General features: G+C 36.3%; 4 protein-coding genes across 4 annotated transcripts; 1 reads left to right on the top strand and 3 right to left on the bottom strand.

Annotated features, from left to right (window-relative positions):
* The first annotated feature begins 22,747 nt into the window (after positions 1-22,747).
* Positions 22,748-27,596, top strand: LOC114412325 (L-2-hydroxyglutarate dehydrogenase, mitochondrial). Its single transcript, XM_028376157.1, has 5 exons — positions 22,748-23,210; positions 24,068-24,349; positions 24,515-24,951; positions 25,800-25,959; positions 27,306-27,596. Exons 1-5 carry the CDS (start codon positions 22,857-22,859, stop codon positions 27,414-27,416), a joined length of 1,344 nt encoding a protein of 447 aa, XP_028231958.1. The 5' UTR covers positions 22,748-22,856; the 3' UTR covers positions 27,417-27,596.
* Positions 27,597-29,820: 2,224 nt separating this feature from the next.
* On the bottom strand, positions 29,821-34,773 carry LOC114412324 (ABSCISIC ACID-INSENSITIVE 5-like protein 2). The gene is made up of 3 exons (XM_028376156.1): positions 33,092-34,773; positions 32,922-32,993; positions 29,821-30,156 (listed from the first exon to the last, which is right to left on the bottom strand). Exons 1-3 carry the CDS (start codon positions 33,911-33,913, stop codon positions 30,070-30,072), a joined length of 981 nt encoding a protein of 326 aa, XP_028231957.1. The 5' UTR covers positions 33,914-34,773; the 3' UTR covers positions 29,821-30,069.
* A 15,195-nt stretch (positions 34,774-49,968) lies between these two features.
* Positions 49,969-50,430, bottom strand: LOC114411143. The gene has a single exon (XM_028374899.1). The coding sequence runs from the start codon at positions 50,428-50,430 to the stop codon at positions 49,969-49,971; it is 462 nt and encodes a 153-aa protein (XP_028230700.1).
* A 2,296-nt stretch (positions 50,431-52,726) lies between these two features.
* On the bottom strand, positions 52,727-53,434 carry LOC114411141. Its single transcript, XM_028374898.1, has one exon. It carries the CDS (start codon positions 53,432-53,434, stop codon positions 52,727-52,729), a length of 708 nt encoding a protein of 235 aa, XP_028230699.1.
* Positions 53,435-72,089: the final 18,655 nt, after the last annotated feature.

The following is a 72,089-nucleotide window of genomic DNA, read 5'->3' as shown; positions in this document are numbered from 1 at the left end:
CTTTTTTTATTCCCTTCGAAAGTGCGGTTCCACCATGATATGGAGACAGGCATTGAAACATACACATTTCTCCTGCCATGTGACATGAGCAACAACTGTCCAGGTACCATGATAGGCGTTTGCTTCCTACTATCAAAGACATCTACAATAGGAATTATCCTTTTCTTAGGTACCCAAATCTTTTTTGATCATCTTGTGTTAGCTTTAAATGCATTGGACACACCTATTCTAGGTCGATCCCTTCACTTGGACGTCAAATGTCCAACTTTACCACAAAAATAACAAACAATAATATCTTCATTATGTACATAAATCTTTCCTTCATATCCATTTTTAGATTTGTCTGAGGGACATTTACTATATCTTAATAATTTGTCAAGATTTGTTGTTCCACTAACAAATTTGACCAATGTAGATTTTAAGGTTCCAATTCCTCGTGAAGTTTTACAACATCCCGAGCTTGACCCTTAAATTCTTCATTCTTTAAAAACTTTTCATTTACGATTTTCACAGATCTTGTTATGTTCTTCACATTCCACCCAAAGATTATGTTTACTTATTTTAAGGTTCTCATAATCTTTGTGTGCTTGTGCATATTCTTTCCACAAATCATGTCTATCTTCACTTTGGTGGTTGTGAAGTTCATTTAGTTCCTATAGATCCTTTTGTAGACCTTTCAGTTTGTTTTCCAACTCTTGAAAGCTCTCCAATGGAGTAGATTTTTCTTTGGCAATTGTCTCATTATCAAGACATACCTTGGACTCCCTTTTTTTAGAAGTTTCACAAGCATCACATATTTGAGTGGACTCATCCAATGAACATCTACTTTATCTTGAAGGGTTTTTTCAAGTTCCTTATGATCTTTGGACACCTTTTTGAAATCTTTTCACAAGTTTTTGTAAGCTTGTGAAAGAATGGAAAAGTTTGATAGCAGTTCATTGTAAGCTTTTTAAGAGATTTAGGATCATTAAGAGTTACCTCATCCTCTTGATTTGATTTAGATTCTTCAGAGACTATCTGCCATCAGACATAGGTTGGCTTCTTCTTCATTAGATGAGGTGTCATCTAGATCTTTACAAGGGCTCATGAGACCTTTCTTTTCCTTGGTCTTATAGTATTTCTTCTTGTCTTGAGACTTGTCTTGTTCTGGGCATTCAAATTTGAAGTGTCCAAGTTTCTTGCATTCATAGCATACTATAGAGCTTTTGTCTTTATCTTTCTTTTCATTGAGCGTGCTTTTTGAGGAGTTCTTCCATCTGGATTCACCTTTGTTTTTCCACATCTTGTGAATCTTCTGTGAGATGAAGGCAACTTCATCTTCATCAGACTCTTCCTTAGATTCTTCATCAAAAGAGTTTTTAGCTTTAAGGGCTTTGAATAAGCTTCTGGACACTTGCTCTTTGGACAAGGAGGTCTTCTTGATCTTTTGACAGTTGATAGCTAAAGACTTTTCTTTCTTAATTCCTTCGTCCTATTGAAGTTCTTGTTCATGAACTTTGAGAGTACCAACTGGTTCTTCAAGGGAATAGAGTCAAGATTCTTTAGAGCCCTTAGCGTTGTTACATGTGGTCTCCATTTTCTAGACAAACTTCTTAAGATTTTGTCAATATGATTATAGTTATCATAAGTTCTTCCTAGAGATCTTAATTCATTTAGAATGGTTTGAAAGTGCCTAAACATACTTTGTATGTCTTCGCCTTCTTCCATAGAGAAGAGTTCATGCTTAGGAGCGATGAGACTCAATTTGTTCCTCTTTACCTGTGATGTTCCTTCTTAAGTTACAGTTAGAGTGTCCCACATTTGCTTGGCACCACTGAAGCTATGTACTTTGGTGTATTCTTCTTTTATAAGGTGCATAACATAACGTTAGGAGCCTTGAAGTTGAGTAGAAATTTGAGTTTTTGCTCCTCCGTCCACTGGCTCCTAGGGATTTCATTTAACTCATTGTCATATGGAATGTGATTTCCATTTTCTACCATATCCCATAGGTCAATGTGAATGGACTCAAAATGAGCTATCATCCGTTCCTTCTAGCAGTCATATTTCACACCTCTAAACATAGGTGGTTTGTTGGTTGAGTATTTCCATTTTTTCATTAATTGCTACATTTTTTCCTCAGTATTGTTAAATACTTAACATGTGACGCTGAGAATTGATACAAACTAAAATATCAACAATCACACTAATAGGGAGGAGGGAGGTTGAATAGTGTGTTAATAAAAGATAATAACTTCTTTTTTTTGCAAATAAAAACTTTTATCACTATCCCAAAAAGTTGGATGCAATGCAGTCATCCGCTTATAAGAAAACCAAGTTTGATGAAAATCAAGTTTGGTCATCCAATAATAATAAAGCAATATTTTCATGAAAGTTTTTCAGGTAAACACTTAGTGAGAAACATGTGCTCTTGAGTAGAGGCTGCCTTTTATAGACTTCAATGAATGGTCCGTCATGGAATCAGTGCTAAGTCTTGATATGACCACTTTCTAACATCTAGAGGCGAGGCTATGTGGTCTGCTCTAATTAGAGAGGAACAAAATAGAAGTACAGACAACAACATATGCTCCTCTTCTGAGGGAATATTCTGTGAATACTTTCTATTCTCTTCTATTTTGTCTTTTTCTTAAATTTTAAAAGCTAGCAATTCAAATAAAGAGAGGCAAAATTGAAATTCTTAAAGCGAGATCGTGCACTTCCCTTTGTGGCTATCATAGTCCTTTCGTACTCGGTTGGACATCACTTATAAGAGTATAAAGTGAGTATGTAAGTGACACTGGTTTTTACAATAAATGGATGCAATTAATGTTACAGCGCATTGGACGCTGATTATATCTTTAGTAAAATAGGCTTTTACTTGTGACTAGACACGAGCTTACAAGTGTTGTAGAGGTGATAGCATGTTAGCCCATTTACGTTGTTCTTCCTATTTACTCAACAACAACTCATTAGATCATCAATAATTTATACTTTTGTAAACATCAAAATCAAAGGAAGGGTGGGTCGTCAAGTGGTCAACAGACCATCCAGACCTAACAAGATCCTTTCAACATAAGACAAAGTTTAAGAAGAATGACTCAACCTGATGCAATCCTACCCCCAAGGACATTGGATAGAAGACTCCAATAAGATTTGGCCAGAGATGCAAGAGAAGGTCCTAGGATTCTCATGAGCCTTAGGGTAGATTTTGGGCCACGGGCTAAGTATGAGTCCACTTATCTTTGTACATATTAGATTAGGGTTTCATTATTTTTTTAACCTTGCACTTAGGGCTCCATAGTGTAGGGAGGGTACCCTAGTAATGTAGGATTTTTTAGCCCTAGTATTTTAGGGCACCTAGACTAGTTTTTATATTAGGGGTAGTTTTGTAATTTCATATGCATTAAGGGCACTATTTGATGTGTGTGTGTTGGGAGAGAAGTTTAATTGAATTGGGAGAAGCCCAATCCAATTAAATTATGGACCTTCCTAAGGGGGAGGTGAGCATTTGCTTGCCACATCATATAGTCACACTTTGTGCATGTCCTTCATGCTTTACATGCCTTATGACACCTAAGCACACTTAGTGGAGAATCTTGGACTTGATCTTGGATTAGTGGGCTGAACCATAGCTAAAATTCACTAAGCATAATTAGTGAAATTTTGGCTCCACAAATTCAAATTCAATTTCAAGTGAAATTTTAGTAGAAATTCAAATTTCCCTCCAATTTTGTGTGACACTTAGGCTATAAATAGAGGCCTTGTGTGCGCATTTTTTCAACTTTGATCATTTGAGAATTACACTTCAAAGTTCAGACCTCATTTGAGGCACAAAATTTCATGGCCTTTCTCTCATTCTCCCTCCACTCATCTTCTCCTATCTTCAAGCTCTTATCCATGGCTTCCTATGGTGGTGAGCTTGTTCTTGACACATCTTCTCCTTGCCATTGATCTTCAAGAAGCAAAGAACTCCATTGATAAAGAAGATCCAAGGCCTACAAGCTCCACATGGAGCTACATCATAACCTCCTCTAATTTTACTTGTTTTGAGAGTGACAAACTAGGTCACATAAAATTTGAATGCTCTATTTTCTTAAAGAAACAACAAGGAGGAGAAAAGGAGACAAAATGTCATAGTAAGAAGAAGAAGTTTTACACAACATGGGATGAGAATGCTTCCCGTACTTCAAGTAATTCAAACAATGAAGAAGAGGCAAATCTATCTTATGGCGGATGGTGAAGTAGAAAGCACAGTAAGCACTTTTGATTCCAAAACTGATCTTGATGAAAACTTTGATAAGCTTTTAGATGCCTTCAATGAAATGCATGAAGAGGCTCAAAAGTTATCTCAAGCCAACAACTCTCTCAAGGGAAAGTTGAGATGTGATGTGGATAAAATAGTGAGTAGTCAAAAAGAGTTATCTAGTTTAAAATTGAAAAATGAGGTACTTGAAAAACCACTAGAAAACTCTTCTTGCAGTGACAAAACTATCTAGATATTTCCCCCTCCTAATGTGAAACGTGCAAGGAACTTAAATCAAAAAATGAATATTTGATTTAAACCTTGTCAAAGTGCATGTTTAAAAAGGAAGGACTTGGTTATACTTTTGGCAAGAAACAAAAGGCTTTTAAAAAATTTCTCCAACTTTGTCAAAGCGTCTAGAACTCCTTTTACAACATGTCACTATTGCATGCATAAAGGTCATACATCTAAAAATTGTGTGATTAGGAGATATGGTGTTCCTAATGGGAAGTATAGATGGGTTCCCAAAGGAACAACAAAGGTTACTAACCAAAAAAGAACCTTAAATCACTTGTGTACCTCAAAATACCATTTAAATTGTTTTATAGGTATGCCTTGAAGCCAAATGAGCTTATGTGGTATTTGGATAGTGATTGTTCTGTTAGACAAGTGGCCTCAGATATCTTAAGAAGGGGGGGTTGAATTAAGATAACCCAAAATGCTTCCCCAATTAAAAATCTATTTCACTTTCTTTTCAAGTTATAAATTCCCTTAACAATGAACTTCTTAAATATTAATTCAAATAAAACAATTTGAATATGAATATAAAGCAATAATAAACAAAGGAGATTAAGGGAAGAGAAAGTGCAAACTCAGATTTATACTGGTTCGGCCACACCCTTGTGCCTACGTCCAGTCCCCAAGCAACCCGCTTGAGAGTTCCACTATCTTGTAAATTCCTTTTACAAGTTCTAAACACACAAGGACAATCCTTCCTTTGTGTTTAGAATTCCTTTACAACAAGAGACCCACGGTCTCTTAATCCCTTAGAGAATGAGGAGAAGAAGAAGAATGAATCTCTCTAGAAAGAGATAGATTTTACAGATTTGAGCACTCAAATAATTCCTTAATGAATTACAATTGAATTGGCCAAGGAATTTTTAAGAGGATAGAATGATTTTTGCTCTTTGAGAGGATAAACACTTGTTGTTCTGAAAAACTCTGTCAAAATCGTGTCTCAAGTCACATATATATAGGCTTATGATAGCCATTCAATAAGCACATAAAAAGATGTGACTGTTGAGAATGTTTTCTGAAAAACTCCTCTGGTAATCGATTACAATAAGTGTGTAATCGATTACACTCTTTAAAATTTGAATTAAAACGTTCAGAAACTGCTGGTAATCGATTACCATATATGTGTAATCGATTACACAGTGCTGTCATACCCTAATTTCGTCCGGGGATTATTACTTGATGACATGCAACCTTTGGTTAGCCGCTTTGAGGTACTTGGCGTCCTTTGTTGCACAATAAATGAAGTCCCGAGATGTCTCGGAAATCAAAAGGAAGCAGGCTTGCGCGATCCGTGAAATTCCGTAATGTGGCGGAAGTCGAAAAGAGGTGTTTTTGCGCAATCCGTGAGTTTCCGTAACTTCTTCGAAAGCTAAAAAAGAGTAAATACATAATCCGTAAGGATTCGTAACCTTGCGGAAGGGAAATAAGTATCTTTACGAAATTCGTAAAGTTTCGTAACGTTACGGAAAAAGAATTACCAAAAAAAATAAAAGGGGGTGCATTTAGTAAAAAGGGGGGTGCAAATAGCAATCTGGCCCACTTGGGCCTTCCAGGCCCTTCCTCCAGAAGGCTGTTGCTTCTGGAGGAAGCAACCTTGCTCGCCTGGGCGAGCTGGGTGGCAAGCTTCTCCCCTATTTTGCTATAAATAGGGGAAGAAGTGAAGAAGAAAAGGGTTCAGCCTTCTTGGCATTTCGTATTCTCTTAAATTTGCTGAGGAAAATTATTTCCGTGAAGAAAATCCTAGCCGAGGCGCTTCCATAACGTTTCCGTGAGTAATTACGCGAAGATTCTCGACCGTTCTTCAAGATTCATCGTTCGTTCTTCGTTTTCTTCAGTCTTCAACGGGTAAGTACCTCAAACCGAGCTTTTCAATTCATTCTATGTACCCGTGGTGGTCCACATTTTGTTTCATGTATTTTTATTCTCGTTTTCATTTGCTTTTTATACCCCCTTTTGACGTGCTTAAGCCATTTATTTAAGTCATTTCTCGCTTAATCTAAAAATAAAATAAATTTCCACCGATCGTTTGAATTGTATCATCCGTTAATTTTGGTTAAAATGAATTCCGACCGTTCGGTCGTGCCGTAACCACGTTGGAAATCAAAAAAGAGGTAAAATAATAATATAATAATCAAAAAATACCTTTTAGTAAAATAAAAGCGAAAGATCAATCGGACGTTTTCTCTTTGGGATTTCTCATTCTTAATTGAATTGACTAATAACTAAAGTGAAACTAAGGCTAAAATCAAACTCGCCTAGTCAAGCTCGTCCACAAAAATAGGTTTTTTGAAAGTTTATCATTTCAGTTTCTTACTAAGTAAAAAGGATCATTTTTAAGGTCCAACGCCTTAAAATGATCACCCTTCAAGTAAAAAGAATCACTTGATTCACGCATAAGAAAGAACTACGTAGGTCTGATTTCCTCTCCAAAGGAGGGTACGTAGGAGCAAAAGCCCCGCTTTTGTCGACCTCAAAAAATAAAAAGAAATAAAAGTTAAGATAACACAATTCCACAATTCTAAAAAATAGGTTGTTGTCCTTTGAGACAAACGTGAGAGGTGCTAATACCTTCCTCAAGCGTAAATACAACTCCCAAACTTAGAATTTTCATTTTGATCGGTTTCCTTCGGTTTTCCTGACGTTTTCCACAAATAAACGTTGGTGGCGACTCCGCGCATCTTTCCTCCTTTGGAAAGCGCACCCGTGAGCCTCGCCCTCGCTCGCCCGCGAAGGGCACGTTGCGACAAGTGCAAATTTTGAATTCAAATTTTAATAGTTGTTGTAAATCAGTTTTGGCCACTGGTAATCGATTACATCCTCTGGTAATCGATTACCAGAGAGTAAATTTGTTGAAAAAGACTTTTTTTAACTTAAACTTCTTGGCCAAACCTTTTGCGATTTCAATTGGAATTTCCTTCCTATTTAATATCCTTTCTAAGACTCTATAGACTATCTTGATCATCCATCTTGAATATCTCTAATTGCTTTGTCTTGAGTAAATCTTTGAGAAGCATATGATTCATGTAATCCTTTGGCATCATCAAAACATTCAGCTTGATCCTTTGTCTACAATCTCCCCCTTTTTGATGATGACAATACCTGAAATCAAGACAAGCTATATACAAGATGATAGCACGTTCACACAACCCTTACTCCCCCTATCTTTTGGCATGTATGCCTAACTTTTCTTAACGATAAATTTCTAATTGATTTCTAACCCATGTTCTCTCCCAAGTTCTCTCCCCCTTTGGCAGCATCAAAAAGAACTAGAGCAAAGCAATCAATATCCAAACATTAACACAATAAATATCCAAACAAAGCCAACCATTAAACCAAAATAAATCCATACATTGTCATAATCAACCAAAGCAAAGTCTAGAAATATAATTATAGTGCAAGATTACGATAACTAGAGCAACAAAAAGCCAAATACACGGCGATAAAACAAAGTACTAATAATACTTAACCACTAATAATACTTAGTCTTAATAATAACATATAAGCTAAGAGGATGATGGAGGCGGTGGAGGTGGATCAAAGCAAGTACGGATGAAGGAGACATCTTCTTCAACTTTGGTGATCCTTGATTCCATGGCATCAAACCGCATGTCGACTTGCAATTCCATAGCATCAAACTTGTCACCAACAAAAGTCTGAAGACCATCGAACTTTTCCAAAAGCTTTCGAAGAAGAGAGGAATTATCTTCAACTGGTAGGTTGCCTTCATCATCAGCGGGTTGAGCACCATTTTTGACCCAAGAGCCATCATGCTCTTTGCGGTAACCAAAAGAAGCAATCACAGCAGCACCAATTAAAAAAGATCGCTTGATTGGAACATAAGGTTCAGAATCAAGAGGAATTTGAAAATGGCGGAAAAAGAGAGTGACAAGCTGTGGATATGGTAATGGAGCATTTAATCGCAATGCCATATGCATGCGATATTTGACTAAGTGTGCCCAGTCAAGTTGACTCCCTGTATGAAAGGCCCACATGATAATTAGATCTTCCTCAGAAACCTGGGCAAGGTTGGAAGACCGTGGAAGCAAAATACGCACAATTAAATAGTGAAGGATGCGGCTTTCAAAAGCCAATGACCCGGCAAGAAGACGTCCGGTCATATCCACATTGTTGGTGCAAACCAACTGGCGGGCATCATGGGCAGAGAAATCAAATTTCCAGTCGTCATTCAGTGTACCTTCAAATGGTACACCGTCACTGGGTAATTTGGTTAAGTCATGGAAAAGGGACTGATCAATGACCATTTTTATCCCAAAAATTTCAGAAATCAGAGTGTTGTCCTGAATTTCAAGATTACAATAAAAAGCTTTAACCAATTCAGGATAAATAGGCACTTGTAATGACATAAAAGGTAGAAGACCTAAGTTCTGAAAGGCTTGAATGCAATCAAAGGTTTTAGCAGAAAAGAATTCCATATCAATAAACTTAGGGTCGATAATGGAACGAGATGAGAAAAGATTGGAGTACCGTTTCTGCTATTCGTCGGAAGAAAACACTGGGGAAGAGGACAATGAGGGTGGAATTGGTGCTGTGGATGCGCTAGTGGCTCCAGAACGATGAGCTCTTGAAGCCGAAGCGGAGGCGGAAGAACCCTTTCGTTTCTTTGACGATTCTGCCATTTGAGGGAGTTGTTGCAGATTTTAATCGGTGAAATCAAAAGAAAAATGAAAAAGAAGAAGATTGCAATTTACGGGAGTTGATTTGATGAAGAAATGAGTGAGATAGGAAGGTTTGGAGGTTTGGGAATGGAGGTACGACGCAAGGAGGAAAGGGCTGCGCAGGAGATTCTGAAAACGTGATATTTATAGAGCAGGACGCGTGGTAATCGATTACAAGTAATGGTAATCGATTACAGGAGGAGGCAGCCTACTGGTAATCGATTACATGAATACTGTAATCGATTACAGGCCATCTGTTCTAGTGTAATCGATTACAGTATTCATGTAATCGATTACCAGAACAAAAAATAGCCTTTTTCTAAAAGAAAACTTATTTCTAAATCTAAAAACTTATACTATCTTAAGAGTTAATTATACTAACAAGAAAAGTAAACTAAATTAAACAAAACAAGCGTCATACTTCATCAAAAACACAATCAATCATTCAAAAAAAAATTACCTATTTAAATCACTAAGGTCTAAAAGCCCTAATTCTCTTCTTATTGAAAAGAATATTTCTTTTGGGAGAGGTTTTGTAAAGATACCAGCAAGCTAATTCTTTGTATCAACAAACTCTAATATACAATCTCCCTTTAGGACATGATCTCTAAGAAAATGGTGCCTAATTTCTATATGTTTGGTTCTAGAGTGTTGAACAGGGTTTTTGGATAGATTTATGGCACTAGTGTTATCACACCTAATAGGCATACGATCAAGAAGGATACCATAGTTAGATAATTGTTGCTTCATCCATAAAATCTGTGCACAACAACTGCCGATAGAAATATATTCCGCTTCAGTAGTGGACAAAGCAACACTGTTTTGTTTCTTACTATGCCATGAGACAAGAGCGGATCCAATGAATTGACAAGTTCCACTTGTGCTTTTTCTATCAGTTTTTGATCCGGCAAAGTCAGAATCAGAATATCCTATTAAGTTACATGTTGAGTTCTTAGGATACCATAATCCTAAATTTATTGTACCTAATAGATATCTCATGATTCTCTTAACTGCACTCAAATGTGATTGTTTGGGGTTGGATTGAAACCTAGCACACATGCATACACTAAACATAATATCAGGCCTACTAGCAGATAAATAGAGAAGAGATCCAATCATACCTCGATACTGTTTCATGTCTATAGATTGACCAGATTCATCTTTATCTAAGTAACAGCTAGTGCTCATTGGTGTAGCCATGTGTTTTGCATTTTCCATCCCAAATCTTTTTATTAATTCTTTGCAGTACTTGGCTTGATTGATGAATATACCTTCTTGAGTTTGCTTGATTTGTAATCCCAGGAAGTACTTTAGTTCTCCCATCATTGACATTTCAAATTCACTTTTCATATCAAGGGAAAACTCCTTGCACAATGAATCATTAGTGGATCCAAAAATTATATCATCAACATATATTTGAACCAACAAAATATCATTATGTTTTCTCTTTATGAATAATGTGGTATCCACTTTACCTTTAGAGAATTCTTTTTCTAGAAGAAAATTACTTAAGCGTTCATACCAAGCCCTAGGGGCTTGTTTCAAACCATAAAGAGCCTTTTGCAATTTATAAACATGATTTGGTTTATCTGGGATTTCAAAGCCTGGGGGTTGTTCAACATATACTTCTTCTTGAATTAAACCATTTAGAAAAGCACTTTTAACATCCATTTGATAGAGTTTAAAATTCATTATGGATGCATATGCTAAGAGCATTCTAATGGCTTCTAATCTTGCAACTGGAGCATATGTTTCTTCATAGTCTATTCCCTCTTCTTGATTATACCCTTTTGCTACTAACCTAGCCTTATTTCTAATAATTATGCCATGTTCATCTAATTTATTTCTAAAAACCCATTTTGTTCCTATGACAGGATAATTTTCAGGTTTTTCTACTAGTTTCCACACATTATTTCTTTCAAATTGATTCAGTTCTTCTTGCATGGCAATGATCCAGTTATCATCTATTATGGCTTCTTTTATATTTTTAGGTTCAATCATAGATACAAAAGCCATATTATTGCATAAATCTTTAAGAGAATGTCTAGTTGTTACCCCTTTTGAAATATCACCAATAATGTTGTCGAGGGGATGATCTCTTGAAGCTTTCCATTCTCTTGGAAGTTCATCATTTGATTTGACTTCTTTTGGAGGATCTTCATTGTTTCCTTTATCATTTCCTTTGGAATCTTGTTCATGAATATTCATATGTTCTAAAGAATCTGCAATATCATCTAGCATATTCTTTCTTGACAAGATAGCATTAGATTCATCAAAGGTAACATGAATGGATTCCTCGATATTCATAGTTCTTTTATTATATATCCTATATGCTTTGCTTTGTAATGAATATCCAAGAAAAATACCTTCATCAGATTTTGCATCGAATTTTCCTAGATTATCTTTACCATTATTAAGCACAAAGCACTTGCAACCAAAAACATGTAGATGAGAAATATTTGGTTTTCTACCATTATATAACTCATATGGGGTTTTCTTTAAAATGGGTCTTATTAAGGCCCTATTCATGATGTAACATGCAGTATTGACAGCTTCAGCCCAAAAATACTTTGGAAGAGAAGTATCATTTAATAAAGTTCTTGCAATTTCTTCCAATGACCTATTTTTCCTCTCAACAACTCCATTTTGTTGAGGGGTTCTAGGTGCAGAAAAATTGTGTTCAATACCATGTTCATCACAGAATAATTCAAAATCTTTATTTTCAAATTCACCCCCATGATCACTTCTAATGGATGCAATCTTGAGATTTTTCTTGTTTTGTATGACTTTAGCAAGTTTTCTAAATGCTTGGAATGAATCACTTTTATGTGTAATAAATAATGTCCAAGTATATCTAGAGAAATCATCAATTATAACTAGAGCATAGTAACTTCCTCCAAAACTCATGGTTCTAGATGGACCAAATAAATCCATATGCAATAATTGTAAGGGTTGAGTGGTTGAAACAACATTTTTAGGTTTGAATGAGACTCTTGTTTGTTTGCCCTTTTAACATACATCACATAATTTATCTTTTTCAAATTTCAATTTAGGCAAACCAACTACTAAATCCTTTGAAATTAATTTATTTAAGTGATCCATGTTTATGTGAGCAATTCTTTTATGCCATAACCATGGATTATCATCTTTTCTAAGAAAGCAATGATTGTTTTCTAGTTTTATGCTTAAGTCTATCATGTAAACATTATTGACTCTATGTCCTACATGCTTTATATTAATGTCATGCTTATGTTCTATAAGACATTTTTGAGAATCAAATGATACTAGATAGCCTTTGTCTCATAATTGACTAACGCTAAGCAGGCTGTGCTTAAGGCCTTCAACAAGTAGAACATTTTCAATGGAGTTTGAAGAATTTGTACCTATTTTACCAACTTCAAGGATTCTACCTTTGTTGTTGTTACCATATGTTACGTGCCCGATTTTCTTTGGAGAGATATGTGTAAAATTTGATGCATCTCCAGTCATATGTTTTGAGCATCCGCTATCTATGTACCACTTCTTCCTCAAAGACACCTACATATCAAATTTTTGACTTAGGTACCCAAACTTTATTGGGTCCTTGCATGTTAGTATAAACTGAGGATCCTTTTGGGACCCATATCATTTTAATGTTGCTGTAATTTTTCTTGAAGTAGCAAGTTGATATGCCATGTCCTCTTCTTCCACAGTAAAAACAAGTTATATAATTACATTTTTGTGTGGAAGTAGAAAAGTTTTTATAAAACTTTTGTTGTTTTTCAGATTTATACCCTAGTCCATTCTTATTGGAAACATATCTTTGTTTACTTAATATGACATCTAAATTATTTTTACTATAAGAAAATTTAGCAAGTGAATTTTTCAACTCTTTAATTTTTTTTTCATATTTTTCACAACAACTACAAGGATCTGATAGTTTCTTGTCAGAAATAGTGGAGATATTAACTTTTTCATTTGTTTTAGAAATTGAGACTTCATTTCTAAGATGATCTAATTCTTTGTTTAATTTTGAGATTTCATTTTCTAAATTTGAAATTGTTTTCTTTGAATATGAAACTAATTTTGCAAGTTTAATTGATTCTTTATGCAGATCAGCAAATGCTTCTTGCAATTCATCAAAAGAAATAGATAAGTTATTTGAAGATGTTACCTCTTCATCACTTTCGTAACTTTTAGCCATAAGGCAGAGATTTATCTCTTCATTTTCTGAATCTTCAGAAGATTCCATATCATTTTCATCCCATGTGATGTATGCTTTCTTCAGTTTCTTTTCACTAAGATTTTTCTTTTCAGATTTCTCCATCTTTTTCTTGGAGATGGGACAATCAACCCTCAGATATCCAGGTTGATTACATTCAAAGCATTTTAAAGTAGAGGATGAAGTTTCTGTCCTTCTCTTTGATTTAAAATTGGGTCGCCTCTAATTTCCTCTTACTTTAAGAAACTTGTTGAATCTTTTTACAAAAAGACTTAGATCATCATCATCATCTGGATCATTTTCCTGATCACTTTCTTCTTGAATTGAGGATGATGCTTTAAGAGAAATTCCTTTCTTTTTCTTGTCATTTTCTTCATGTTGGTGTAATCTCAATAATTCCATCTCGTGTTCCTGCAACTTTCCAAATAAAGTGGCAAGGGACATGTTAGACAAATCTCTTGATTCAGTAATGGCCGTTACTTTGGGTTGCCATTCTCTACTTAAACATCTTAACACCTTGTTTATGAGATCCTCATTTTGAAATTCTTTACCTAAGGCTGCTAGATGATTTACTATATGTGTAAATCTCTTTTGCATGCTTTGAATATTTTCATTTTCATTCATTCTAAATAATTCATACTCATGAGTTAGTGCATTTATCCTAGATCTTTTAACATCTGTAGTTCCTTCATGTGTTAATCGAAGAGTGTCCCACATTTCCTTAGCACTCTTACAATTTGAAACCCTGAAATATTCATCCATTCCTAGGGCAGATGTTATTATGTTTTTGGCTTTTAAATTGTATTGTACTCGTTTTCTATCCTCTTCAGACCATCTATCTCTAGGTTTTTCTATAGTTATACTTTCACTTGATGAACTGCCATCTATTGTAATTCTTTCTACTGTGGTGGGTATATAAGGCCCTATTTCTATGGCTTCCCAAATATTTAGGTCTATTGCCTCAATAAAAATTTGCATTCGGGTTTTCCAGTAATGGTAACCCTCTCCATTAAAGATTGGAGGTCTATTGATAGAATTCCCTTCTGGAAATAAGGAGTTTGCTGAGGCCATCTTTTTCTTGAAGCTTCTAAACTTTATACAAGAATGAAGCTCTGATACCACTTGTTAGACAAGTGACCTCAGATATCTTAAGAAGGGGGGGTTGAATTAAGATAACCCAAAATGCTTCCCCAATTAAAAATCTATTTCACTTTCTTTTCAAGTTATAAATTCCCTTAACAATGAACTTCTTAAATATTAATTCAAATAAAAAAATTTGAATATGAATATAAAGCAATAATAAACAAAGGAGATTAAGGGAAGAGAAAGTGCAAACTCAGATTTATACTGGTTCGGCCACACCCTTGTGCCTACGTCCAGTCCCCAAGCAACCCGCTTGAGAGTTCCACTATCTTGTAAATTCCTTTTACAAGTTCTAAACACACAAGGACAATCCTTCCTTTGTGTTTAGAATTCCTTTACAACAAGAGACCCACGGTCTCTTAATCCCTTAGAGAATGAGGAGAAGAAGAAGAATGAATCTCTCTAGAAAGAGATAGATTTTACAGATTTGAGCACTCAAATAATTCCTTAATGAATTGCAATTGAATTGGCCAAGGAATTTTTAAGAGGATAGAATGATTTTTGCTCTTTGAGAGGATAAACACTTGTTGTTCTGAAAAACTCTGTCAAAATCGTGTCTCAAGTCACATATATATAGGCTTATGATAGCCATTCAATAACCACATAAAAAGATGTGACTGTTGAGAATGTTTTCTGAAAAACTCCTCTAGTAATCGATTACAATAAGTGTGTAATCGATTACACTCTTTAAAATTTGAATTAAAACGTTCAGAAACTGCTGGTAATCGATTACCATATATGTGTAATCGATTACACAGTGCAAATTTTGAATTCAAATTTTAATAGCTGTTGTAAATCAGTTTTGGCCACTGGTAATCGATTACATCCTCTGGTAATCGATTACCAGAGAGTAAATTTGTTGAAAAAGACTTTTTTTAACTTAAACTTCTTGGCCAGACCTTTTGCGATTTCAATTGGAATTTCCTTCCTATTTAATATCCTTTCTAAGACTCTATAGACTGTCTTGATCATCCATCTTGAATATCTCTAATTGCTTTGTCTTGAGTAAATCTTTGAGAAGCATATGATTCATGTAATCCTTTGGCATCATCAAAACATTCAGCTTGATCCTTTGTCTACATGTTCAAGGCTTATAACAGGAGACAAGAACAAATTTGTCTCATTGAAAGCAAAAGAAGGAGGATGTGTAACCTATAGGGACAACAACAAAGGTAAAATTCTTGGTATATGTAATATTGGAAACTTATTAACTACATTGATAGGGAATGTTTTGTTTGTGGATGGATTAAAGCATAAACTTCTAAACATTAGTCAATTTTGTGACAATGGTTATAAAATTATTTTTAATAAAGATTGTTTCACTATTTCCAATCCAATTACCAATCAAATTGAGTTTGTTGTCAACCAAATAGGTAATTCCTACATGCTAATTATTGATTGTGTTTCATCATCATCCTTTACTTGTTTAACTTGAAAGGATGATATTTCTTGGCTCTGGCATAGAAAGGTAGCTCACATTGATATGGACCACTTAAACAAACTCATATCTAAAGAGCTAGTTAAGGGACTTCTTAAGCTTAAGCTTACAAAGGATGACTTGTGTGATGCATGTAAAAAGGCAAGAAATTTAGGGTTACTTTTAAATCTAAAAATATGATTTCAACCTCTAGACCACTTGAACTCTTGCATTTAGACTTGTTTGGTCCTTTTAGAACTAGGAGCATAAGAGGAAACTATTATGTCTTAGTGATTGTGGATGACTACTCTAGATTTACATGCACTTTGTTTCTATCCTTAAAAAACAATGTTTTCAAAGCTTTTGCAAACTAGCCAAATTGATTTAAAATGAAAAAGATTTGAAAACCAAAGCTTTGAGAAGTGATCATGCGGGTGAATTTCAAAATGAGGATTTTGAAACTTTTTGTAAAGAGTATGGTATTGATCATAATTTTTTAGCTTCAAGAACCCCTCAACAAAATGAAGTTGTGGAGAGGAAAATTAGATCTCTTGAGGAATTAGCAAGAACTATGTTAAATGAAAACCATCTATCTAAATTTTTTGGGGCGGATGCGGTAAGTACAACTTGAGATGTTCTCAATAGAGTGATTATGATACCTATTTTGAAATTAACACCGTATGAGATTTACGAAGGTTAAAAACCAAATATATCACATCTCAAGGTATTTGGGTGTAAATGCTTTGTTTTAAATAATGGAGAAGAATCACTTGGAAAGTTTGATGCAAAAGCCGATGAAGGTTTATTTCTAGGGTGCTCATCTACTAGCAAGGCATGTAGAGTTTTCAAAAAAAAAACATTAAAGATTGAATAATTTGTCCATGTTGTATTTGATGAATCTAATCCTCAAAAGGAGGGAAAGGTGCTTCTTTTTATGATGATGTGAGGAGTCCAAGGGAAGCTTCTCCAAGGAGTGAAGAGGTGGTGAGCAATAAAGCTCAAGAATGACCCTCATCACAACACAACTTTCTTCCCAAGGAATGAAGAACACCAAGGGATCTCTCTATAGACAACATCATTGGAGACATAGAAAAGGGAGTAACTATTGGACACTCTTTGAACTTGTTTTATGAACATACTACATTTGTGTCTCAAGTAGAACCCTTGTATATAGAAGAGGTACTTAAAGATGAGTTTTGGATAATGTCCTTGCATGAGGAGTTGAGCCAAATTAAAAGGAATGATGTATGGGAATTGGCACCTTATTCTAAAAATATGAATATCATTAGCACTAAATGGGTGTTTAAAAATAAATTGGATGAACATGGTTTGGTTACTAGGAATAAAGCAACGCTAGTAGCCAAGGGCTATAACCAACAAGAGGGTATAGACTTTGGTGAAACCTATGTGTCGCAACCTACCCTTCGACGGGAGGGCGACGCGGGGCTCACGAGTATGTCTTCCAAGGGAGGAAAATGCGCGAATTCTCCACCAACTTTTATTCGAGGAAAACGTTGGAAAAACCGGAAATGTGTGGTCTACGAACTTTAAGCGTGAAAGGTTCGGGAGTTGTTTTTATGCACGGGGAAGGTATTAGCACCCCACGCGTCCGTCACAAGGGACGGCAACCTTCAATCAAGTGTGCAAATATGACTTTCAAAATTATGTATTTTTCCCTTTTTTATGTTTTTATGTCTTTTTATGCCTTTTTTTTTATTTTTTTTATCTTTTTTGTGGTCGACAAGGGTGTTTCCCTCACTCCTACGTATCCTCAATTGCGATGAGGAAATCAGACCTACGTAGTTCTTTTAGAACTAAACGTTGGTTAAGTTGTTTTTATCTTTTTTCGTAAGATAGATTTTAATTGAACAAAGGGTCATTTAAGGCGTTGGACCATTTAAACGATCTTTTGATTTTGAAAGGAGAGAAACGTTAAGGCGTTGGACCATTAATGATCTCTTGTTTTTGAAAGGAGAGAAATGTTAAGGCGTTGGACCATTAACGATCTCTTGGGGTGGTCGACAAAAGCGGGGCTTTTGCTCCTACGTATCCTCAATTGCGAAGAGTAAATCAGACCTACGTAGTTCTTGCAAAAGCGGTAAAGTTACATGTTGATTTCATGCTTTTGAACGGTCCATGTTAACCGATAAAAGCAAAGAGGACCGTTTAAGGCGTTGGACCTTAAAACGGTTTTTAGTGTTTTTTACGGACAAAGCTTGATTTGTGAGTTGATTTTAGCCTTAGTTTCACTTTGGTTATTAGTCAATTGATCCAAGGAAACTTCCAAAGAAAAACGTCCGATTGATTTTTTTTTTATTATTTTATCCAAAGATATTTTGATTATTTTATTATTATTTTGCCCTTTTTGGATTAAAATGTGGTTACCGCGTGAATGATCAGTTGGATTTTATTTTAACAGAGATTAAACGATATTACAACTCAAATGATCGGTGGAAATTCATTTTATTATTTATTAGGCGAGAAAACAACTTAAATAAATGGTTAAAGCACGTCAAAAGGGGGTACGGAAAATAAACGAAATAAAAATAAAAGCACGCGAAACAAGTGGGGACCACTAAGGGTACATAGAACGAATTGAAAGATCGGATTTCGAGAACTTACCGGTTGAAGATCGAAGAACGATGAAGAACGAATGAAGAACGATGAAGAACGGTGAAGAATCTTCACGAAATCGCACACGGAAACGTTACGGAAACGCCTCGGCTTGGATTTTTTCCACGGAAACAATTTTCCTCACTAATTTCGAGAGAATCCTAAATACCAGAAGGACTGAACCAAAATACTCTGCCCTCTTTCCCTTATTTATAGGGGAAAAGAGGAAGGTGGTTGCCGCCCAGCTCGCCCAGGCAAGCTTCCACCAGAAGGCACCGCCTTCTGTTGGAACCCCCTAGAAGGCCAAGTGGGCCTGATTGCTATTTGCACAACCCTTTTTACTAAATACACCCCCTTTTGCCCTTTTTGTTGATTCATTTTCTGAAATGTTACGAAACTTTACGGATTACGTAAGACACTTATTTTCTTTCCAGAATGTCGCGAAACTTTATGGATTACGCAACAATGCCCTTTTTGACTTTCGAAATGTTGTGAAACTTCACGGATTGCCTAACGATGAGTGTCAAGTACCTCGATGCGGTCAAACAAAGGTTGCATGCCACCAAACAATGGTCCCCGGATGAAATTAGGGTATGACAGATAGCTATTGTGAAAACACTTCCAATTGAGCATAAGGAGGATTATGTTTTAACACATATTTCTACAACTTGAAACTTGGTGAGTAACTTGTATTTTTCAGTTTTATTTTACTATCTTGTTTTGTTTTTCTCATTATCTTGGATTGATTAGGTTATGCACCTTACATGCTTCTACATTTCACTCCAAGCTTTGATTTGCTTCTACATTTTATACTGCCTGGAAATACTGCTTGTAAGACACCTAATGATTATTTTATTATAGTTTGTATGAGATAGTTATGTTCTGGTATATGTATTTGTGGTTGTCGTAGCATAATCTTGATTCTAAAGTTCGTGTGATGGACTAATGGCTACTGTTACAACTTTTTGATGACCTTGTTTTTATTGTTAATGTGTTGGGTATCTTGATGCTTATAATTAATGTAATAGTTGGTAAGGTGTCTTGTATGGTTTTGCTTCTCATGCTAGTTAACTAAACCACATTTTTTGTGGTGTAACTAACATTGTTTCCAAATATATATCTGTTGGATTTCCCCTGCGGTTGCTTTTTGTTCCACTTTTTCTTCGTTCAAATATATTCAAGGGAAATCCGGTTTGCCGGAAAGCGCACCGGATCGTCAAGTATTTAAAAATTAAAACGGAATTTAAACTAATGTTAGCCTGAATTAAGTTCAGAAATGAAGCATTGTTGAGAGAACATGTATGATTGATAATTTAAAACAAAATTTAAACTAAACTTTTATGCTAAATCTATAAAATGCAAAGTAAGTAAAAGTGACAGCAGTAGGTAGAAATGTTAGGTCTTTCTCACAAACAAGCTGATGCATATAAATATATTTCTCTAATTAATCATGCTCTTGTGTTCTATGCTGTAGCCTAAATTACTAAACCTTGATCCCTCGTCAAACCGAATCAATCCAAGCTTCGTCCTCATATCCCTCTTGTTGGACTAGGCCCAATTGAGACAGCCCTCTTATGTTTAGACTAACTTAAACTGAGTTTCGTCCGCAGATCCCTCTTGTAAGACTAGACTCAGCTCAAGCAGCTTACGAAAGTTTAACCTAATTTAGCCTAAGCTTCATCCGCAGATCCCTCTTGTAAGACTAGGCTTAGACTAAACAACATTATTGTAACAACATAATTAAAACCAAAACTTAATTTGCAGATCCCTCTTGTAAGATTAAGTTTCGATCCTGCTTCAATCAAGTTCTAAGGCAATAGTACATTTCTCAATGCTAAAGTCACCTAACTATGCACACAAATGGATGATCAGACCAAAAACATACAAACATTAAGCATTGAAAGAAGCATTGAACACAGAAAACATAATCAATTAGATATTAGGTATTTACATCAGCTGTTCATTAGAAATCCCCAACTAGGGTTCTTAGCTAGCTATTACAAAGAAACCCAAACAATAATAAGCTTACAAAACCTAGGTATCTCTGCAAAAACTGTTCCTCTTGCTACCTCAAGAGCTTTTTTCCCGAAATAGGCACTGTGGTGCTGTGGAATTTTGTGCCCTGGGCATTGTACCCTAATTCTACACAAGACAGGCTTTAAATAGGCTCTGAATCTGCGACATTGCGCTTAGCGTCACCCTCGCGCTTAGCGCAGGTAAGTGGATTCGAGCTTAGCGTCAATCGTGCGCTGAGCCTAGCTGAAGACACCTGCTGCGCTTAGCGCACTAATCTCACACTTAGCGCGCGACCTTGATGCTGATGCCCTGCCAGATTCTCCTTCGCACTAAGTGCGTTGAAGTTGCGCTTAGCAGTGGATGCGTGCTTAGCCCACTGATGAGCTAAGCTCAACTGTTACTTTTGACACTTCATGACTTGGCCTCTTTTTCACCTGAAATTACACATATTTCATCATTAAATCCAATGGACATATTCTAGAGACAACTTTATCCATAAAACAAAATTTATTTACAAAAATCACTACAAAATAACCATAAATTGGGGAACTATACAAGTTTTGAAAAATGATTTTTATACAAAAGTTAGTCGTATAAGACAACTAACAATATCTCACTCTCATTTATTATGTTGTGTGCAATTGTGCAGATTAATTCAAAGGATTTATCAGTGTTTTCAAGGATGCTCCAGTATGTAGCAGACACTTGAGTGCTTGAGTCTATGATTAAATCTATCTTTCAAAACTTTATAGTGTTGAGTCAATATTCATTTTGTTTTAATTTGTACTTTACGCATGTCGTGCTTATTTTGACAATACGACTCCTATTTACATTGTTGAATGATGTGTGGTGTATTATGAAAATTTCAATTTGTTATTAATATACAATTATATCAAAGCCCTTGCCAATGATAACATGTCTTTTATAAAGTGTGGATTTGGGTTGGAATCTACTATGATGGACATGTTTGGTTGTGGTTTGTAAAAATAATATATGATTTTCATCTTGATTGATGAATATAATAAAATATAAGTCTCTTTTCACAATTTAAGAAAAGAAATTTGTATTTAATCTTCGTACTCTTGAAAAATTAAGTATTTTTTTGTTAAAGATTTAATGAAATTAAATTAAATAATATTCAATAATTTGTAAATATTATCTAATATTATTTAATAAAAGTAAATTAAATAATATTGAAATTTTAATATTATATTTAAATATGAATTTAAAAATAAAATTATGCATTTGGAGGAATTGAATTGCTCCATCCAAAATAAGAATTTGAAAATCCAAAAATTTGAATTGATTTATCCAAATAAATTATTTACAAAACGAAGGAATTTTAAATTAGAACATTTTAAATCTTTTAACATTTGAAATTTTCTAAAATTTTGAAATTTTCTATCGAAACACATGGTTAGCCTTTGCGAAATATTGACATTGAAAGTTTTTCTCCTTATTAGGAAAAAAAGGCAAAACAAATTTTTTTAAAGAAGTTAGTGGTCATATAAAAGGTATAAAAATAAGTAATCATATTAGGAAAAAAAAGGCAAAACAAATTTTTTTAAAGAAGTTAGTGGTCATATAAAAGGTATAAAAATAAGTAATCATATTAACAAAATTGTTGTGCAATTCAGTTATTCAAAGTATGCTCAATAGAAAAATAAAAATAGAAAATAAATGAGTAATTTTTTTTAAATTAATTTATTCATAATGAATTAGTATAATAATATAATATTATTATATTATTTTTCTTAGACCGATTATTTTCAAAGTTTATTTTTGTAGTAGTGAACCAAATATAAAAATAGGACTATCATTCAAGTATTTTATATATAAATAAAATAGTGTAATTTGAATCTTAGACCCTTTATTCGCAAAGTTTATTTTATAAGGCAGTTAAATTGAAACTTAGAATGTAAACATTATCATTTAGGTATCTAAAATACTAAAATACAATGGTTGAGTTTATTTAAATTTAAAAATAAGTATTTTTTAAGAAGCAAATAAAATTTACTTCTTAAAATAAACAAAAAGATTACTTTTTTTAAACCAAAATAATTTAGACAGAAATACTAAAAAACAAAAAAAATATTTATTTTGTTAAAATAAACACTTAATATAAATAAATTTTTAGATACAGTATAGTACTCTCTTCCAACAAATCCTTAATGGTGAATTGATCCATAATTTCATCCTGGGATTATAATCCTCTCGCTTCCAACAAACAGAACAAGCATAGTTGAAACAAGTCAAGTCGGAAGAAAGGGAGAAATGCTGAAGCAAACAATTCAAAGGTGGGAAAGATGCATATCAGCATCAAGAAGAAGGGGTGATGGTCATACGAAACGGAAGAAGCACTTATTTGGCAAATGGGTCAGGAGCATGAGCAGCAGCACCATTCAAAGTAATGATAATAGGACAACCTGGGACAGTGTTCCAAAGGAGAGAGTGGAGTGTGTGGTGATAGGGGCTGGTGTGGTTGGCATCGCAGTGGCAAGAGCCCTAGCACTCAAGGGCAGGGAAGTGTTGGTCGTGGAATCAGCCCCCACCTTTGGAACAGGAACCAGTTCTCGAAACAGTGAGGTTATTCATGCTGGAATCTATTACCCTCTCAACTCTTTCAAGGTTGGTGTGTCCCTTTCCCTTACAATCAAAGTTGTCATTTTTATGTAACCCCACAAAATAAAGTTGCCATGTTTATGCTGTGATTCAAGGCTTTAAGCTGTGGTCACAGTTGGGTTTCGCTGCAATCTTTGATATTATCGAATATTTCAGACAAATGCAGCTGAATGTTTAATGCAATTAGGGACTTGCACCTATAAGTAACATTGATATTGTGGAAAATTGTAGACAAATTGCAGACAACTGGAGACTTACGAAAATCTTAATGCTGCAGCTGAAATTGCAGTTGTAGACCGTCTTTTAATACCTTGTTGTGATTCTGGTTAAGTATTAGTAGGTGAAAAGAGCATATTGGGTATTGGAGACTTAAGTGATTGAGTCATTCATTGACCCAAAAGGCTAGATCATTTAAATTGATAAATTGGGAAGGAGGCAATGTATAAAGAGATTGCATTTTTGCATTTGAACTTCCGGTGAATTCATTAGTTAAACATTCTGACACTTGAGTAAAAAGTTTAAACATTTGACAAGTCATTATGCTCTACTTGTACTGAATAAAGTTGAAGTTATATGGTAGTAACAAACATGATTTGTATTCCTAGCTCGCTTTTTAATCATCAAAAGTGAGTTGTTGCATTGTGTTGGTTACCTAGGTTTAGGCTTTAGGCTATTGTTTATGCAATATAAAGTGAAAATAATGGATAGTTTTCTATGTTTATAACGACTAAAACATATCGTTTACATCATATCTTATACTTGGGAATTTATTTTTGTAGACTCTTTTTCCTGGCAACTAACCAAAACATGTTTACAGCTTTCCCCCCCTTTTGTGTAGACCATAATTCAGTCTATTTTTGCAGGCAATATTTTGTGTAAGGGGAAGAGAAATGTTATATGAGTATTGCTCCAAGCATGATATTCCACATAAACAAATTGGTAAGCTTATAGTGGCTACTCGATCTTCTGAGATTCCAAAGCTAAATGATATTTTAAATTGTGGGATTCAAAATGGGGTTGATGGTTTGAAGATTGTGGATGGTGTTGAGGCCATGAAAATGGAGCCTGAATTGCAATGCGTGAAAGCTATACTATCACCTCTCACTGGGATTGTTGATTCCCATTCTTTAATGCTTTCTTTAGTGGTATGCATTTCTAGCTTCTGGTACAATGTTTTAAAGATGGATTAACACATCCAGATTCATTTTGAATCTATCTATTCTGCAATCAGTTTTTGGTAATTATGCATTTCCTTTATTTTGAGCTAGCATGATATATTGACAGGAATATAAACCCTCATGTTGGTCCAGGGGGAAGCTGAAAATCAAGGAACAACCTTCACATACAATTCGACAGTCATTGGTGGCCATCTTGAAGGAAGTGAGATTTGTCTTCATGTGACAGAAACTGACCGTCTTACAGAATGGAAAGGGACATCAATTTTGCAACCAGAACTACTACTAATTCCTAAACTTGTTGTGAACTCTACAGGCTTAAGTTCCCCTGTCCTTGCAAAGAGATTTAATGGCCCAAAAAGTGGAGTTGTTCCTCCTGCTTACTATGCACGTGGTTGCTACTTCACGTTATCTAATACTAAAAACTCTCCTTTCAGACGTTTGATATATCCTATACCAGAGGATGGTGGCATTGGAGTGCATGTTACTATAGACTTGAATGGTCAGGTCAAGTTTGGCCCAAATGTTGAATGGATTGACAGTGTTGATGATATCTCTAGCTTTCAGAATAAGTAATTCCTAATACCGAGTCATTTGCATGCTTTTGATATATTTTAGTATCTAGTTCTATTGCATGTCTTACTACCTACTTTAGACCCATAGCGACATTTGCTCGTCTGTGAAATGGTTCAATTGAATCAATTCCATGCTCTATAAGCTTGGATTTATTCTGTTGTTACTTGATTGTGTCTGGTTCTATTGCATATCTTACTATTATTTGTAGTTTCTGTTAAACATGCCCAATAGATTATTGACACCTGGAGATCTTTTCTCCATACCACTATTGCAATAACATTTTACCTAGTACTTGAACAATTCTGCTACATGCTTTAACTAACTAACAGATTAGGGTCATAAGATCTTGTTCTTTTTGTTAGCTAGTTGCATGTATAATGAAATCATTTTGTAGTTCCTTACAGAGTCTTACCATGTGGAAGGGTTTATTGTGCTATCTACTTAGAATAGGCATTATCTGTTGACTCTTATCCTATTGATCAAACTAGTGTACAGCTTGGATTTATTCTGCAGTTACTTGTTTGTGTCTGTTAGTGTATCTAATGGTTCTGGACGCCCCTTGAATTATACTTATTGTGTCTTGTGATTTATTTCTTTTTGAGTTTAAGATTGTTATACTTTTAATTTATCTTAAATTTTAAGTGGATAAACAGAAATTTTTCCCTCACTGGAGCTATTTTACATCTGCATATGATCTTAAGCACACAATTTGGATAGTTTTGCCACTGCAGAACTTCTGTTCATGTTTTCCCTTTTCTTTCATGGCGCTTTTTCCATGTATGCCCTTGAAAAAAAAAACCTGTGTTCTGATTACAGAATTGACTTATGTAACCATGGATCCTAGGTATGACTATTCAGTAAATGCAAATCGAGCTGAGCGTTTTTATCCAGAGATAAGAAAGTACTACCCAAATCTGAAGGATGGTTCTCTGGAACCTGGATATTCAGGGATTCGACCTAAACTTTCAGGACCCTTGCAGCCACCTTCTGATTTTGTCATACAGGTTATTTCTAACACTCACTTACTGTTGGCCAACTTTTCTGTTGACAATCTGTACTGAGTCCATTAATTTGATTAGAGAAACAGTATTGTGTAACATGTTAGATTCAATGTTACATTTCGTCCATAAATTTTTTGTAACAGTTCCCTCATTTTGACTGACTGATTTCGTAAACTCCAAAATCCAAATTAGCCCATTGGTCCTGCCACCTCCCGTTAAATATTTATCCGGAAAAGTTCATTTGCTACATTTTTATCATAAATGAAATAGATTGGCATTCTTATCCTACTACTATCTTTTACACATCATTTTGACTATTTGATTTCGCGTGATCCATGTAGCCGACCTCACCTAGTAGGATAAGGCTTTGCTGATGTTGTAACAAGGGCTATTACACATACAATAGACTTTGTTTATCAGTAATGAATATTGATATATTAGCATTGAAGTGTTCCAGGAGGCAACCTGGTATAATGATGACTTTCTATTAGGGAACAGTGAAAATATGCGACATTATTGACTGTAAATGCACAACCTAATTAAGGACATGCAAAAAAATATTTCTGATCAGTCACATTCACATTATATCCTTATTGGATTCTGTATAGATAAATTGACTTTAGTAACAGTTCTGTTTGGAACTATAATGTCACTAATTTGAAGCTACTCCTGCTTTTTATCTTTCTTTTTTTTGCGGTGGGGGGCGGGGGCCTTTAATTTTTCTTAGAGCCGCACATCCTCCTCAACAGCGTCTACTATAACACATTTATTTCAGGAACTTTAAGATAACTCTCCTGGTTCAAACTTCAAATGTAATTTTATAAAACTTTGCAAGAGTGTCCAGTCCAGCAATTTTTTATTGGTTAAATTAGTTTTTTGACTAAATTGAATCTAAAAAATCAATTAGAGGACCAAAAAACTAATTTAACTTTTTTATTTGTGAACAGAACTGGGAAAAAAAAAACAGAAGCTCTTCTTACCTAGCAGGCTAGCATTCCAATCAGTATCTTGTATATAACTTTTACGTAACAAATAAATAAAGATGGAATAAGGCAGTAATAATTTTGAAATTTGTTAATCATGCTCATCTACTGGGCTATCAGCTGTTTTATCATTACATGTTTTATGAGTGAATGATTGAGTGGTCTGTGCATACTGTTAGTATACAGTGAAGTTTTGTTAGCAATGCTCCAAATTTACACATGCCATCACTATTCCTTTTTTTAAAAAAAATTCATTCCAAACAACCTACTTGTAAGGTTCTACTGTAAGTGGTAGGAGTTGTTGGATTTTCTACATTTTAACTGTACATTTGCATATTTGGTCTTACTTTTGTTTCATTTATGCAGGGAGAGGACATTCATGGAGTACCTGGTCTTATTAATCTTTTTGGAATCGAGTCACCCGGTTTAACATCAAGCATGGCAATTGCAGAATTTATTTCTACGAGGTTTTTGTGATGATCCAGGCATAAAGCGTGAAACATGTAGATACTGGACAACATTGAAATTTGAAAATCAAATTGTTACTACCTTTGGTCTTATAAACAGGACTGGAGGTAGTATTATACTTGAATGTTTGGTTTAACTTATTTTGAAAAAGGTTTAATTATTTATTTAGTTCCCTAGTTTCCCAACTTATCCTTTGTAGTTCTTATGGTTAAATGGATTTTTTAATCTCTAAAGTTTACATTTTAATTCTTAAAAAATCTCTATCGTTAAATTTTTTTAATTTCGTTAGTTAGAATTTTAACGGCATAAATCTTTTGGGAATTAAAATGTAAATTTTAGGGATTAAAAATATTCACTTATTTATTATAGGGACTAAAATGAATAAGTTTAGAAATTGTAGAGATTAAATGGATAATTAAATCTTTAAAAAATAATGGCTTGTATTTGTCAATTTGATGTGAATTTTTTAAAAAAGTGATTAATTCAATTAATAAACTTTATCAAACATGCCATAAGTCTTGCAATTATAAGCTAAGATTGAGTGCATGATAGAAGAAAAGTAGAAAATACAAATAATGCTATTTACATATAAATGCAGCAAACAAAATTGTGAACAATAGTTTTTGTTGGAATCAAACTTGAATGTAAACCATCATTTACCAAAACAATGTAAAGCCATATATTTACCGAAGTGATACAGCAATTCTATAAAATATAAATATGTTCCATACTCGCTGAATTGAATAAAAAATTATTCCAAATTTTTATGAGACGCTGTATAAATTTATATAGAATTAAAGATGCTGAGGTTGGTGTCATTTTTATTCGAGTTTCAAGCTTATTGTGAGGACTTTTGGTAACCTGGATCTTAAAGAAATTTATTCGAGTTGGACCAGTATGTGTAAACCCAAAAACATGGAAGGATTGGGTTTTAGACACTTTCAATCTTTTAGTGATGCTCTCTTGGCTTCACAATGTTGGGCTGCAAGTGATGCAACAATTTTTTTTCTCTTACTTTTGTAGGTAAATGAATTGGAATACTTTTATATTTGATGAGGTTACAATGCCAACTAGATAGGAAAATATAGATTAGAATATTTTTATACTTGGCGAGTTACAATACTTCAGTTATTTCTATTTTTCAAACATATCAGTCAAAAAATAAAAAAATGTACAATAGAATCATGAGTGATTCTATTGTATAATATACAACGAAATCGTGATTCCATTGTACTATGGGCACAAAGAAAAAATTGTACAATGAAAGTATGATTCCCTGTACACAATGTACATCAAAATCTTACTTTCGTTGTACATTCTTTGTTAACTCCCACATGCACAATGAAATCGTGATTTCATTGTGCATTTTTTTTCACAAACCTAGTTACACAATAAAATCACATTTCCGCTGCATTAGGTGGGTGTGAAAAAAATGTACAAAGGAATTGCGACTTTGTTGCACAATGTTTTTTGCACTACCACTAGTGCAACAAAAGTGTATCTCCATTGTGCGTTGTGAGGAAGGGTGTTTCTGGAAATTTTGAAAGTTGGTAGGGGCCAATAGCAACTGTGTTGGGCCCAATAACAACACCCTATTTGCTTCTTCCTAAAGTTATTATCAATGGCCTTTTTCTATTGAGTATTGGTATTCTTATCACCCACTTTCTTTCAACTTACTTCCACCCCATTTTTTTCCCTCTATTTCTCTCTACTTTTTCCATCACATTATATATTATTATGTATTATTTTTACTTTCTATTTTTCATTTGTGGACAAAAACATTGCTCATCATTCTGTTGAGACTTGAGAGCACAGGTCAAAACATATTTATGAATTAATATTAATAATATCATACAAGGAACTCAGAATAACTATCTTCATCAGCATGTGCTCTTCATGGCTGTACTAAAATTGTTTGCTTCATCCTTGCAGAAGCAAAGCCACCAAGTTTATCTAACTAATATGTTAGATAAGAGAGACAGTCACTGAATTAATTAGAGAAAAAAAAACCTAAGGTATTGTTCTTATTCTTATCTATGAAGTTCATGTTAGACTTGTGCAGTTTCCTAACGCGTCCTATTCAAACGTTTTTGAGATTTTATATATGAAGATGCCCCACAAGTTAATATTTACGAGACAATTGTTATATATTTTTGACACTTTTTCTTTAATAAATCTACATATTATTAGCATGATTTTTTTTATCATATCATAATATTTACCAGTGTCGTCAGTAACAAATCTATGTCTTAAAATGTTACACTGAAAAACTGTTATGCTTAATTCACGAAGAATACATTTTTTTTTTCTAACACAATCGCTATTATTCGCTAATATTGATTGGAAATCATGAAATCATAGATGAGACTTGTTTAATAAAAAATGGGACATATAATTTCATAATTCCCACAAATGGATCCGAAATTAGAGTAAGTATATTTATAGAGCAGCTTAAATTGTAAGCAAAACTTATCAAAATATACATAAGAGGTAAACATTAGTAGAATAGAGCAAGCTGGGGAGAACTGATAGCATCACAAACAACTACCCTGAGAACAATAGCCTCACAACTGTATCCAAACTTGAAAAGAGCAAAATGCACATGAGAACTATGTGATGTGATAGCATGAACAAGAATTAGGAACTTATTGCAATTAAGATATCAAAAGATGGCTGAACTAGTTCTGCGAAGCTGATGCTTAGGCTTAGGCTCAGGTGGTGGAACTGATGGCAATGCCCTCTCCATCTCCTGTGACAAGGAAAAACGTTAGTCAATAAAATCCTGTTTGATTACACCGCTCTATCAAGTAGAAGAAAATAAAAAGGTAAAATGAACTAAACTTTTATCTTAAGTTAAAATCAACCTGTACATAACTTTTATAGAAATTCTCTCATCTAACTTCTCAAAAAGCTGAGATACATAATAAGTTGATTCTAACTTGCAAAAAAAGTTTTGATTCTTTTTGTTTTTATTTTCATTTCAGATAAGTGCTTACTTGAGAATTTATCCAAACATAGCCTAAGTTGTCATGACATAAATAAGAAATACTCCAAAAGTTTAAACTATTAGGGAAAGGCAAGTGAATTGTTTTATTATATCTCTTAACTATCTAAAAAATTCCACAAGTAGAATAAAAACAACAGTGTAGTACACGGCAAACTCAAAGGACCAGTCCACTACACACCATATTGTTGGTTCAAAGATGATTTTTTATTGGTAAAGTCATGTCATAGAGAGCTATGTGCTGCTTCAAATTCTAAGATCCTAAATACGGTTCTAGATTATAACTGGTTATAAATATTTATCCTGAACTACTTTCAATTTTAAATCAGGTAATCCTCTTAGACTCTTTGTAGATGTAAGCGTAACCACAATAATCTAGAATGGTTAAGTTTTCAGAGAGGAAAAAAAAAATGTTAGCAACTCCATCCTCCAGGACTGAGATTGAAACTATTCCCCTGAGCTTTACATTTTTGGGACCTCCACTCTTCATTGAAGTTGCATTAGAAGAAACTGGATAGCTGTTAAGGTTCCTTGAAGTTTTGTGAAGTTGTGAAGAATAAATAGAACCCAATAGCTTGGGATAATTACAAAAACAAACAAAAAGAGCAAAAGGGTTTAGGCCAAAATAGAGACCTAAAAGTTTTGATGGATGGATCATTAACCATGCATAAAATTAAATTGATGGATTGGATCCATTCATTTATTATTATTCTATTTTTTGTAATGGAAGGATTGGATGTATTTACTTGTGGATAGATTGGATGGATGGTGGATAAATGGATTCATTTGCCACCCCTAGTTTTAGGTCTCTCACATAGGCTAAAACTATGGGAAATCATATGAAGGTTTCTCTCACATTCAATTTATTGTGATGAACACTATATTAGATGATTATAAATGGGATAATGAGATAGGTTGGGGACATAGTTCTGACAACTAAATGCTGCAAATCATTATAGAACAGTATCACTGAATAACACTGTTTAATTTTTTTAGCATTCTCATGTCTTCTTTTTCACTGTGGTGTTGATTTTCATCAAATTGACTTCGAATATATCAGTAAGCAAAACTGCAAATAAAATGGTTAGACCACTGGACAAATCTTCTAGAAGCCACAACATATCAAAGTAAAACTAGATTTGGCTGTCTTAGCCAATGTGCATTATCAACTTCGACATTTGAAGTCATCAATCTGCTTTTTTTTTTTTTCTTTTTTCATGTAAGCAAAGGAAGATAGAATTCCCAGTCCCAGGTTTTCAAAAAAATTAAATACTTGGAGCTAGTATTTATCACCAGAGTTAGAAAGAATGAAAGATATTATGAGGTTTTAAATGTGAAATTACTAGCAATCTAGGGTTAAAATCTTTTCAGATGGACTCATTACTCCCAGTTCAAAGTTCTTTTCAGAGTACAGTACATTGGTAGAGAAGCTCGCTGAACTACCTTATGATCTTTCATAGCACTTTTTTGTTTACCAGATATAACCTCAAAAGCCTAGAGCATTCCACATTTTAAAGATTTTAAAGTCTGCTACCAGTAAGATATCAAAATCAAATAACTCTGTCTAAATAACACAGGAAACATGAAAATTTTGTAATATCAACGCAATGTTTGATTGGAACTAAGTATTTAGCAAAGGTACTCTAATAAATGGTTCAAACTACACTGTTTGCAATTAATACGCCCTTGAAACAAGCACTTCACAAATGAAGTACACATATAAACACTAAATATTTTTATTTCACCTTTCCACAATGACTTCCCTAGCCACGATTACAAAAGACAGAGAACAAAGTAAAAAATGAAATATTCACATGGCCAATCAGTGAAGTTTTCTGCAACTTATAAATTGCCAACTTCTAATAGGATGCATTATGGTTGTAAGGGAAGAGGAAATTTCGCTTAACCCTGACAAAATCTTCTATTTTATTTTTGGTTAATATTCGACACTTCAATGCAAAAACACACATTTATACGAAAACTGTAGATCCAAATGCAATTAAAATACTAAAGAATCATAATAGCAATAAAGACCAGCCTATCTTAGAAGTCCAACTAGTTTAAACTTTAAACATTCTTATTATTTGTTGAGCCTAATCCCAATATTATTTTTCCATTTAAATAAAAGAATAATTCATCAGTTACCTTCTTTTTTAACACCAATTATGATTAATAACTAGAGACCTTATGGGATGGTTCACTACAGACATGTCGATTTGTTTACAATTTATTCCATCAACTGCGGGATATAATATACTACATAGTTCATACCTACAAACTCACTTTTCAGTGTCATAAATTACATGCCTAATCCAAGATATCACAACCAATAGTACACTAGAGACAAGCTTTGGCCAGATGAAATCTTTTCTAGCAACAAGCATTTCAGCCATACACTTTCCTGCCAAGATGGCAGGCCGCAAGCCATGAAGAGATGTGACTAACAAATATTTCATCAAACAAGAAAAAAATAAAAATGCAAAAGCAAAGGCATAGAATTAGAAACATACATTCAGTCTTCTAAGCCTTTCATTCTCCTCTTCTAATCGTGAAACTTTAATCTCCAGTTCTTGTGTGTATGCCTGTCCATTGACATAGATAAGACCTTGTATCAAATTAAAAAAAAACAAATAGATTTCAAAGAAATAACACCACACACTCACACACAAATGTATATAACCTGTCTTCTTGCCCGTGACCGAGCAGCAGATTCCCTATTTTTAATCATCCTCTTCTGCCTCCTCTCCACAGTTTTCTCCACCACAATACCAGAGACACCCCTTTTTCGACCCAGAGTTTGTGTATCAGACAACGCACCCTTTAAAGAAGCCGGTGTCTCAGAGTATGCTGCATCCAAAACCAGATTCACTCCAACCTGGAAAGGCTGCTGAATGGCATGGCCTGCCACATAACCCCCCATCACATTCGGCTGCTGCACCGAAGAAGGGAGCTGCTGGTATTGCAACCAATGACCATGTTGTGAGGAAGCCCCATTTGAATCAACCCCTGACATGGCCCTGTCCTTGGTGGTAGGCAAAGCTTCAGCAATCACTCCAGCCTTCACCAAGAAGTCCTCCAGAGTCATCTCACCCAGTGTAGCTTGCCTTTCCTGGATTTTCTTATCCCTATTAGTGACCTTCTTCAGTTGCATATCTCTCCAAACCTCATGAACAGTTTTCCTGCTAAGATCCCTAGACAAAGTTAGGCTCACATGAGGATTCAGAGAGGAGCCGAAAGCAGCAGCCTCACCATGCTGCATGTTAGCATCACCACCACCAACACCAAAGTCCAAGCCAGAGGCCTCACCACCACTAGCTTCAGCACTCCACACACTCTTCAGCAACTCATCAAGATTCATGCTGCCAAGTGGCTTCCCCAAATTCCCAAGCTGGTTATGCACCTCATCAAGGGTCAGATTATACAAGGGCCCTTGCCTAACAAAAGGGGTAGTGGTAGTAGTAGTAGTCTTTGGCTCTTGCACTGCCCCACCTTGAGATCCCATTCTTCTCAACCTCAACAAGACAAACTTACAATTTTATATCATACATCTCCAAAGCTCCTCAGAAAGCACCTCAAATTCATTTTAGTACCCCCCCTCCAAATATGAAAGCACAAAAAGAAAACAAAGATAAAAATGAAAAAGGGACAGAATACACCCTAATACACCCTGAAACCAATTCTAATTCCTTATTACAAACACAAACCAGTTTCTTTGAGCTTTTGGAGATTTGATAACAGGCACTCACAAAGACAAAGCAAGTAAATTTGACGTGGGGTTTGGAAATGGTGGGTGAAAATTGGTCCCAAAAGAAAATAAAAAAGATAAGCCAGATCAGATTTCAAGGAATCAATGTTATACAGAATAGATGCTCCACACACCAACATAGGATGGCAGAGGCACTTGAGAGCAAAGCAAAAGATAAAAGCCATCAACTAATCATCATGAATGTCATTTCCATCATTATCACCACTGTGCATTAGAGAAATAAAAACCCAAACTTAATCCTACAGAAACCTCAGCACAAACAAAACCACTTCTGGTCATGAAAACAGAACAGCTGAACATTCCCTGCTGAGACAACATTGCTCATTACACTATCAAGCAAAAAGGGTGATTGAGTTTTCTCCTTTTCCACTTCAAATAAAATATAAAATAAAAAATTCATTAGCGAATAAAGAAATTTTGGAAACGGTTGAAAGAGTAGACAGTTCTAGTTCGGATTAATGAGCTTAGAACAAAACCAAAATCTTAGGAGGGTCACTCCACTTTCAGTAGTATTTTTACTTGCAGAAGTACCAAATTTGAACGTTCAAACGTCTAAACAAAATGGGCATTTCAAATTTTTCTTTGAAAGTGGAGACATCAGTGCACACCAAGCAAGGTGGAATAAATATTAAAAAAACTATCATTATTATCGTTATTATTATTATATGGAAGAGGCACTACCTTTTCTCTCTCACTAGTTTTTTTTTTTTTTACTTAATAGAAAATATTAAAATTAAAATGATAAAGATGGATGTGTTTAAGTGATGACTCAGCTGATAAAGGCAAGTTTCTCGAAACTTTTTAACTACAAAGAAGAAACAACATTAGTGTTATTAATTAATTTTTTTATACATTATCTAATGAGGGTAGCTCATATGATCATAATACATGATAATTTAGTAGGGGAAGACGTACAGGAATAGATCCAGGAATCTATTAAGGAGGAAGTTGATTTTTTAAATTTTTTTTAAAGTTTAACTTTTAATAAATAATATTTTTAAAATATTTATTATTTTTATAGAAATTCACTTTTATCTTAAATGATAATAATTTTAATTGTTATCATAATAACAACAAACACAAGTTTTATATAATTTTAGTTATAAGTTTAATCATTGTCATAATAACAACAACCACAACTATTTTTACACTATCTAACTTTAACCATCATTTTTTATATCATATAAAATCAGCTTTCACACAATTTTACACTTAATAACTTAAAAATACATAAGAAATACTAAGGGGAGCAAGGGTGATTACTTGCCCCCTTGTAACATCCTGGAAATTTCTACCCGGAATTTTGAAAACGATGCATTTTGAATAATTATATATAAGTATTATTCAGTGTATATGTATATATACTCCTGGTAGAAGTAGGTATATTGGGGGGAAAGATACGCGGGTTAGGCTAATTAACGAAGAGAAATCCATAACTGGATAGTTATAGATTAATTCTCAATTAATTAGTCTAAAAATTATCGTTTTGTGTGCAACTTAAAATTTAACAAAACCAACCTCTGAACCACGCTCGGGGTTTCATTCCGAGCGTTTTGATATATATATTACTTACTTTCGAAAACGGGCCCCGACGGGTGCAGAGAAACGCGAGGGAGTGGAACCAGAGAAATGGCACACAAACTGAGGCAGGAATTTAGCATTTCAAAAGGTCAGATTTTTCTCTTCTTGTGGCTGAGTATGAGTCACATCAAGAGAAAAAGTGGGCCCCTTTTTGCTCCACTCAAAAGGAGACATGTGGCATTTTTTTTTAAAAAAAAAAGAGAGAGGAAGCCTTTTAAAACAAAAAGCCACGTTCTCTCTCTCTTCACTCACTCAGCCAAAAAGTTCAGAAGCTTCTCCCTCACTCTCACGTTGCTTTTTCTCCCTTTCTCCTCCACCATTGAAGCCTCCATCAAAGCTCCAAACTTTACCCACCATTTCTACTCCAAATCGCAAAAGGAAGCCATTTTCGGAGTCGTGAAGCGCACCTCAACGTTGTGGGACTTCAAATTTCAGGTTTGGGTAGACTTCTTTCTCACATGATTTCGTGGGTATTGGGTGTTTGGGAGATATGATGGGTAGTTTTACTAGGTTTATGCCTTGTGGTAGTTATTTGTGAAGAAATTTGTTGAAAGCATGTTAAACTTGTCATGTTTAATGTGAGCCAAATTTACCCATTATGTTTTAGGGTTTTATGATGATGCTTTGTGATGTTTGTGTGCTGAAATTGCTGATAGAAAACTGATAGAGATGAAGGGTAGAGTTAACCTAGGGTTAAAAAGTGAGAATGTAGTGATATGAGTGGAAAAGTGTGATGCTTTGAGGGTTTGAAAAGCTAAATCTGGATTTAGTGGTAATTGGAGGTTAAAGTGAGTTAATCCTAGTTTAAAATGTCATTTAGGACTTGTGGGAAAGCTTGGGCTGAGCAAAGGAGAACAATGAGTGACTAAGGTGAAAGCAAGAGCCATTTCTACATATGTGCGATTTGTGGATGTGGAGAGTTGATTTGCACCATTGCCCGATCGCCACCTAGTACCACATATAACAGGTACCCCATAATCCTACAAGCTTGAAGTGAGAAAGTGTGGAAGAGTTAGTCTTTCTACTTTTATTCGTTGACCACAGAGTGGTACCTGGAGATATGTCGCGGGGGTCAGGAGACCTTGGGGACGTCAGGTGGGGTGCTATTGCCCAAAACCAAGCTTGACCAATCCCGACCCAACCCGGGCATAGTCAATCAGTGAGAACCTATGACGCACCTAAACAGGCGAGCTCCTGGTAGTCAACCGATAAAAGAACAAAGACCACAAAGCAAGGAGGCTTGTGTGGTGGCTAGCCAGCTATGGATCTTGAGTGATATCTGGAATATGGCCTCTGGTAATCGATTACCAAGGATGTGTAATCGATTACAAGGCTTAAAAATGAAGACAGGAAGTTAAGATGGTCTCTGGTAATCGATTACCAAGGGTGTGTAATCGATTACCAGGCCTAAAAATGGGGACAGGAAATTGAGATGGCCTCTAGTAATCGATTACCAAGGGGTGTAATCGATTAGAAGGCTTAGAAAGGGAGACAGTATGTTGAGGAGGCCTCTGGTAATCGATTACCAATACTGTGTAATCGATTACACAGAGTAACAGGCCACTGGTAATCAATTACCAGTTATGTGTAATCGATTACACAGTGCATATTGCAGGTTTCCATGTTCTGAAGCTGTGTAACTCGAGTTTGGCCTCTGGTAATCGATTACCAATGTTGTGTAATCGATTACCAGAGAAGAAAAGCCTTGAGGCATACCTTTTAACTACAAGTAGTGGTTATGGGACGCATTGTGTTGTTACCGTAGTTAGATTTCTCGTGAAAGAGTCTACCCCCTTTGTTTTATTTCTTGTAGATCGCGATGGCAGCGCAATTAATCCATGACCGAGTGGAGATGGAGTGCCTAGAGGGAGTTTGGGAGACCCTCGAAGGCAATGCGAGGTGTCGATTCCGGGGCACGATTCGACTCACGGCTACTTCATTGGTACATCCAGAGGAACCCGCACGCACGCTTCAGCGAACTGTGGAGTGGATATTACCTACACCTACTCCATATCGACTAGTAGAGCCCGTCAAGTGATAGAGGTGTCGTCATCTGAAGAAGACCCTGAGGAGGACCCAGAGGAGTTACCTCCTGAGCCTGCTGTGGATGCTCTTGACTTTCCAGAGGGTGATGAGGACCCACTTCCTGATGTGGATTCTCCAGAGGACGTCATGTCAGCATCTGAGGCAGACTCTACGGAGGAGAGCGGCGCTGGAGGGATAGCGACTAGTGGAGACTCTTCATCATAGTAGATGGATCCTTAGACTAGGTTTACATACTTTTTGGGGGTGGGTGTATCTAGTACAGACTGTTAGGTTTACTCTTTTGGTTTTTGGATGGGTAGACTTATTGTATTGGAATTTGATGATTGTATATATGTGGCTGAAGCCACCACAGTGGATACCTTTGCTTTGGATGTCACTATGTATTTTGCAAAACTCCCATATTTTGGACAACTTTAGATGATGAATGTAATTATGTTTAATCTTGTTATTTGAAAAGAAAGTGTTAACAAACTTTATTTGAAAGAGAGTTCATCGATCGCATTTTATTTTATTATTTTACACGTGACGACTTAAAATGATGGCTGGTATACTTTTCTTTTTGAAAGAGCAAAATATTTTAGAGGTTATGCGTGATCAGAAAGAAATGACTCCGAATAGAGTTGTGAACTGGCCATTCAGGACTCTATAGTGATAATTTTCCTTCTGAACTTAATTACTGTGAGAAAGGGAAAGAAACGAAAAAGAAAAAGAAAAAAAAAATTCCAATGGTTTTTGCTATTTAACTTATTACTATTAAACCAGTCATTATTTAGGGACACCACAATTGGTGGTATCAGAGCAAAAATTGGATTCTAGTGAACCTGTTCATGGTCTTACTGTGTGAATGCTGTGTATCTCTGAAACTTGGGAGTAGGTTTCGGGGAGTGACGTTAAGTCACACATTGTATGTATTTCTACTTTCTTGTCTTAAGCAGGAATGTGTAATTAATTCAGTAGAATTGCTGTGTGTATATGTATGTATAGAGAGAAGGATATTGTTGTAACTGTCATAGCCTGTGTGGTATACTCTCTCATTAGAATTTCATAGATACTAATGGCTTCCCTACAGGTTAGGTATGGCAGGATGTGGTAGGGATCATAACCGTGATGTCCTCGACCGCATCACAGCTGTGCTGGAAACTTTAGTGCAGGAACGTGATGTGGAGCCGGCGGAGTATCGGGGACTCATGGCTTTCCGTAAAAACCACCCGCCAAAGTTCAGTGGGGACTATGATCCAGAAGGTGCTAGGTTGTGGTTAGCTGAGATTGAGAAGATTTTCGAGGCGATGGGTTGCCTCGAGGAGCATAAGGTCCCTTATGCGACATTCATGCTCCAAGGAGAAGCTGAGAATTGGTGGAAGTTCGTGAAGCCTACATTTGCTGCACCTGGAGGCGTGATTCCTTGGAATGCCTTCAAGGACAAATTCCTGGAAAATTATTTTCCACGAGATCTCAGGAAGCGAAAGGTGAGGGAATTTCTGGATTTGAAGCAGGGAAACATGTCCGTTGGGGAATACACGACCAAATTTAATGAACTTCTACAATAGTGGCCTCAATACCAAGATGCTCAGAACGAAGAAGATTTATGTGCTCAGTTTGAGAATGGGCTTCGATTGGAGATTCAACAGGCAGTTAGCTACATGCAGATCACGGATTTTAATCAACTGGTGACCAAGTGCAGGATATTTGAGGACAAGATGAAGGAGAGGCAAGCTAGAGGCTTTGGAGGACCACAAAGAAGCAATCCTTTTAGAGGAAACAGTAATAAGAGGATGAAGCCATATTCTAGCAACAAGGGGAAACAACCTATGGCTACGTCCGCCATGAGCCAGTCAAGGGGGACTGGGTACAGTGCTTTCAGTGTGGAGGACCGCATCTTAGGAGGAATTGCCCACAGCTCTAGCAGACACAGGAGAATCGTTGTTATGTTTGTGGCAAGGTAGGGCATTATGCTCGAGAATGTAGGGTGACTGGAAGACCGACGGTAACTGCCAATTCCAACACCGTCAATCGTGGACCCACTAATTCCACAAGGAGCGGTAATGTTAGCAACAACAACAACACTAGTGGTGGAAGATCAAAGGTACCCTCCCGGGTATTTGCTATGAGTGGATCAGAAGCTGCTGCCTCCGACGATTTGATATAGGGTAAGTGTTTGATTGCTGATAAGCTACTAGATGTACTCTATGATTCGGGTGCCACGCATTCGTTCATATCTCATGCATGTGTGGAGAGGTTGGGGTTATGTGCGACGGAGTTACCATATGATATGGTGGTGTCTACTCCGACTAACGAGCCTGTAACCACCTCTCGGGTGTGTTTGAAGTGTCCTATAATTGTTGAGGGTCGATCTTTTATGACGGATTTGATTTGCCTACCTTTAGCTCATCTGGATGTGATCTTGGGGATGGATTGGTTATCTACTAACCATGTCTTTCTAGACTGCAAAGAGAAGATGCTAGTATTTGGTGGAAATGTAGTTCCAAATGAACCATTGAAAGAGAATACGGCCAACGATGGAGTAGGGGATGTTCGAACTTACATGGTGTTGTTCTCCATGAATGTGGAGGAGGTCGCTGAAGTTAGTAGTATACCGGTGGTGTCAGAATTTCCAGAAGTTTTTCCTGATGACATTTGTGAATTACCACCAGAAAGAGAAGTAGAATTCATTATTGACTTGGTGCCTGGGGCGAATCCAGTGTCGATCGCGCCCTATAGGATGTCTCTAGTAGAACTAGCAGAGGTGAAGGCACAAGTGCAGGATCTGTTAAGCAAACAATTTGTTCGCCCAAGCGCATCACCGTGGGGAGCCCCAGTCTTATTGGTTAAAAAGAAGGATGGAAGTATAAGGATGTGCGTAGACTACTGGCAGCTAAACAAGGCCACTATCAAGAACAAATATCCTCTACCAAGGATAGATGATTTGATTGATCAATTGAGGGGAGCGACGGTATTTTTGAAGATAGATTTGCGATCAGGGTATCATCAAATCCGAGTTAAGAAGGAAGATATCCCAAAGACTGCGTTTTGGACTCGATATGGGCATTATGAGTATTTAGTCATGCCATTTGGAGTGACTAATGCTCCGGCTATCTTCATGGACTATATGAACCGTATATTCCATGATTACTTAGATTAGTTCGTGGTTGTGTTCATTGATGATATCCTAGTGTATTCAAGGAATACGGAGGAGCATGAGAAGCACTTGAGAATTGTCTTGCATATCCTAAGGGATAGGAAATTGTTCGCCAAATTATTGAAATGTGAATTTTGGTTGGAGAAAGTGCAGTTCTTGGGGCACGTGATTTCTAAAAACGGGGTTGCGGTGGATCCGATTAAAGTGGAGTCGGTTATGGAGTGGCAACAACCGACAACTCCAACATAAGTTCGAAGTTTCTTGGGGTTGGCTGGCTATTATAGAAAATTCATTGAGGGATTTTCTAAATTGGCACTACCCCTAACTAAATTGACTCGCAAGAATGAGAAGTTTGTTTGGAATGAGAAATGTGATCAAAGCTTCCAAGAGTTGAAGAGGCGGTTGACAACAGCTCCAGTGTTAATTTTGCCCGACCCTAAGAGACCATTTGAAGTGTATTGCGATGCAAGTGGGCAAGGCTTGGGGTGTGTGTTAATGCAAGAGGGAAGAGTAGTGGCTTATGCTTCACGCCAATTGCGTCCTCATGAAGTTAACTATCCGACCCATGATTTGGAACTAGCAGCTGTGGTCTTTGCCTTAAAGATTTGGAGGCACTATTTATACGGTACTCGTTTTGAAGTTTTCAGTGATCACAAGAGCCTCAAATACTTGTTCGATCTGAAGAAACTCAATATGAGGCAACGAAGATGGATGGAGTTCCTCAAGGATTATGATTTTGGTCTTTCCTACCATCCAGGAAAGGCTAATGTAGTAGCCGACGCGCTAAGCCGGAAGTCCTTACATGTTGCGACTATGATGAGTTTGGAGCAGAGATTGATAGAGGAATTCCGAGATCTGAATGCTTATTTGTGGGAGCGCTGCAGATCACCAATGAATTCGTAGATCACATACGTGAGGCTCAAGAGGATGACCCGTTGACCACAGAGTGGTACCTGGAGATATGTCGCGGGGGCAGGAGACCTTGGGGACGTCAGGTGGGGTGCTATTGCCCAAAACCAAGCTTGACCAATCCTGACCCAACCCGGGCATAGTCAGTCAGTGAGAACCTATGACGTACCTAAACATGCGAGCTCCTGGCAGTCAACCGATAAAAGAACAAAGACCACAAAGCAAGGAGGCTTGTGTGGTGGCTAGCCAGCTATGGATCTTGAGTGATATCTGGAATATGGCCTCTGGTAATCGATTACCAAGGATGTGTAATCGATTACAAGGCTTAAAAATGAAGACAGGAAGTTAAGATGGTCTCTGGTAATCGATTACCAGGCCTAAAAATGGGGATAGGAAGTTGAGATGGCCTCTGGTAATCGATTACCAAGGGGTGTAATCGATTACAAGGCTTAGAAAGGGAGACAGTATGTTGAGGAGACCTCTGGTAATCGATTACACAGAGTAACAGGCCACTGGTAATCGATTACCAGTTATGTGTAATCCATTACACAGTGCATATTGCAGGTTTCCATGTTCTGAAGCTGTGTAACTCGAGTTTGGCCTCTGGTAATCGATTACCAATGCTGTGTAATCGATTACCAGAGAAGAAAAGCCTTGAGGCATACCTTTTAACTACATGTAGTGGTTATGGGACGCATTGTGTTGTTACCGTAGTTAGATTTCTCGTGAAAGAGTCTACCCCCTTTGTTTTATTTCTTGTAGATCGTGATGGCAGCGCAATTAATCCATGACCGAGTGGAGATGGAGTGCCTAGAGGGAGTTTGGGAGACCCTCGAAGGCAATGCGAGGTGTCGATTCCGGGGCACGATTCGACTCACGGCTACTTCATTGGTACATCCAGAGGAACCCGCACGCACGCTTCAACGAACTGTGGAGTGGATATTACCTACACCTACTCCATATCGACTAGTAGAGCCCGTCAAGTGATAGAGGTGTCGTCATCTGAAGAAGACCCTGAGGAGGACCCAGAGGAGTTACCTCCTGAGCCTGCTGTGGATGCTCTTGACTTTCCAGAGGGTGATGAGGACCCACTTCCTGATGTGGATTCTCCAGAGGACGTCATGTCAGCATCTGAGGCAGACTCTACGGAGGAGAGCGGCCCTGGAGGGATAGCGACTAGTGGAGACTCTTCATCATAGTAGACGGCTCCTTAGACTAGGTTTACATACTTTTTGGGGGTGGGTGTATCTAGTACAGACTATTAGGTTTACTCTTTTGGTTTTTGGATGGGTAGACCTATTGTATTGGAATTTGATGATTGTATATATGTGGCTGAAGCCACCACAGTGGATACCTTTGCTCTGGATGTCACTATGTATTTTGCAAAACTCCCATATTTTGGACAGCTTTAGATGATGAATGTAATTATGTTTAATCTTGTTATTTGAAAAGAAAGTGTTAACAAACTTTATTTGAAAGAGAGTTCATGGACCGCATTTTATTTTATTATTTTACACGTGACGACCTAAAATGATGGCTGGTATACTTTTCTTTTTGAAAGAGCAAAATATTTTAGAGGTTATGCATTATCAGAAAGAAATGACTCCGAATAGAGTTGTGAACTGGTCATTCAGGACTCTATAGTGATAATTTTCCTTCTAAACTTAAGTACTGTGAAAAAGGGAAAGAAACGAAAAAGAAAAAGAAAAAGAAAAAGAAAAAGAAAATTTCCTATGGTTTTTGCTATTTAACTTATTACTATTAAACCAGTCATTATTTAGGGACGCCACACCCCTTCTAGATCTGTCACTAAAGATTTAAATTTGATTCTCATATAATGCATACATTATTTGAGAGAGTTGATAATGGTGAAACCCACTCAATTGAAGTTGGATGCTCTTTAAGGCAAAATGCTCTCCTCCTTTCTCCTGTGCTGGTGACCCCTTTGTTGAGTAGAAAGCTTCTCATTCTCTCCTCTTTTTCAAGACCTAAGCTTGTAGACAATAGGTAAGGAAAACTCTACCTTATGGTCTATTGCTTAATCTGATTGGAAGGGTTGTTTATGCTTCAAAGCATGTTTGATTTTTGTGGGTTGGTGGAATTTGGTGTTGGGTTTCCTTTAGAGTCCTTGCCCCTTGTATGCTTTTGATTTGGGAATTCTTGATGAAATCTTGTATATGTTTAATTGATGGTTGATTTATGTTTTTTTGGACTTGTGTTGAGTATTGGGATGGTTTTGAATCATTTGTGAGTGTTTGGAGAGGTAGAGAGTAATGAAGATACGTTTGGGTTTGCGAGAACCTTGAAATTGCGAGTTATAGAGTTTGTAGACTCATTGGGTGAGACAAGCTTGTCGTGTATTAGTGAATTTTTTAGAGCATTACTCACTAGGTGAGCCTAACCTTGTTGGGCGAGTCGTGTGACCCTATAGGGGATCTATGTAACACCCTAAAATATTACTAATTATAAATCGATGTTTAATTATATTTATCGTGTTATTTGACTATATGGTTGACTTGAATGAGTTGAGGTATGGCCTGAATTAGTCATGTGTGAATCGATGTTTAATTGTAAATCGATATTTAATTGTATTTATCGTGTTATTTGACTATATGATTGACTTGAATGAGTTGAGGTATAGCCTGAATCAGTCATGTGTGAATTTCTTGATGTGAATGTTGAGTTATGTGGAGTTTTGTTGAGCTAAGTTGAAATTATGAGATTTCAAATTTACGATCTTGGATTCGTTAACCGTTGGATCGTCTTCAAATTTTTTCTGGAGGTTCCTAAGACTCTCCATGTTCCGATCGTTGGGATTTGCATCATAACATATTGAGTATGAGAAATGAGTTTTTTACCGAAGCAGTAAAATTTGAGCTGGATCAGCTCGCCCAGGCGAGTCAAATTCGCCTGGGCGAGTGTTGCAGACTACAAATACGTCAAACAGTGTAAAAAAGCCATTTTCTTTCTCCTTCTCTTCCCCTAAACCCTCCCCCAACACCCCCAAGCTCCTCCTCCACCATCACTAACCACCGGTGATCGCCACGAGCCGCCTTTGCTTGCCGTCGGATCACCACACGAAGAAGAACAGTTTAATCGGAGTGGAATCTTCAAAACTCAACTCGAGGATTTGGTAGAGAATGAAGCCTCCAATACTTCCTTCATGGTTTCTTTGAGGTAAATGTGATTCTAAGCCTTCTCATTGTTAGTTTGAGCTTATCTTTGCATCTCTTCTGACTTGGGAACCATTATTGGATGTTTTTACACTTCCTTTGAAAAACCCTTGAAAAAGAGACGTTGTAAAATTTTCCTTTTTATAAAATAGACTTTGTTTTTGTAACATTCGTTGAACCTTGGTCACAATAGCTTGATCAGAATTTCAAAATGACCTCTCTTTGATATGAATCTCAACACACCCCTTTAGCCTTTTTTTTTAAATTGAATGAGTATTTGACCCCAAAAGTTAATATTAACCTTGTCTTTAAAATCTATATTGAATTATCTTTGATTTCGTATATAGAGCTCTGCGTTTGGACGAACGGACGTGAACCTAAGAGATCTTAGAACAACACCGCAAGGAACTAAGAGAGAGATATAGATAGGTGAGGGGAGTTTATTGTTGGTTTACAGCTTTTGATACCATAGTTGGGGTCAGGGAACCCAATTATGGGGATGTATGTCTATCCCTGTGCATGCTGATTTTCAAGAAAAACTGTGTTTTTAATTAATGGGATGTGATATATTTGTTATTGATGTGCATGATAGTTTTCAAGAAAAATTGTGTTTTTAACTAATGGGATGTGATAGGTTTGTTACTACTGATTGAAATTGTCAATGTTGTTGTTGTTGTATTGATTGGAATTTTTGGGAAAAGTCTTAAATATAGATGATACTCTGCCCAAAATTTTATATTTGTTCTTCTATTTACTTCTTTATTAAATTTTAAATAGGCATAAGAGTTTGTTTTGAATACTATAGTTTTCCTCTTTAATTTAGAATTTTCCTTAAAAAAAATGAGTCTCGTGGTATTATAGATTGTTGTTGTATGAGGTTTATGTTGCTTGAAGACCTGGGGAATGTGAATCCCAGACATGAATTTATATGTATGTATGTGGAATGTGATTGCTTGTGATGTTGATGATGATGTTGAGATGAGATGATGTTGATGTTGATGATATTATTGTGATGATATATGATGTGTATGTACATGGGGGGTATGGTGACCATGTTGGATATCCCTAGAGGGGGAAATAGTGTTTTAAAGAGTTTCAAGCATTCCTAGAGAGAAAAGGGGATGACTTAGAATCTTTAATTATCCATGGTCAGTGCATTGATGATGCTCATGTTTCATACTTCATATTGCATGGAAATAGTACAAACTTTGTCAGTAAGTACTTGTTAGTCGTCTTATACGACTAACTTTTGTATAGAAAATTTTTACAAAATGTATATATTTTCCCCAATTTATGGTTCTTTTTGTAGGATTGTAAATAAATTTTTCTTTTTTTTTTATTTGTGCTCAATAAAAGCCTTGTGTATGGAATTAATGTCAATTTCTCTTCAATTTCAGGCAAAAAGAAGTTATTTTGAAGAAGTGCTAAAGTTGATGTCTCGCTAAGCGCCCTCAATGCGCTTAGCGAATGTCATCCGCTAAGTGAGGCATCAACGCACTTAGCGGATAGGAGGAATCTGGAAGGAAATCTGTCACGCAGGCACACGCTCAGTGCGTCATTAGCTCGCTCAGCGAGTCTTTTGTCACCTTCCAGGCTTAGCGCGAGTTTGACGCTGAGTGGAAATTCACTTACTCGCGCTAAGCGCGACATCGAGGTCAGTGAGCCCTTTTTAAGCCTGGAATAGAAAAAGAGGTTAGAAATAGAGAGTGTTGAATAGCCGTAAGAGCTTGAAGAGTGAAATACACAGAGGCAAAGAACAGAGCAAAGAAGCCAAGTTTTGATCTTTTAGGAAGATTTGTGAGTTTTTGAGTGATAGTGAGGTTCCTAGAGGTGGAGGAGACATCCCCACTCCTTTGTAAGCAAGCAATTTCTCTTAATTCCTCTTCTTCATTGTAAAAGGAGCTTCCTTGCTATGGAAGGTGTTGGTTTTCCCCTACAGTTACTTTTTCTCCAATTTTGAACAATTATATTCAAGGGAAATGAAACACCAGAAAGTGCACCGGGTCATCAAGTATTTAAAATTAAAATGGAGTGATCCAAGTATCAAACTCAGGGAACTTGCTTATTAGACAGAGTTTTATTCAGAAGTAAGACATTGTTGGAACAACATTGATAAACAATGGTTAAAAACAGAAATAAACTACTTCTATGGTAAAAGCAGTAAATGCAAGTAAGTAAAAGTTGACAGCAATAGGTAAAAAGCATTGGGTATTTCTAACAAACAAGCTGATGCATATGAAGATATTTCTCTAATCAATCATGCTTTTGTGTTCTATGCTGTAGCCTAAAATACTAAACCTTGATCCCTCATAAGTTTAGACTAATTTAACCTAAGCTTCGTCTGCAGATCTTTCTTGTAAGATTAGGCTTAACTTAAAAAGCATTATTGTAACAACATATTCAGAAAACCAAAACCCCAACAATCCATCCCTGGTAATGTGGTTATTCAGTCCTGCTTCTATCAGAAGTATATGATAAAGTAGATGAACAAGGAGCAGAAGTATCTGGTGTTGCTGAAGTAGGGGGAGCCTCAGATCTCTTACCCCTGGCCTTCCTTGGCCCTCTGAATGTCACTGTTGGATCATCTAGATTCCAACAATTCTTTATATATGCCAAGTTAATGGCAGGACTAAGGCTCTCCAAAGATCTGAAATCTAATGTGACTCCTCTAGCTTTACACAAAGCTGTGATTAAGGCTGGAAATCCAACTCTAGAGGAGTCATGCTGGGCAATGATAGAAATCTGGGGGGAGATGAGGTAGCCTAGATTCATGTCCATCTTCATAATAATGCCATAAATCAACTTGGCCCGATCCAGTGTGATGTCAAAAGTGTGGGAGGTAGGGACCAAGTTGGAGTAAGAAACAATACTCCAAGGCTGAGCGAGTGTAGTCATGTTCTTCCTGAGGATCTTCAGAGGCTGACCATCAACATTAAGCTTAAATCCCCTCCCTGGGATGCAGAGCTTAGTAGCCAAATCTTGAGGATCAGGCCTCAAGAGTGCAAATCTAGAGTAGGCAAATAATGTCTCCCCCTCCTCGATGATTACAAGGGTCTTCAAGAAGGTATTCAACGTGTCCTCATCAAACTTCACCAAATGGCCTCTCACCCTCACCTGCTTAGGTGGTTTATCCTCGGGATCATAGAGGTTAGCATAAAACTTTTTCACAATGGTAACACTAATGTTGCCTTCATCAAAACTGGTCAACTCCTCATCCCATTTTCTTCTCTCCAATTCTTCCTTGAACTCATCAAACTCAGTGTGGTAGATTACCATATTTCTTTTCGGGAGTATCTTCCTGGGTACCACAATGTCAATGTACCTTTCCAGGCCTCAGGAGAAGTGAACCTGGATTGGTCATATCGAACCTGGGAAGGTGTGGCAGGTGCCTTTCTCTTCTTTGATGCCATATGAAAATATAAGATCAAACAATAAGATCAGTCAAGGTTATTTTCAACAAAACAAAAAAATAACGCTAAAAATTGAACTGGGCGCTTAGCTCAGAAGGCTGGGCTTAGCGTGCCTTATAAAATTTTACTCATGGGCTAAGCGCAGCAGACTCACGCCTAGCCTGAAGACACAGAAAATATTTTTCTACAGATTAGGCTTAGCGCATCATGCTGGGCTTAGCCTAAATCTACCATTTTCAAAACAGAAGAGGGTATGGGCTTAGCGTAGCATGTTGGGCTTAGCTCAGCCTCACCAGAATGACCCTTAGGCTTAGCACACAGGGCGCGCTTAGCCTAACCAGAAAAACTCAAAAACAGTGAGAGAGTTGAGCTTAGCATAGCAGGGCGCGCTTAGCTCAACCTCCTTAATACACAACAAGGGCTTAGCACAGCAGCTGCGCTTAGCCTTATTCAAAGGACTGACCAATAGAAGCATATTGGCACTTAGCCTGACAGGTCAGGCTTAGCGCTGAGAAAAAATTTAAAAATCCTAATGTCTGGAACATTAGTCCCGCTTAGCGCACAGACGCGCTTAGCGAGTTCATCACTTTCGTTCATCAGCAGGGATGAACACGCTTAGCGCGACATGGTCCGCTTAGCGTGATCATCTGGAAATCCAAAAATTTAACAGCTGCGATGAACAGGCTAAGCGCAACAAGCACGCTTAGCACGTTCATCGTGATTTCCAAATAGAAACACAAGGGTCCTCACCCCTTTTAGCAGCATTGCCCCTAATGGGCTTACAACTCAACCTAAATCCTAAAATAACAAACCCTAAAGCTAGAAACCCTAACCTAAACAGCAATGCAAGCTAACAAAGCAAGAATTCGTTTATCCTAAGGTTCAAAGCATGAAAATGAAAATGAAACTGAAGCACTACTTACTTGGATTGTGATGGAATGCAAGAAGAAGCAAGGAAGATGCAGAAAGTACTTGAGGCACAATAGCAAAATGCACACACGCAGAAGGTAGGCACAACAAAAGAAGCAAAAGGTTTGTGTAAAGGTACTGCCTATGGCAGTTCTAATTCATTTTAGCATTTTTGTTTGGCGTGCTTAGCGCATAGCTGCGCTTAGCGTGCCAACGTGACGTTTGAGTTTAAAGCCCAAGCGCTTAGCCTAACCTCACGCTAAGCCCAACTTGAAGTTTCAAATTCCAGTGAGCATTTGGGGCTTAGCGCAGCAGGTGGCGCTTAGCACTTTCTGCAACACAAAAATTTCTGCAATATTCGCTTAGCCTAAGAGGTGAGGTTTAGCGCACAATCACACTTCAACTTACAAAGAGTAGTTCTGGCTTAGCGCAACAAGCGTGCTAAGCGCACTTCCAAGAATTCAAAAATAGTAAGGGGTTGGCGCTTAGCGCATCTTGCGGCTAAGCCCAACTATGAAAGCTCAATTCCAGAATGGATCTGGGTTGAAAAAGAGAAAAAGGAAAGAAAAGCTGGGTTGCCTCCCAGTAAGCGCTCTTTTAACGTCACTAGCTTGACGCATCATCCTGTTATTCTGTTTTGAAGTGTAGAATAGTGTTCAATCTTTCCATAGCTCCACCATGATATTGCTTCAACCTTAGTCCGTTCACTACCCATGTCCTGTCAGGATCGTTAGAGTGAGGATCACAAAGCTCCACTGCTCCATAGGGTCGGACTTTCTTGATAGTAAATGGTCCCGACCATTTTGATTTAAGCTTTCTAGGAAACAATTTAAGTTTTGAGTTGAACAGTAACACCTGTTGTCCTGGCTGAAAGTCCTTCTTGAGCAGCTTTTTATCATGATACTTTTTGACCCTTTCTTTATACAGCTTTGAAGATTCATAAGTAGTTGATCTCATCCCTTCCAACTCCAAAAGCTGCAGCCTCCTTTGTTCTCTAGATGCGGCTTCATCAAAGTTCAAAAACTTCAAGGCCCAGTATGCTTTATATTCCATCTCCAATGGGAAGTGACAAGACTTGCCATACACCATCTTAAATGGAGATAAGCCTATCAGAGTCTTGAATGTTGTTCTGTACGCCTATAAAGCATCATCTAATTTGATAGACCAGTCCTTTCTAGTAGAAGCTACAGTCTTCTCCAAAATATTTTTCAATTCCCTGTTCGATACTACTGCTTGCCCATTGGTCTGGGGGTGATAAGGTGATGCTACTTTGTGTGTCACATTATATTGCTTCAACACTTTCTGTAGCTGATTATTGCAGAAATGTGTGCCGCCATCGCTAATCAGAATTCTAGGCACCCCGAATCTTGAGAAAATGTTCTTCTTCAGAAACTTTATCACAGTCTTAGCATCATTATTCGGGGTAGCCACTGCTTCAACCCATTTAGAGACATAGTCAATAGCTACTAGTATATATTCATTGCCAAAAGATGAAGGGAAGGGACCTACAAAATCAATGCCCCAACAATCGAATACCTCAACCTCCATAATATTCTGTAGAGGCATTTCATTTCTTCTTGATATACCCCCCATCCTCTAACATTGATCACAGTGTTGCAAAACCTTGGCCGCCGTCTTATCTCCACCATAATGGCCGCCACATGGAGAATTGTGGCAATGCCATAATATGTTCTTGGCCTCTTCTTGTGTCATACATCTTCGTAGGAGATTTTCAGCTCCTATCTTGAACAAGTGCGGATCATCCTAGATATAGAATTGAGCATCATGTAAGAATTTCTTCCTCTGCTGCCACGTTAAGTCCTTTGGGATGATTCCTGCAGCTTTGAAGTTAGCCATATCGGCAAACCAAGGTCTCTCACTCACCAAGAATAATGATTCATCAGGAAATTCATCTCTAACTTCTGCTTATTTCGATGTGACTTCCTCATTCACCAATCTAGACAAATGGTCAGCTACAATGTTTTTCGATCCCTTTTTATCCCGAATCACCAAATCAAATTCTTGCAACAACAAGATCCATCTTATCAATCTGGGTTTGGAATTAGCCTTGTTGAGGAAATATTTAATAGCTGCATGATCGGTGTAGATGATAACTCTTGAGCCTACCAAATAAGATCTGAACTTTTCAAGCGCATAGACAATTGCCAGCATTTATTTTTCTGTGGTAGCATAGTTCACCTGTGCATCATTTAGAACCTTGTTGGCATAGTATATAGCATGAAAATTTTTTCCCTTCCATTGTCCAAGCACTGCAACTACAGCATAGTCACTCACATCACACATCAACTCAAATTCTTGTCCCCAATTTGGTGCTGTAATTACTGGAGTAGACACTAATCTGGTTTTCAGATCATTAAATGCTTCCATGCACTCTTTATTGAATACAAAAGCAACATCTTTATTCAATAGATTGCTAAGTGGTTTGGCGACTTTTGAGAAATCTTTTATGAATCGCCTGTAGAACCCTGCATGTCCTAAGAAACTTCTCACTCCTTTGATATTCATTGGAGGAGGAAGTTTTTCAATTACACCAATCTTTGCCTTGTCCACCTCTATTCCTCTTACTGAAATTTTAAGCCCCAGCACTATTCCTTCTTGAACCATGAAATGACATTTCTCCCAATTAAGAACTAGATTGGACTCTTCACATCTCTGTAATACTCTTTCAAGATTTGATAAGCACCCCTTAAAAAAGATGGCCCAAAAAGATGCACCGATATGCGAATACACCAAAAGGGCAGGTGAAAGCAGTCTTCTCTTGATCTTTGGGGTCTACAACAATCTGATTATAGCCATAATACCCATCCAGAAAACAATAATAGGATTGCCCTGCGAGTCTTTCAAGCATCTGGTCCATGAAAGGAAGTGGATAATGGTCCTTCCGAGTGGCATCATTAAGCTTCTGATAGTCAATGAACATTCTCCACCCGGTGACAGTCCTTGTGGATATTAACTCATCTTTATCATTTTTTATGACTGTCATACCTCCTTTCTTGGGGACAACCTGCACAGGGCTAACCCATGCACTTTTCGAGATGGGGTAAATAAGGCCTGCTTCCAACAACTTAAGCACCTCCTTACGCACCACCTCTTTCATGATTGGGTTCAGTCTTTTTTGAGGTTGTCTCACTGGTTTATAATCAGCTTCCATATTGATTTTGTGCATGCAATAAGATGGACTAATTCCTTTCAAGTCAAATATGTGCCAACCAATTACAGCTTTGTGTGTCTTCAAAATCTGCACCAACTGATCTTCTTCTATTTTCTTCAAAGAGCTGCTAATAATCACTGGTTTAGAGTTATTGTCTTCCAAAAATACATACTTCAAATGTGCAAGCAAGGTCTTCAATTCTACTTTTGGTTTTTATATTTGCCCACCGTTCTTCAATTCTTCAAATGCAGTATGTCCCTCAGAATTTTCTCTTGCACCATCCAACTCTTTAATACAAGTTTGCACTTCACATTCCTTCTCTTTAGTAAGACATTCTACATGATTAATCAATGCTTTTTCCAAAGGAGAGTGCAGTGCCATGGCTATAGCAGCTAATTCTATTTCTTGTTCTACCTTGTCCAGATCAAAGCAAGCTTTCATATCACTTGGATGCTTCATTGCTTCAAATAAGTCGAATGAGACTTTCTGATCCTCCACACCCAATTCTAACTTGCCTTTCCCCATATCTACTATATAGTTGGCCATGAAATTTGTAGGGTCCTCCTCTATATCCATAACCACGAAATCTGCAGGAAATACAAGCTGCTTGACTTGAATAAACACATCCTCAATCACTCCATACGGTCTAGTAATGGAGCGATCAGCCAACTGGAGGGTTATACATGTGGGCATTATCTCTATCTCTCCAAGTCGCCAGCACATGGATAGAGGCATTAAATTGATACTAGCTCCCAAGTCTATGAGAGCTTTACCTACAACAACCTCACCAATAGAACACGGTATAGTGACACTTCCGGGATCATTATGCTTCGGGGGAAGGATGCGTTGAATGACTGTACTACAGTTACCTTCCAAAAATATTGTGTCACTGTGGATATACCGGTTCTTCTTTGTCAGCATGTCTTTTAAAAATTTGGCATAGAGTGGCATCTGTTGGAGAGCTTCTCCAAAAGGCAAAGTGATCTCCAACTTCTTGAAGATGTCAAGAAATCTGGCTAAGTGTCGCTCTTTATCCTTCTTGGAAGGTACCAATGGATATGGTACTTCCTTGCCTTCATCTAAAGTAATCTCTCTCTTTTTCTCTCTTGAAACCTCACTCTTGCTCTTCTTTTTCTCCTCATCAACCTTCTCTTTTCCTTTTTCATTTTTCTGATTTTTTTCTTTTTCTACTTCTTCTGTTTCTTTTTCTTTTTGTTTTTCTTTTTCTTGTTCTTCCTTCATCTTTATTCCCTCTTGACTATCTTTTATTGGTGTCTCTCTCTCTTGTTGGTCATCTTCATCTTCCACAACTTCCTCAAGTTCAACAAAGTCAGGAACTGATTCCAGTGCCGGCTCAGCTGCCAGCTATTGTTTATGTTCCTCCACCTTCTTCTCAACTTTTCCTTCATCGGCCTAAATTGCCATTTTGCTCCTTGTCATTACAATTTTACATCCTTCCTTCAGATTCTTCTCAGTATTTGCAGTAAAGTTGCTTGACGACCTATTCGCCAATTGCTTTGTGAGCTGGCCCACTTAGACCTCCAGATTCTTAATGGCGGACTCTGTGATCTTCTGGTTAGACATTGAGGCCTGCATAAATTGAGCTAGAGTCTCTTCCAGCTTCGTTGTTCAATCATAGGGACTATGCCCTTACTGTTGTGGCATGTTAGATGGACCACCCTGGTCTATGTTGAACTGGTTTCCACAGTGATTCCTCCACTGTCCCTCTTTGAATTATATGGCTGGCCATGCTGAAATCCGGAATATCCACCTGCATTGAAATTTTGTCTTGGCTGATTCCCCATATAATTGACTTCATGAGTTGGTTCTTCATTGGGGATACAACAACCAGGATTATGAGCTTCACCACAGATGGCACACCCTGTAACCTGCAAAACAATTGATGGTAAAGATTGCGCAGAATGTATTTGAGTTGGCAACTTACTAAGGCAGTCCGGGTTGAACAACAGCTGAAGAGGAAAATTGTAGCAATAAGTAACTCATCCAACAATTTCAACCAGAACTGGACCAACAGATCCAAGAAGAAGGGAGGCAACTCGTCTAGTCCCCATGGAAAGTTAGTAGTTTCTAGTGCAAAAACCAAGCATAATTCTGCCTCATCATCCAACACTGGTACCAGAAACATAAAATGTTTCAAATGCTTAGGCAGAGGACATATTGCTTCTGAGTGTCCAACTAGGAGGACCATGATCATAAAGGCAGATGGAGAAATCACCAGTGAATCTGAAATCAATGAAGAAGAAGTGGAAGAAGAGCTTGAGGAGGAAGCTATGCAGGGTGATATACTAATGGTGAGAAGGCTCTTAGTGTAGAAGCAAGTTTCATTGTTTCATGATGATGAATCAAGATTGATTCAAGGTGTTTTGATGATAACAAAGATGATGACAAAAAGCCCAAGAGAATGATTTCAAGATTGAGTCAAGAACAATTCAAGAATCAAGAGAAAGTTTCAAGAGAAGTTTCAAGTTTCAAGTTTTCAAGAATCAAGAATCAAGAATAATCAAGATCAAGATTCAAGACTCAAGATTCAAGAATCAAGAAAAGACTCAATCAAGATAAGTACTAAAAAGGCTTTCAAAATATTGAGTAGCACATGAAGTTTTCACAAAAGCTTTTACCAAAGAGTTTTTACTCTTTGGTAATCGATTACCAGTTTATTGTAATCGATCACCAGTGGCAAGTTTTGTTTTCAAAAAGCTTTCAACTGAATTTACAACGTTCCAATTGATTTCAAAATGGTGTAATCGATTACAATGATTTGGTAATCGATTACCAATGTGTTTGAACGTTGAAATTCAAATTCAAATGTGAAGAGTCACATCATTTCACAAAAATGCTTTGTGTCATTGATTACAATGATTTGGTAATCGATTACCAGTGATAAGTTTTGAACAAGAATCAAAAGATATAACTCTTCCAATGGTTTTCAAAAATGGTTTTCTTGTCCAGACATGAAGAGTCTATAAAAGCAAGTCCTTGCATTTTCAAGACAATTCATTACAATCTTTTACATTTTTTTGAATCTCTTTGAACATCTTCTTCCTTTGCCAAAAGCTTTCTAAAGTTTTCTGGTTTTCCAAACCTTGAAAACAAAACTTGTGCTATTCATCTTTTTCATTCCCTTTTCCCTTTGCCAAAAAGAATTCGCCAAGGACTAACCACCTGAATTCTTTTTGTGTCTCTCTTCTCCCTTTTCCAAAAGAACGAAGGCCTAATCGCCTAAATTCTGTTGTGTCTCCCTTCTCCTTTGTCAAAGAATTCAAAATGACACAGTCTGAGAATTCTTTTGATTCTTCCCTTTCCTATAAACAAAAGATTTCAAAGGACTAACCGCCTGAGAATTCTTTTGTTTCCCCCTTCACAAAGTTTCAAAAGACTAACTGCCTGAGAACTTTATCTTAACACATTGGAGGGTACATCCTTTGTGGTACAAGTAGAGGGTACATCTACTTGGGTTGTTGTGACTGAGAACAAGAGAGGGTACATCTCTTGTGGATCAGTTCTAGTGGAGGGTACATCCACTAGGTTGTTCAAAGAGAACAAGGGAGGGTACATCCCTTGTGGATCTTTGCTTGTAAATGAATTTACAAGGTTGAAAAGAAATCTCAAGGACAGCAGGTCGCTTGGGGACTGGATGTAGGCATGGATTGTTGTTGAACCAGTATAAAACTCTTGTGTGCTTGTCTTCTTCTTCCCTACTCTTTTAATTTTCGTTGTGCACTTTGATTACCGCTTTTACTTTTGGTTAAGTTTATATTTTTGTTCTTTACTTTCTTAACAACATAGTAAATTCCTAAGAAGGGTAAATTTTAATTAGTAAAGGTCTAGTAATAATTAATTCAACCCCCCTTCTTAATTATTCTGAGGCCACTTGATCCAACACTTAGGAAGTCAGATGCAGCCACTGAATGACACCAAAGAGGAAATATTTTCCACACCAAATGTACAATTAATGGTAAGCTTTGCTCTTTAATTGTTGATGGAGGAAGTTGTATCAATGTTGCAAGTTCCAGGTTAGTGTCCAAACTGAATTTGGATACTCAGCCCCATCCTAGGCCATACAGACTTCAGTGGCTTAGTAAAGATGAAGAGGTAAAAGTGACTCAGCAGGTTGAGGTGTGTCTCACCATTGGAAGATACAACGATAAGGTGTTGTGTGATGTGGTTTCAATGGAGGCGACTCATATACTGTTAGGAAAACCATGACAGTATGACACCAAAGCAATGCATGATGGCCTCACCAACAACATTTCTTTCCAGCACCATGACCAGAAAATTATTCTTAATCCTTTATCCCCTAGAGAAATGTGTGATGATCAAATCAGAATGAGAGTAAAGAGAGAACAAGAGAAAGAAAAGAGTGAAACATCAAAGAGGAATAGGAAAAAGAAGAGTGATACACCTGAGAGAAAGAGTGATACACATGAGAGGAAGAGTGATACACATGAGAGAAAATTTAATTGTTTATCAAAGGCGAGTGAAGTGAGAAAAGTGTTACTTGCTCGTGAGCCACTCTATCTATTGCATTACAAAGACAGTAAAATTTCTACTGATAATTCTAATGAGTTAACTATTTTTGTTTCTCCTAGTGTTGAACCCTTATTGCAGGAATTTAAAGATGTCTTTCCCAAGGAGATTCCTCATGGACTGCTACCTTCAAGAGGCATAGGACATCAAATTGATCTCCTTCCAGGAGCTTCATTGCCTAACAGGTCAGCTTAGGCTAAAGTTGAGTATGTGAAAATATTGCATGAGCAAGCGAAGGCTCAAATTACAAAGAAGAATGAAAGTTATGCCAAGCAAGCCAACAAGAATAGGAAGGAAGTGGTACTTGAACTAGGTGATAATTTTGAACATTTGAGGGCAAATGCTTTCCAAGAAGGAAGGAATGATGAGAATCCAAAAACTGCTCAGATACAGGGATCTATGACCAAGAGTAGGACCAAATAGTCAGTGGATACCCTCTAACAAATGGTAGCAAACACACTTAACAAAGCCCAAGTGGAGAAGGATGAAAGATCAGAGGCAGAGGCAGAGGCACTACTAAGAATATTAATTGTTGCTGAAGGCCTAGACTAATTTGAAGGCTCATTCCAAATATGTTATATTTTTTTATTTATAATTTGTTTTCGTTGTAATTTTGGCCCAAACTGTTTTAAAGGCCCATGTCTATTTCTATCTTTTTGTTTAGATACTCTATATGTATGGATTTCATTTTCAATAGAGGGACTTTTGGCATTTGATAAAATTTTGTGAGAACTTCTCTCTGGGTTCCTCGTTGAACCAATATCAGACTTATCAAGGTAATCCTTGTGGTGTCTACCCTAACTTATCTTCCCTCTCTTGAAGTGGCGTCATCCAAAAATCTGTAACCTATATCAAGCAATCCGCTCCTAGTAAGGATCACATCAGAATATCCCAAAGCACTTTTAATTTCTATTTGTTTAATGCTCTTGATTTGAGAATTATTGATTTAAGCTTGTTTATTTCAATTCATTGTTAATTTTGAACTTGTGTTGAGTGTTGGGATGAATTTTGAATCATTTGTGAATGTTTGGATAAGTTGGGTTTGAGTATTGGAACCCTTGGGAGAAATAAATTTTGTGAAATAGCAGAATTCACAATTGTCTATGAGAAATTGGCTTAAGCAAAAAAAAAAATTGCTTAACAGTGCGTTTGGATAGAGAATTTTAACTGAGAAAAGTAATTTATCAGAGAATTTAAATTTTTGTAATCTAAAATTCATTGTTTGGATTTTTTTATGAAGAATTTAAATTTTTGGAATTTTAAAACAGAATTTTAAGCAACTAAAAATGTGGAATTTCAATTTCCTTCTAAAAGGTGAGAAATTGAAATTCTCTTCTTGATAGAAGAATCTTCTAAAACGTTTGCGTATTTCCTTTATAACCTTCATCCTCTCTTCCACCTGAAAGTTCCCAAAATCATGTTCTCGAACTCGCAAATCTTCACTCACGTCGATGATCCTCTTCTTCAAGAAACACTGTCTGAACTCGTGGAACATCGATCGGGTGTGGGCGTCAGGGGACACGTAGAACTGCACCCGCTAGTCAGGGGAGCAGTCGTTGCTATCCATCATGCGGCGGAGGTGCTCGCCGGTGCAGAGAGCCTGAGTCATGCCTTACGTCATTGACTGAATGTTGTGATCGGGTGTGGTGGAGTACGCCGCCGTGTCTTGTTTTCCCTGCGACTTCCCATGCCGCATAAGTACTCTTCTCTTTGGAAGCACACTAAGCATATCTTGTCTTCTCTTTGCATTCATTTTCTTTCACCCTCACAATTTTAATTTTTTTTATCCAAACACAACATTTTAAAAATATAAGAATTTCAATTGAAGTATTTGAAATTCTTAGAATTTTAAATTCTCTCATCCAAACACACTCTAAGCTAAATTTAACATTAAGTAACTTGCATCCAAAGCTTTTGCAAAAACTAACATCAAATGTGCTAGACCTTTTTATCATCCACATGGGTAGAAGGAACTTCACTCTGATTTATACTCACACTAAAGTTTCTTTCGTTCAGCATTATGGATATGATGCAATCCTACCCCGCAAGGGCATTGGATAGAAAACTACAAGTAGATTGGGCCAGAGATGCAAGAGAAGGCCCTAGAATTCTTATGAGCCTTAGGGTAGATTTCGGGCCCATGGGCTCAATACAAGCCCACTTATCTTTGTAAATATTAGATTAAGGTTTCATTATTTTTGGGCCTTGTATTTAGGGCTCCATAATGTAGGTAGGGTACCTTAGAAATATAGGATTTTTCAGCCCTTGTATTTTAGGGCGTCTAGACTAGTTTTTGTATTAGGGGTAGTTTTGTAATTTCACATGCACTAAGTGAATATTTGATGTGTGTTGGGAAATAAATTTAATTGAATTGGTAGAAGCCCAATCCAATTAAATTTTAGAGGGGGAGGTGAGCATTTGCTTACTACACCCTATTGCCACATCATATAGTCACACTTTGTGCATGTCCTTCATGCTTTACATGCCTCATGACACCTAAGCACACTTAGTGGAGAATCTTGGAATTGATCTTGGATTAGTAGGCTGAACCATAACTAAAATTCACTAATCATAATTAGTGAAATTTTGGCTCCAAAGTTTGGCTCCACAAATTCAATTTCAAATTCAAGTGAAATTTGAATTGAAATTCAAATTTCCCTCCAATTTTGTGTGACACTTAGGCTATAAATAGAGGTCATGTGTGTGCATTTTTTTTAACTTTGATCATTTGAATATTAAACTTCAGATTTCAAAGCTCATTCAGAGCACAAAATTTCGTGCTCTTCTCTTCCTCTCCCTTCATTCATCTCCTTCTTCCTCCAAGCTCTTATCCATGGCCTCCTATGGTGGTGAGCTTCTTCTAGACTCATCTTCTCCTTGAAGTGGTGTCTCCTCTCTCTCTTCCTTCTCCCTTCCACTGCCATTCATCTTCCAAGAAGCAAAAGAATCCATTGATGAAGAAGATCCTAGGCCTACAAGCTCCAATGGAGCTTACATCATGTGGTATCAAGAGCATCTTCATCTAGGTGATGTTCTTTTGCTTCCTCTATCTTTTTGTTCGGTGAATTCTATTTAATTCTTTGTTCTTCATCTTATTCTCCATGTATATCCTCCATTGTCTTGTGATTTGGTGCTGTTTAGAGTAGATTCAAAAAAATAAACTGATTAAATCTTTGATCTACACTTGTTCTTGCATTTCTATGGTTCAAATTTTGTAGATCTACTCTTGAATCATGTTTTTGTGTTGATTTTAGGTTCTATCATTTTTCATTCATAATATTCTTGTGCTGAACCTTATATCTAAATGTTCTTCCAAAATATTGATTAAAAAAAAACTCAAAAATTTAAGTGTAAATCACTTAATCCATGTTGTCTTAGAGTCATGTTTAGTCATAGTAATTGTCACATTATGTTCTAAGTTTGTGTAGAATTTTATTTTGTTGATTAAATTCTAGATACATTTGTTCATGTATTCTTGTCATTCTTAGCCTATCTTTTGAATTTTGAGTCTAATTCATGCATGTTATTTAGTTCATAACATGTTCTAAATCAATTCCTAGAAGTAGTCTTGTTCTTGAACTTTTTTTTGTTTTCTAAGTTTCCTACATGATGCCTATGATGAAGTTGAGTTGTGGTGCTGAGTTGTGGCTGGATTTGTGAATCAAAATAAGTCTTAAGCTCTCTAGAATTGTGTTATTCAAGATAATTGAGCATAATCAAACACAAATTGTAACTATCCAAGCCTTAAGCAACATAAACACTACTCTTGATTTCTAGGTTGAAATCGCTGATGCTGGCAGCTTGAACATATAAACTTGTATAAATTACTGGGAATTGGTCACTACGTTTTTAGAGCTGAAAGTTTTACTGAATTTTCTAGACATCTGGACCAAAATTATAAAAAAATAACCAAGCGATTTGGATTAAAGGAAAAAATAAGAAAAATCGCACAAGTTGGCAGAAAAATCAGTGTCCAGGAAAAAAAAGTGAAAGGAAAGTGTGCTTGTTGTTTTGGCTCAAAATTTGTTCTATAATTGGTGCCTATTTTATACCAATCCTAGTTATGAAATTTCAATTGAAAATTATTGTGAAAAAAAGTGCCAAAACTAGAGGTTTCTTGAGTCTTTTTTTTAGAGATTTTCTACTCTACTCTAGAGCCATTCTAGGTTTCTCTTTGAGTCCTAGCTTGCTTTTTTATGCTTTTCATTGCTTTAATTGTTGAATAATCCTTGGAAATTTGTCTTGTTAAAACTCTATTGGTTTAGCTTTCATTTAATTTTTTGGTCTTTGGTTATTGTTTGTCTCTTTGTTTCCTTGCTTGTGAGTTGCCATATAGGGAATTGGAAAGGAGGATTGGTGTCATATCTTGAAGAATTTGAGTCAAGAAGCAAGGGGCCAACCACCTTAAGAGCTATTGGACTAAAAAGCACTCCAAATTGAGTGAAACACTAAAGAGAGAATAGCCACCACAATTGAGGAATTTTTTTCTTTGTAATTTTGTAATTGGCAATTTGCTTTGCTTTCAAATTTTGTAACAAAAAGGCCTTTCAATGGAAGTAAGTTGGGAGCCTCCGCTAGGTCACCCTACTTCCATTTGTGTGTAATAATTTTAGGCAATTTCCCCTTAGGATAGTGAGTGTTTTGTTGGGAACCTTAAATGAGGTCATCCAAACACTCTTAGGATCCGCCTAGTTTGCATTTCTTGCACTTTAATTTCTTGCTTATTTTCATAGCTTATTTCCTTTACCCTCCATTGTCAAACCGCCTAGATAGCTTTCCTTTTACCAATTAGTTTGTACCTTATTTTTCACACCTCTTTTAGTGTTTATTTTGGCTAGTTTCAACCATAGTTTCTTTTACCTTTTGTTTTCAAACCCCCAACAAGAAAGAACCATAACTTGGGAACCAACATGAGTCTTCATTCTTCATCTAGTGTTAATGGTGAGGGTTCTACTCCTAAGGACCCCTTGTATAAGATATTACATGAGTTGAGATCCCTTATGTTGTGGAAAGAAAAACAAGAGAGAAAAGAAAAAGGGAAAAAAAAGAGTGGAAGAAATAAGTCAAGATGAAAGAGAGAAAATAAGAGAGGAAGAAAGAAGAAAAATAAGGAAAGAAATGAAAAGAGAAAAACATGCCTCCTATATTAGTCATAACTCTTGCAAGAGCCTAAGTGAAGAACTTCGTGACTATTATGAAGGAAGGCATAGGTCACATCTTAGACCTCACTCCCATAGGAGAGAAAATGAAAGAAAGCCTCAAAAGGTTAACATTAAACTCCCATACTTCCATGGAAAGGACAATGTAGAGGCTTACTTAGATTGGGAAATAAGGGTAGAGCAAAAACTTAAAAGAAAGCCTACTTTAAAATCTTATGGCTATCATTCTTATCCAAAGAAAGACCAAGGTCTAGGCATCTTAGGGGCAGCGCCTTCTAAGCCCAATGATGAAAAGGGGAAGACAATAGAAAAGCAACCCCCTAAGGCTAGTATGCAAGAAAAGACTAGCTCCATAAAGTGCTTTAAATGTCTTGGAAGAGGACACATTACTTCTCAATGCTCCACCAAGAAAACCATGATTATGAGGAGCCAAGACATTTATAGGAGCCAAGACATTTATAGTAGCCAAGATGAGGCTACTACTTCACCTTCCTCTAGTGAAAGTGAAGAAGCAAAAGGGGAAGAATCTAGTGAAGAAATCTATCCCCAAGAAGAAGGAAAACCTTTAATGGTTAAGGAGGAGTGTAAGGAGGTAAGTGTCTCCTCCAAGAGGTTAGCTAAGAAGGAAAGACATTTTGAAATAAAGACAAATATTAAAGAAATTTCCCCTCTTAAACAACCTCCACATTTTCTCCTTTGTAAAAAGACACTTGTTAGCATTGCCACACTTCTTAGGCTTGAGTTTATTCCTCAAGTAAAGGAGTTGTTGGATGAGGGTTTGGTTCGCAAGAGCTTATATCCTTGTGCTTTGTTGGTGCCCAAAATAGGTATTATTAGGCACCAAATCCCTACAATAGGTGGTATAATGAATGATTTGGGTGGTGCAACACTCTTTTGTAAAATCACTCGTGCACCCAACATCTTCATGATTTATGTACATAGGGACTCATTAGGTAGGTTTGTTCTTATTTTTAGTTTCAATACAAACTTAGGTACTCATATGGGACACCTTAGGTTTGTCATACTTTTTGGTAGGAATAATCAACATGAAAATACAGAAAAAGGTATGTTCTATTGCTTTACTTTTCTTAATTTTTTAAATTGTGATCAAGGGGTTCCCATGAACCCTAAGAGAATAAAGGTCATTCCTGAGTGGCCCGCTCCACCAAGTGTAAGAAAAATTTGGGGTTTCCATGACTTAACAAACTTTTACAAAAGGTTTTCCCCATATTTTTCTATACTTGTAACACCACTCATTGAGTTGGTGAGGAACCATGTTCCTTCATGGGAAGATGCCCAGGAAATGAGTTTTCAGACCTTACCTTACTTCAACATACTAAACACCACTAATACATATGTTTTTGTTCTTTTCACAGGTGTTGAGGAAAAAAGCCCAGAGTTTCAAGAACCTTGGGATTTGAGGTCAAATCCTTTTCAAGGGGGAGGGAATGATGCAATCCTACCCCGCAAGGGCATTGGATAGAAAACTCCAAGTACATTGGGCCAGTGATGCAAGAGAAGGCCCTAGGATTCTTATAAGTCTTAGGGTAGATTTCGGGCCCATGGACTCAGTACGAGCCCACTTATCTTTGTAAATATTAGATTAAGGTTTCATTATTTTTGGGCCTTGTATTTAGGACTCCATAATGTAGGTAGGGTACCCTAGAAATATAGGATTTTTCAACCCTTGTATTTTAGGGCACCTAGACTAGTTTTTGTATTAGGGGTAGTTTTGTAATTTCACATGCACTAAGTGAATATTTGATGTGTGTTGGGAAATAAATTTAATTGAATTGGTAGAAGCTCAATCCAATTAAATTTTAGAGGGGGGGGGGTGAGCATTTGCTTACTACACCCCATTGCCACATCATATAGTCACACTTTGTGCATGTCCTTCATGCTTTACATGCCTCATGACACCTAAGCACACTTAGTGGAGAATCTTGGAATTGATCTTGGATTAGTGGGCTGAACCATAACTAAAATTCACTAATCATAATTAGTGAAATTTTGGCTCCAAAGTTTGGCTCCACAAATTCAATTTCAAATTCAAGTGAAATTTGAATTGAAATTCAAATTTCCCTCCAATTTTGTGTGACACTTAGGCTATAAATAGAGGTCATGTGTGTGCATTTTTTTTAACTTTGATCATTTGAATATTAAACTTTAGATTTCAAAGCTCATTTAGAGCACAAAATTTCGTGCTCTTCTCTTCCTCTCCCTTCATTCATCTCCTTCTTCCTCCAAGCTCTTATCAATGGCCTCCTATGGTGGTGAGTTTCTTTTAGACTCATCTTCTCCTTGAAGTGGCATCTCCTCTCTCTCTTCCTTCTCCCTTCCGCTGCCATTCATCTTCCAAGAAGCAAAGGAATCCATTGATGAAGAAGATCATAGGCCTACAAGCTCCAATGGAGTTTACATTAGGATATATGTACTATAACCGAAATTGATTATGCTAAAAAAGTTTATATCTTTTTTGTTCCCTCTCCTTTTCAAAATTCATCTTCATTTAAATTTCAAGTGTGTAAAGAAAAGTGATAGGTGGAGAGAGGTAACGGGGAGACTAGAATTTTATGGAGAGGGTTGATATAGAGCATGGTAGTGGAGAAGAGACTCTCCAGGAGCAATTTTCCTTAAATAACTAAGGGTTACTTTGCTATTAACATATTTCAAAGCCAACAAGTAACCACTAAGTAGATCTGACCATCTATTAAAAATTGTTGTCCATGAATAATGGTTCATTTTGGTAAGATAGAATCACCTTTGCTTTTAAATGGTCCCATCATTGTAAAAATCACCCTAGCCAATTAAAGCTACCATTGTTTTTGATGGTGATGGTGATGCTTGCATCCGTAGTTTCTTTCACCATTTTCTCTATCTTGTATAGTGTAAAGCCATAAACAAATCATTATCGCGAAAACTCCTTGAATTTTCAACTAAAACTTCGTAGGAGCCTAGATGATTGTATTTGTTATCTAATCAATTTTTTCATATACCATCAATATAATTTTTTTATATTTTGAATTAATTATAAATTAATTTAATATATTTTAAAACTAATTATCACAAAATCAATATTTTTTAATTATATACTTATTAATTAGATGATTAAACGATAGCATAAAAACTTTAAAATTATGAACATATGACTAAATATTTAATATTGTTCTACCAAAAAAAATATTTAATTTTTTTTATTCTAAAATATTAATTATATTGCACGACCCACTTGGCTAGTCCCCACTCAAGACTCAACCACTCAAGACTCAAGACCAATAATGAAGATAATGAAGTTATGAGAATTATAAACCTACTCACTTCCAAATATATCTCTAATCTCGTTACTAAGTCTCATTCTAAGTTCTAACATGAAGGTCAAAACAAAGCTTTACAAATATAATACTCACTCATCATTCCGAAATTATGTGATCATTTTCTTTTTTGATTTGTGCAGAACAATTTTTATTCTATAATTACTGACTTAACATTTCAATTTTAATTTAATTACGTAAACAACATCAAAAGTTTCTATAATATTATATTTAGTTTTTTTACATAATATTATATTTAGCTATTCTCCAAAGAATGATATTATGATTTTTTATCTATAGAAATCATAGACATATATAAAAAAATATAACAGTTCACATACTTAATCTATTGAATTGAATTTGAAAGAAAATAAAATCCAAATCAATCGAGATTTAGTTTGGATTGATTCAATATTTTCAAATTATTTTTACAACCTGAACCAAATCATTGATCAAGAAGGGATTGATTTAGTTTGGATTTATTGTTACGTGAATGTGCAAAATTTTGTTTATTCGAAGAAAAGGTAAAAATATAAAATTTCGTCCAAAAATTCACACACAATCTTGTCATTAAAATGTGTAAACAACTATTGTAATTGGCTTCCATCAATTAAATAATAGCAAAAATAAAAAAATGGTTATACCATAAAACTCCATACGTAATAATTAACAATAAAAAAATTCACATTATTGATTTGGTTCCGGTTCATCAATTTGTAAATCACAAATCGGATATCCAAACCAATCACCATTAAATTTTATTGGCTTAGTTCAAATTGGATCCAATTAGAATAAATATAAACTAATTTAATTGGTTTAAGTTAAATTTTATAGGTTGATCAAGTTGATCCTAACTAACACGAATAGCCCTACCTACTTGGTGAAGAGACTTGTTGTAACAATAGTTTATGGCAAATCGAAAAAATTATTGGCTGAGTCGCGGACACTGTCACTTTTTTTAAGACATTTCGTGACACTGCCAAAAAATGTGCAAGCAGACTATCAACCACGAAGTCCCCAGGATAAAACAATTCAGATCACTGTATAAGATTTTCACTGCTTTGAGGGAACCTTTTCTAGAATTACATCTTCTTGTGTGACTTGAAAAGTCACTCTAAAGTCACCCAAAAATATGACTTGAAAAGTCACTCCAACAGTCAATCAAAAACATGACTTGAAAAGTCACTCTAATAGTCAACCGAAAAGTATGACTTTAAAAGTCATTATTATAGCTAACCGAAAATATGACTTAAAAAGTCACTCTTATAGCCAACCAAAAAATATGACTTAAAAAGTCACTCTTATAGCCAACCGAAAATATGACTTAAAAAGTCACTATTATAGCCAACCGAAATTTTAGAGCGACAGAAAGAAAGAGGGAGAAGTTTGCCGGAAATGCATCGGTTGAAATATGGGAGGGAGAAAGAAAAGTTAAGGAAATACTTCTCAACTGGGGCAAGGAAAAAAGAAGAAAGAAGCTCTCCATATATAGGGAGTGAAACACTATTCAAGTGTTTATCCTGAGCGATGTGGGACTTGAAGCCTTTTTTTTCTTTTTTTTTTTTCAAACTTTCATCCACATTCTCCTTTGTTCTAACAATCCCCCACTTGAAATTTGAAAAGAAGATTTTCGAGGATTTCATAAAATTATGCATAAACAAAGGTGTCATACAACTTGAACCTTTGCATAGTGAGTAAGATTCAGATTTTACTAGAGTCACTCGAAGTCTTGAACTCTATCTCCGACATCAAACCACACACAACCTTTTCATAGGTGTATTCTATAAAGCCCGTGCGTTAAAGGCCATGCACGTCTATCCCGGTATAGTGAACGCTCTAGAAATTTTTGCCCAAAATTTCATATGAAGTGGCCCCCACTTCAACATTCACATAGGTGAGTCTATCAAGAGTACTCTTGTAGCCTAGGTACTCCACTCAACATAGTGTTAGACAAGTGGCCTCAGATATCTTAAGAAGGGGGGTTGAATTAAGATATTGCAAACTATTTCCCCAATTAAAATTCTATTTCAATTTCAATGCAAGTAACAAATTCCCTTAAAAATGAACTCTTAAATAATGATTCAAATAGAACAATCTGAATATAAATATAAAGCAATAATAAATAAAAAAGTTTAAGGGAAGAGAAAGTGCAAACTCGGATTTATACTGGTTCGGCCACACCTTGGTGCTTACGTCCAGTCCCCAAGCAACCCGCTTGAGAGTTCCACTATCTTGTAAAATCCTTTTAGAAGTTCTGAACACACAAGGACAATCCTTCCTTTGTGTTCAGATTTCTTTACAACAAGAGACCCTCAGTCTCTCAATCCCCTTTGAGAATTTAGAAAGAAGAGAAGAATAAATCTCTCTTAAAAGAGATAAATTGTACAATCTGAGCACTCAATTAATTCCTTATTGAATTGCAAGTGTAATGGCCAAGGAATTCTTAAGAGGATAAAATGTTTTTGCTCTTTGAGAGAATAAGACTTTTTTGTTATAAAAAACTCTGAGCAAATTTGTGTTCCAAGTCACATATAAATAGACCTTTGGTGGCCATGTAAAAACCATTTGAAAAGATGTGACTCTTAGAAATAATTTTCTAAAAATCTCCTCTGGTAATCGATTACAGGATTTGTGTAATCGATTACAGGTTTTAAAATTTGAATTAAAACGTTTATTAACTGCTGATAATCGATTACCAATATTGTGTAATCGATTACACAGTCTAAAATTTGAATTCAAATTTTAATAGCTGTTATAAACCATTTTTGGCCACTGGTAATCGATTACCAGAAATCTCTTGAAAAAGACTTTTTAACTTAAATTTCTTGGCCAAACCTTTTGCTATTTCATTTAGGAATTCCCTTCCTAAAATACTAGTGATCATCTTGATGTTGTGTCTTGTATTCTTGAATCATTGTCTTGAATTAAACTTGAGAAGCGCATTTGCATCAAATCATCACGATCATCATCTAAACATCAAAGTCATTTGCTTCTACAATCTCCCCCTTTTTGATGATGGCAATTTAATTCCTGAAATCAAGATACAAGTAATGTATATGCATAATATATTGCGTTCACTCCCCCTATGTTTTGGAATTGATGATCACTTGATTTCTAAGCCTTTTCTAAGCTTCTCTACCACCCCATTTTTCTCCCCCTTTGGCAACATCAAAAAGCCAAAGTTCGTGGGAATCAATATTAGATAATAGAATGAAGTGGACAAAGATCAATCATAAGTCACAACCAAACTTGAGCAAATCATAAATAAGTCATAATCAAAATATAATCCAAACAGTCATAATTCAAAACCACATAGAATCCAATCATAAAAGACTAAAGTCCAAATACCAAGAGATAAATAAAGTGCAGAAAATGATAACTTAAATACCATAGCCAAAATACACGACTTAAAAGAAAATTAGAAACTAAACTCTAAGAAGGTGGAGGTGGTGGTGGAAGATCGAAGCTCTGACGAATATAACCCACATCTTCAATCTGTGTGAGACGGATATCCATTCCGGCAAAGAGATTATCCAAAGAGTCAAAACGTTCACCAACATAAGTACGAAGACCCCGTAACTCGGAAAGAACTTCAGTCATAAGGGCTGAATCATCTCGCTGAGGAGGAGGAGAAGGAGTATGCTCAACTTGTGGAGGAAGGGCATCTTTCTTCAGCCATTGACCATTCCGATCCTTACGGTATCTAAAAGAAGTGACTGCACCAGCACCAATAGCAAAGGAACGCTTGAGTTGAACAAAAGGTTCATCATCAAGCGGAATTTGAAAATGACGGAGAAATAGAGTGACCAATTGAGGGTAAGGGAGAGGTGCATTGGCCCGTAATGCCTTATGCATTCGGTACCGAACCAAGTGAGCCCAGTCGATCTGATGACCGGCAAGGAAAGCCCACATCAAAATCAAGTCCTCCTCAGAGGCTTGAGCCAAATTTGAAGACCGGGGAAGCAAAATTCTAACAATAATGTAGTGCATGATACGATTATCAAAGGTCAATGATCCGGCCAGCAATCTACCGGTCATTTCTGCCTGGTCATTACAAACCATACGGCGAGCATCATGACTAGAATAATAAATTTCCAGTCATCAACAATGGTGCCCTCAAAAGGTGCACCTTGACTGGGTAATTTAGTCAAAGAAAAGAACAATGATTGATCAATGATCATGGAAATACCATGCACCTCAGAAGAAATAATGCCATCCTGAATTTTTAAATTGCTGTAAAAGACTTTGACAAGTTCAGGATAATAAGGCAATTTTAAAGACATGAAATCAACCAAGCCAGAATTTTGAAACACTTGATAACAATCAAATGTCTCATCATTGAAGAAATCTATGTCTAGGTACTTAGGGTCTAAAATGATCCTAGAAGAAAATTGAGAAAGGTACCGTAGACGTTGATCATCGGAAGAAAACAGAGTGGATGATCTTGGAGATGATAAGGAAGGATGGATAGGTGCTGTGGGTGCTTCAGATGGTCCGTGGCGGCGATGGCCAGTAGCAGTGGTGGTGGAGGATGATCCCTTTCTCTTCTTCGATGATTCTTCCATTTGATGAAGTTTTAGTGAATTTCAATCAGTGGAATCGAAAGAGGAGTGAAAATTTGGAAGATTGGGCTTTACGGGACGTGTTTTGGTGAAGAATTGAGGAAGATATGAGGATTTGAAGATTAGGGATGAAGGAGGCACGAGGGAGAGAGTGAGGTTGCGCAGCGTAACTGGTTTTGTAGGTATTTATAGAGGAGGACGAGATGTAATCGATTACAAGGTGTGGTAATCGATTACAGGAGTAGTAAGCCTTCTGGTAATCGATTACAGGATGTTGTAATCGATTACAGGCTGCCCGTTCTTGTGTAATCAATTACACTGAATGGTAATCGATTACCAGAGCATAAACTAGGCTAATTCCTCAAAAAATTACCTATGTCTATGCTAAATACATCTAACACTATCAATCATCACTACTAATGTATTTAATTCAATCATTCAAACATCAAACACACAATAATGCATCAAGCCATCATAATAACAAGAATTTAAACAAAATCAAGCAAAGTAACATACTTAACACAAAACAATCAATCATAAAAAAAATAATTCAATCAATCAATCCTTATTTATCTAAATCACTAACATAATTCTCTTCTAATAAAGAAGAATGTTTCTTTGGGGAGAGGTTTTGTGAAGATATTAGCAAGTTGATTCTTTGTATCAACAAACTCTAACACACAATCTCCCTTTAGAACATGATCTCTTAGAAAATGGTGTCTAATTTCTATATGTTTAATTCTAGAGTGTTGTACTGGATTTTTGGAAAGATTTATTGCACTTGTATTATCACATCTAATAGGTATATGGTCAAGAAGGATTCCAAAGTCAGAAAGTTGTTGCTTCATCCATAAGATTTGTGCACAACAACTGCCGGCAAAAATATATTCCGCTTCTGCAGTGGATAAAGCAACACTATTTTGTTTCTTACTATGCCAAGAAACTAGAGCAGATCCAATGAATTGACAAGTTCCACTTGTGCTCTTTCTATCTGTTTTAGAACCGGCAAAGTCTAAATCAGAATATCCAATTAAGGTGCATGTGGAATTTCTAGGATACCATAAACCTATGTTCATAGTGCCTACTAAATATCTTATGATTCTTTTAACAGCACTAAGATGTGATTGTTTAGGATTTGATTGAAATCTAGCACACATACACACACTAAACATTATGTCAGGTCTGCTAGCAGATAAATAAAGAAGTGATCCGATCATACCTCGATATTGCTTAACATCTATTGACTAACCAGTTTCATCTTTATCTAGATAGCAAGCAGTGCTCATTGGTGTAGCCATGTGCTTAGCATTTTCCATGCCGAATTTGTGGATTAACTCTTTGCAATACTTGGATTGATTGACAAAGATACCATCCTTGGTTTGTTTAATTTGCAATTCAAGAAAGAAATTAAGTTCTCCCATCATTGACATTTTAAACTCACTTTGCATGTCATGAGAGAATTCCTTGCACAATAATTCATTAGTGGATCCAAAAATAATATCATCAATATAAATTTGAACTAATAAAATATCATGTGATTTTCTCTTTATGAAAAGAGTAGTATCTATTTTTCCTCTAGAGAAGTCCTTTTCTAAAAGGAACTTACTTAGACGCTCGTACCAAGCCCCAGGGGCTTGTTCCAAGCCATATAAAGCCTTTTTCAATTTATAGACATGATTTGGCTTATCCAACATTTCAAAACCTGGTGGTTGTTCAACATATACTTCTTCTTGAATTAAGCCATTTAGAAAAGCACTTTTAACATCCATTTGATAAAGCTTAAAATTCATTATGGATGCATACGCTAAAAGCATTCTAATGGCTTCTAATTTAGCAACTGGAGCATATGTTTCTTCATAATCTATACCTTCTTCTTGATTATATCCTTTTGCAATTAATCTAGCCTTGTTTCTAATGATTATGCCATGTTCATCTAACTTATTCCTAAATACCCATTTTGTTCCTATGATGGGATAGTTTTTAGGTTTCTCAACAA

Source organism: Glycine soja, chromosome 5 (assembly GCF_004193775.1).
Source record: "Glycine soja cultivar W05 chromosome 5, ASM419377v2, whole genome shotgun sequence".
NCBI classification, from domain to species: domain Eukaryota; kingdom Viridiplantae; phylum Streptophyta; class Magnoliopsida; order Fabales; family Fabaceae; genus Glycine; species Glycine soja.
This window is presented reverse-complemented; position numbering and strand designations above follow the sequence as displayed.

Coding starts and splice junctions, on each gene's coding strand:
- LOC114412325 (XM_028376157.1), top strand. CDS start 22,857: ATGCTGAAGCAAACAATTCAAAGGTGGGAAAGATGCATATCAGCATCA. Junction 23,211..24,067: donor ACCCTCTCAACTCTTTCAAG/GTTGGTGTGTCC, acceptor CTATTTTTGCAG/GCAATATTTTGTGTAAGGGG. Junction 24,952..25,799: donor ATCTCTAGCTTTCAGAATAA/GTAATTCCTAAT, acceptor CATGGATCCTAG/GTATGACTATTCAGTAAATG.
- LOC114412324 (XM_028376156.1), bottom strand. CDS start 33,913: ATGGGATCTCAAGGTGGGGCAGTGCAAGAGCCAAAGACTACTACTACT. Junction 32,994..33,091: donor GGTCACGGGCAAGAAGACAG/GTTATATACATT, acceptor GTCAATGGACAG/GCATACACACAAGAACTGGA. Junction 30,157..32,921: donor AAAGGCTTAGAAGACTGAAT/GTATGTTTCTAA, acceptor TCCTTGTCACAG/GAGATGGAGAGGGCATTGCC.
- LOC114411143 (XM_028374899.1), bottom strand. CDS start 50,430: ATGGTGTATGGCAAGTCTTGTCACTTCCCATTGGAGATGGAATATAAA.
- LOC114411141 (XM_028374898.1), bottom strand. CDS start 53,434: ATGCTGACAAAGAAGAACCGGTATATCCACAGTGACACAATATTTTTG.